Consider the following 65018-nt stretch of genomic DNA (forward strand, 5'->3'; position numbering starts at 1 on the left):
CCTCCACTTACAGCCTTTGATTTGAGGGAAGAATCTTGCAGAATTTCCTGCATGGGCTGGTTTTGAATAATGGCTTCAAACCTTGGCTTCCTATGTAGCTAAGGTTGTAGATGTGAACGACCAACACCTGGCTGAAGAATAACTTTAAGAAAAGCAAAACAGAGTAGGAATGTGACTCTAGGGGTGAGCACTTGCCTCACAAACACAAAAGTCCTGAATTCAAACACAGTACTGCTTTTCCACCCCTCCAAACCTTGTTACAATATATGTGTCCAGGAAATGGAGTGGGACCTGCAGCACCTGCAACACTGGGAACATCAGGCAAGGTCACTGGACAAAGTCATATTATAAAGAGCCAATAAGGGACCACATTGTACAGGCAATAGACAGGAGGTTCAAAGCTGAGAAGCTTGGCTGCTCTCTATCTTCTAGATTTTAATGTTCTGTTTTCTTGATAGCATTTGTCACAGTTAGTTTTTAGTTATTTCATTGACTTCCCTTCCCCCATCTCCCATTAAATTCTGAGCCAAATTCTGAGAGGAAAGAACCTGCTTTGTTTGGTTCAGTCATTTCTCTGCTGCTTTGGAAGTAGCTGGAACACAGTAGAATTCAGTAAAAGGTTGTTGAAAATGGAGTAAATGACTAGTAAATGCAGGAATGGAAAAGCACAATTAGCACAAATTAACCATCAGTTCCAAGCAACCTATACATCCTTTGAAGATCTTTAAGACCCCTCTGAAGTGTATCAAGATAAAATGCATATTACTACAGAATTCTGAAGCAGCAGGGTACAGTAGTAGTGACTGGACCTTAATTATGTGCATATTATTTAATAAAGCATAATGCATGGTGTAACTGGAGAGTAATTAGAGGAAAGAGACCTTTGAAAGTGCACACATGCCATAGTTAATTGAAAAATATGTTCCATACTATTGGAAGTATAAATGCCAAGATTTGGTATTCAACAGTATTGAACTTCATCTATAAGCATGAAGGACAGAGAATGAGCAGATAGGCCCTATTTTTATTCAAATCAATCACTTAAAAAAACAATTTGTGCAAAACACTGAAATACTATTGGGATCTACCACAGTCGGTGAAATGTTACCCTATGTCCCAATTTCTCTCCATTTTAAAAGTAACATCCATCAGTTTTACAAGGAAGGGTTTCATTTTGACATTTCCACATAGATATACAAGGTATCTTAATCAGCCTCCCCAATTTTTATAAGCATGAATTACTTTGAAAATTAAAAGCAATAAAACTGTATGATTCTCAAGAAAGGAGCCAATGGGTTATGTGTTATATGAAATCCCATAATATGCTTAAATTCTCCCAGTAGTATTTTTATCTTAGAATCTTAAACTGTAATTTATTTTTTAATTGTACTTATTTATTTGTCTATTTATTTCCTGGCAGGGTGTCTCCATTTAGTCCAGGCTACCTTTGAATTTGTGATTTTCCTGGCTCAGCCTCACAGGTTCTGTGATTAGAGTCACAGTGTGCCACCACAACCAACTTATTTTTGTTATTTATTTTGTTCAAGTGTGTTTTCCAAGAGCCCTGGATCTTTTAAATAGATATCTCACAGGGTCACCTGGCATAGCTCGCTCTTACTTCATAGGTGCACTACCTTGTGCCCCTCCCCACGGCATGTGTGCTAGCATCAAGCCAGCTATGGAAATGGCTGGGTTTGGAGCATGTAGAAGAGCAGAAGAGCAAGACCTAACAAACTCAACATGTAGGATAACAAATCATTTGTTTTGCTAGAAACAGTAATAACAACACTGGAAGTGTCAACAACTTGATTACTTCTGTTAGAGAGCAGATGATTCCTTTTTTTCTTGAACTATAAGTCATAAGATGATGTGAGTTTAGAACTGTCATTCAAACTGATTGATAAGTGTGCCGGGCCCAAGTCCTTGGACTTCCCCAAAGAGCATTAAGTCAATAAATCACCATTTTTGCTGAGGGTTGTAATTTATTTCCTGTCGCATGCTCCAGGAGGAATTTGTAATAAATAACTATCCACAAACAGTGTTACCTGCCCACTTTGTTAGAGACTCCATGCACAAAAACACTACGATATCCCTGGCTCTACCACTTCAAGGATTTGTACTTTTAGGAGAAAAATTATAGTTAAAAATTAGTTATATCAACTTATTTTTTCTGCCATTATTTAACTCCTGAGGTGACGCCTAGCACTCTCCTCATGCTATCACCTTCAGGGGGTTATGGATACATCATGAAAAAGACCTAGATAGAGCCTGGTGAGATCTCTGAAGGGAGTAACTACAACTGGGGATCTGGGGAGATGACGACAGATGAGACTGCTCACAGAATTCCAAGGTGAAAAGTCCTGCATAAAGGCTGTCTGCACCGGTTCCTTCAGCAGGGCATTGATGAACCCATGGGTATAAGAAAACCACCTGATATGGGAGAGAACCATCTGGAAGGTTCAGAGAAAAGCACCCAGTGCACACGGCACAGTGAGTAGTACCTACTCTTACCAGTGAGCCTGGCAAAGGCACATTGTCAGAGTACTGGAGAAAGCCGTACCTCACACGAAGAGAGCAAATATCCCTCATTGATGCTATTCTAACCACTCCCCCCACAAAACAATCATAAAGCAAGACTCAAAGGAGTGAACTTTCAAAGTAACTGCATCCCAGAACCAAGTTCAAGGATATTTATGGGAATATAAAGCTAAACAAAAATTCACAATGTCTAGCATCTAACCAAAGATCATTAGATGTGTGAAAAAGCAGGAAAATACAATTCATAATTATAAGAATTGTCAACACGTAGAAACTGACAAAGTAGTACAACAAACAGAAAAGGACATGAAAGCATTTATTACAACTCTATTCCAATATGTTCACAAGGTAAGTATGGACAAGTAAGGTATTTTTTAAAGACCAAACTGAACTACAGACAATGAAAACAATAACTTTTGAGATGAAAGAGTCAATGGAGATCATCCACAGTGAGTCTGATACTTTAATGGAAAAGATTAGTAAACTTAAAGACACAGTAATAGAAACATCCAAAATAAAACATAGGAACTAATGAAAAACCCCTTCTCCCCAAATAAAAAGGAGACACAGTAAGGTGTAAGAAAGTTACAAGCCTCATAATTATGCAATTGTAGTCTACAAAGGGAGAAAGGCGGGCAGAGAATACATTTGAAGAATAAGGTTTGAAATGTTCCTAAATTTGATGAAAACACTAAACCCACAGCTCAAAGCCATTTGATGAAGCCCAAGTGTAATAAACATGAAATAAATTACACCAAGACACATCACAGTCAAAGGGCTAAACCCAACAATAAAAGGAAAACCCTACAAGCACCTAGAACAGCAACATTTTACACCCAAAGGTACAAAGGTAAGAATGACAACAAACTTCTTGGAAACAATGAAAGTGGAGCAACATCTTTTGAGTCCTCAAAAACTAAAAATACTGGAAGCCTAAAGTTCTATACCTAGTACAATATATCCCCAAAGCAAGCCAAAATGAGACCTTTCAGTCACACAAAGAGAAACTATTAAAGGAATCCCTATAGAGAGAATGAAAAGGATACCTGGAAGGGAACTTTGTATCTACACAAAGGAATGGAGAAGGCTGTAAACTAACAACACACACCAGTAGATCAAATGTTTTTCTTATTATCTAAATCTTTAGTTGCTCTTCCTTTGCCTGTGGTAACTTCTGATGCTTCTTGACAGTCGGTGGTATAAGCTAAGATCCACCAAGTTAACGTCTACCCATATCTCCTCATATTTCTTGATTATTCCCCAGAAACAGATGTTCTCTCTAGCTTCTTCTCACCTTCTTGAACGTGAAGTCAAATGGAAATAATTATTTGTTCCTATTAGCAGGTTGAATGGTGTTTTATAGAAGACAATTAGCTGCTTATGAAAACTTGCATATTATCCTAGTCCTAGAAGTCCATGGTGCATATTAGCATATTAACATTTCTAAGATGGTCATTACTATTCTGTCTTAAGTGACTGATCCAGGCATTTTCCCAACTTATTGACTTCAAGATCTTTGGATCTTTTAGTTTGCTCAAGAGCAAATTAAATCTCTATAATAAGTAGTCCAGTATTGTTTTTTCCTGCCAGCCTCTTCTTATCCAGAAAGCTGTGTTAACCGTTTGTGTTGGTCAGCTTTCTGCTAGTTCAACAAATAACTGAGATAAAACAGCTTGAAAAGAAGAAAGTTGTATTGAGTCATGCAGTTTCCAAAATTTCAGTCTATGTGCCATTGGCTCTGTTGCTTTGGGCCTGTGAGTCACCTGGCACTGGAAAACTACTCACATCATGATGGTTAAGGAGGACTCAAGTTTGGTTTTGTGTGGTGGCTAAAACCGAGTAACTCGTGGCTCAGAGCATGGCTGGCCATCCAGACAGGAATCAAATATTCCATCCTAAGGCCCCGGAGGGACAAGCTAACAGTGACAATGTAGCACCTTCTCAGGGGTGGTAAAGCTACTAGGAGGAACTGGCAGCCATTCTTCTGTCATCACTTAGTCACCTGCCTGCCTGGCTCAGAAGGCAGCACTGGCTCTGCTGGGAGTGACAGCCCAGATGCTGTGCTGAGCACAGACACCCCACCACCTGCCCGCCAGGCTCTTTTTAAGCAAAGGCTGAGTGAAAGGGGCAGAAATGGAACCAAAACCATTTTGACAAAGGATTCATTTCCTTTCCCTCTGCTCCCTCACGCCCTACTTGCACCCAATTTTCTGTGAGTCTGGATAAATTATTTCTATTTTTCAATGAAAAGCAAAGAGAAACAGCAAGAAATGCTTCTGAGTAGGTTGGCAAAGCACCTGGGAAGAAATGCAGAGAAACAAAGCCTCTGAGGTTTTCAGTGTTACAAATGGTTAGTAATCAGACCTGCCCAGCCTTGATTTCCTCATCTAGGCTGGGTATTGTCATAAAGAGAAGGTGAGGTAGGAAGATGTTATTACAAAAAAAAAAGCTTGTTATTTATTCTTGATGGCCAGAAAATTCAACTTAGTAAAAAGCCCAATCCTCTGGTTGAGACAAACCACTGGAAGCACACATTTGGTTATAAATATGAAGACCCCCCCAGGAAAAGACAACCACTGGGAGGCAATAACTTGTCCTGAATAATGAAGAGAATTTAGGATTTGACCTAGAGAATGGAGGCATGATGGGGGAGGGGCTGATGGGAAGAGGAAGGAAGGACTGAGCTCAAGGAGGGACAGGCTGGCAAAGAACAGGGAACAGGGGCTGAGGAAGGAAAGTTGGTCAGAGAGAAATGTCCATGACAGGATGGCAGCACAAGGACCGTCCTGTGCCCCAGTCCCCTCTCTTGGTGAAAGTTGACAACCTTCTGGTGATGTTTATAAGGTTTAAAGGTGTCTGCTCAATTCAGGAAGATGGGGGGAGGTGATTGTCACTGGAGAGAAGACACTGGTGTTGCTTGAAGCCAGCCAGATGACACATATATCCAGTTGTCTAGACCTTTTTTATTTTTATATCAAACCAAAGAAGAACCACTGAGACTTAGTGGTAACTTAGCGACAAAAGTAAGGTCTCACTGAAACTTCGCACCTGTGCTATGCAAGCTCATTATTATACCATGTTTCAGAAAGCTAACTGTGTTGTCCAGGGCCATTCTGTCTTTGCCAGACAATGACCAAGCCAGACTGTAGTCCTGGCTCTAGCCCATTTTAAAACATGTGCACTTAACCAATCTGCTGGTGATAGAAGTCACATTTCCTTCTAGGGCTCTTTGCTGGCAGGGATTGTGACTTATATTCATGTTAAGTCAGGCCAAAGAAATGAAATCCTACCAGTTATGTAATGAAGGATCTTCCCCAAATAGTGCAAAGGTCAATTGAGATGCCTGCGGTCATACAGCAAGAATGGAGTGCACTGCGACGTGGCTCTGCTGACCCCAATGAAACACTTAGCACCTATTTTTGCCAGGTGGAGCTAGTTAGGCAAACAGCCAAGTCCAAGAGGTAGGCACCACAGGTGCTGAGAGCAAGGAACCCACTTGACCCTCTGGGAGGAAGATGGGATAGCGTCTAGTTTCTGGGCAGGTAACCCTTGACACCTGACAGATAAGTTTGAGACGTGGCCATTCCCAAGTCCAGTAAATTCCAAGGTTGAAGTGGGAAGAATGAGGAAGCAATGACTTCCTTCTCAGCTAATTTGGGTCAAGCCTTCACATTGCAGAAGAGAGCAGAGATGTCCTCACACCTCTCTCAGAATTTGTGTCTCAGAACCATCCACCCTCTCTTGGTAGATCTACTCAAGAGACGCCCCAGCTCTTGCAGTTCTGAGCCATCAGATGCTCACAGCTACACTGGTCTATATGGTGGTCAAGCTACTCTTTAAACATTGGGTGAAATGAATTGAATAATAAATAATAAAATATTAAGATCTAAAATGCAGTTCTTCTGTTCAAATTCAGCTCTCATTTCAAGCATTTGATAACCACTGTGGATAGCGACCCCATTACTGGGGAAGGACAGAGAACATTGCTGTCACTTCAGGAAGAGCAATGACACAAAACTCTTAAGACTTGTCAGTCCCAAAAGGTCTTGAACTCTGACCTGGAAGTACACAGCACTTCTCCTGTTGTAATTTCCAGTCTCCTCTGGTCTCTTATCTTGGGAGTTTTAAAGTCTGGGTCAGACCCTCCTGAGTGCTTCAGATCCACTTCCTTGAGCACATTGTGACCTTCGTGGATAATCACAGCTTCCATACACTGTTCCAAGCTCGACTCTAGGCCATATTCCTGTGTCTGCCTGTCCAGATTCTTCCCCAGCCAGGCAGTCTATGCATTTAGTCCTTCAAACCTATGATTTCCCTCCTAGAGAGAGCAAGGCATGCTTCTGCTCCTTGTGACATGATTCAAGGGACAACGTGCAAATACACATCAAGAGGAAGTGAGTGACCAAACTTTCACAATCCTACAAAGTTCCCTGCATGGTCCTTGGTCTGTGATCGTCTCCTAGGAGATAACCAGAATTATCTTGGCTTCTGTACTTCCCACCATATGCCAGCCTTTGTGAAGGCAGCCTCCCTTTTCTCACCTTTGGACCAAGAAAAGGAACCTAAATGGCAACAAACAGATGATGTCACATGATGTGCCCAGAGCAGAGAATGTCTTTCTCTTCCCCTCAGGGTACAATTCTTCAAAGTCAGGGTCAGATAGCTGGCAATGAGAGGGAGGGTGGGGGAAAATCAATAAGTCAGTTGTTCCCCTAAAAATAAATTAAAAAAAAAAAGAGAAAGTGCTTTGCCCACAGACTAAGAAGGACAAAGCTTCCCCAACTTCAGGAAGCTAGTTCTGAGCAGCAAATTTAGTTCAGATTGACTCTTTCAGCTCCCAGGGGGATCTTCCAGTGATAACAAGGGCCATCATAATGGTTTTCATATATGCAAAGTGAACGTCAAGAGATCTGGGATCAGAAATAAACTCAGTGCATTATCATCAAAAGGCAAGGGAACTGAAGAAGCCACAGACCTAGAAACACCAACATGCCCTTGTGTGGGCAAGATGCTTCCACAGACTCTCATCACCCTGTGCCTGGGGGTGTGGGGCTGATGTCACAGCTGCCTACTCTGCTGCTCTCACAAGATGTAAAGGACCTAGCAACACACACACACACACACACACACACACACACACACACACACACATTTTGTGTATGATACTTCTTACAACCTTCCCGCCAGTCATAGAAGACTGGCATTTCTCACCCTCTATCCAGAGCCCCTAGACCCAGCTCTCTTATCTGTTTCTAACACCACCACACCAGTCTATTCTCAACTCTCTGGAAAGCCTCCTCCCTACTTGCCTTGAGCTTCCTCTACCCAGTCTGCCTCATTATCCTGGGCAGTAGCCCCCAAACTAGGACAATGAAGCCCTGGTTCATTCTCACTGATCTAGAGGCTGGTACACCTGCCCTTGCCCCCTACTTTCTAAGTTATCTTGCCCAGGAGATTAATTTTTGCCTAGCTGTTAGCCAAGAGTATTTTTCTGCTGTGATGTTAATCTCATCTGAAAACGTTCTGTCTTCTCATTATTTCTTCTCCACCCTAGAATATATAAACTTCTACTTCTTTGGGTTTTATAAGCATTGTATGCCATCTGGCATTTACCACCTTGTAGGACAAAAAATCACTAAGTCGTTAAGACTTGCCAGCAACTGTGTGAAGCAATACTGGACTCAGAACAAAAACAGTGTGTCTCATCTGTAAGAGGACAATCTACCAGGGAAAGGCCATGTTGCTTAATATATGCAATGTTGGGGTGGCAGAGCCAGAGCACATGGAGAGCAGTTCATTCAATGGAGGGACAGGGAGTCAGGAACGTTTCACAGAGGAGGTCACATTTGAACTACCCTTCAAAGTAGATTTTGAGAAACAAAAGCAACTTCAAAGGTTTCATTTTCCACATACATTAACTTGTCAGGGTGACCTTTTGCAGTGAAATTTCCCCCTAGAGATATCAATCTTCCAATTTCTCATTGACACCCTAATCAGGTGTCACAAGTGGTATCCACTATCAATCCTCCCTGCTCCATGCCATGGGCAGACAGCTGTAACTGAACCCAGAATCCTTCCTTGACTGATCAACTCCTATCAGATGCTCCAGTAATAGATATAAGGTAAAACCAACAACCCTTCAGTACTCGAGACTGTTGACTTAGCAACTCCCACATTCCGTCCCGGACTGAATAGATGCTTGGGACAGCTGGCTAGTAGCATCACCTGAGATTCAAAGACTTCCAGATTTCAGGCCACACCCTTCTGGGGTGGGAAAATCTACAGTATTGCCTGAAGCTTCTCGAGTGATCCCAATGGACAGGTAAGGTTGAGAATAATTCTACACAGAAGTCTAATGATAGAAAAAGCTCAATACATTGTCTCAGGGGGGTGGAATATAACTCAAGCTACTGTTCCAGAGGGCATCTCTCTGAGCAAGGGGAGGCTCAGAGGCCAACATCTGGTCCATACACAGAAACCAGGAGTGAAGACCTGGCCACACAGCTTGACAATGTCACACCATCTAGATCCTGGGCACAAAAGGCTGAACTGGGCCACTCCAGGGCTCAGGAACTGGCCTATACATCCTTTCTCTTTTTCTTTTCCAATTAGTCACCACAGTATGATGTCATATCAACTCAGTAATGGTCATTTCTTATATTCGTTTCTATCTTTAATAAATGGATAAGGATTAAAGCTGTGAGAACAATCAGCATAACTAAATGTGCTTAATTTTGTTCAATTAAACTTTCCCCCCTAAAGTTATTAAATTTGCATACAGCAAAAGAAAAATGAACTGAGGTAACTTAAAAATCAATGAAATGGTATTTCATTGCATTCTAAAGAGTCTGCCTTCATAACCAGAGTACCAGCATCATTCCCATTTATTGTAAAGTCATCCTGACATATGTATGTAATCATTAGTTTGGGGTTAGAGATAAGTAAACATAGAAAATATTTACTTTGAAAACCATGCTAGTATCAACAGTGCTATCCTAAGCTCTTTACCTCTCCATTACTTTACAATGGCTCAAACCCTTAAGAGAAAAAAAGTGTTTTTGACTTTTACATCTTTTAAGGATTCCTGGATTCCTCTTCCTGGAAGAAATGGGAAAGAAGTCTGCAGAATTTCCTGCCCCTTATCCCCCACCACCCAATATGCTTTCTCACATACCAGTTTGGGTGCAATGAAGTTTAGAATCAGCTCCTCTGCACTGAGAGCAGTCTTGCTGATTTCAATTGGGAACTTGCAGCTGTGGGGCAGGGAGAGAAGGGGAGGTGGGGACAGTGGGCCTCTGTGACCTGGTAGTGGCCCTTAGCTGATCTCAAATACAGGGAGAAGACGGAAGATTTCTGGGGGCAAAACCAAAATAATAAGGTGGCAACTACATTTTAAAAAATCCTCACACACCACTGAATTGTTTTCTCCTAGACAAAGCCATGTTACAATGGAAAGTCTATTTCATAGGATTTTTACTCTCTTCCCATCTCTGAATTGAAAAAGAAACAAGGTCCAGTTTACAGCTTTAAAATATTTAAATGATCCACTCATAATTCCTACAGGCTATGGGTATAATGACCTTATCTGTTCTTTGTGCGGTACAATTCGGGTTAAAGGAATGTCCCCCTAGGACCGGAGAAATGACTAGGAAAATAAGCTCCAGATCTCGGCAGCCTGGTGAATGGCCTTCCAGCCTGACCATCCTAGATATACCAATCTCAAGCAGCAAGAACAGCACAGGTACCACATGAAAACTGGTAAGAAACACAAATTATGGGGTTCTTGCCTTAAACAATGGACCCAGAAAGTTTTGAGGCAGGGCCAGCAATTTCCAGGTAACTCTGATGCCCATAAGAGAATTATATTAGAACATCCCAACCCCAGAGATGTTAGAATCAGGGTCCCACTGTTTTTGAGTTAAAGCTAAAGCTGCCTTTCCTCCAGAGTCCTGCAAAAGCTGGCAAAAACACAGACCTTGATTCAGGAAATGATATCAAACTGCCTGTGGTTAATTGAAGGTAAAACAAATTTTCAGCCCCCATCATTATCCCCAATACATCTGTCCTTCGCAGAAGAAGAAAAAAATCATGTGAGACTTGCCATAGATACCACAAGTTTGGATAATCTACAACTTCTGGCCACCACTGGGTAGCGGGAGTGCTTGTTCTGGGCAGGGGCCTGCATTCACTGCACCTTCCCGGATGCTACTGTACCTTCCTAGATATCACTGCACCTTCCCAAATGTCACCACACCTTCCTGAATGTCATCAGGCTTTCCCCAAGTCAGGACCACAGCCCCATGGGCTCTGCCAAGGCAGCCTTTCTGAGCACCACACCAGGACAGACACATTCCCCATGTTTTTCATGATTTTTTTTATTTAACATATATAGTACATGTAAACAAGTGGCATAAAATCCATAAAAATACACTCTTCTATTCCCCCCACATCCCTCCATCCTGCTGTCAGGAGAGCCATGGTGTCAGGGCCACGGTTTTAGACTTGTCTCACTATGGAGAGCTTCGCTTTGAAGATGCAGAATAGCGAAGTCAGCAGTCTCCTCACCATCCTTACTCCCCTCCTCTAAAGCAAAAATACTGTAAATGCTAAAATATGTAAAACACTGAGCTTTAATACTGCTTGGTCAGGTACATAGAACCTGATACTACTGTGTTGTCATCCAGGTATCTGTGCCACAGCACCTGCTGCCAGAGTATTCCAGGCTGTGTATCAGAGTACTCCAGGCTGAGTAACAAGAGTACTCCAGGCTGTGTATCAGAGTACTCCAGGCTGAGTAACAGAGTACTCCAGGCTGTGTATCAGAGTACTCCAGGCTGAGTAACAGAGTACTCCAGGCTATGTATCAGAGTACTCCAGGCTGAGTAACAGAGTACTCCAGGCTGTGTATCAGAGTACTCCAGGCTGAGTAGCAGAGTACTCCAGGCTGATGCCAGAGGATGAGAACACAGGGTAATGGTAAAAGTACTATGGGAGAAATCCTGTGCTAGGTATTCAGTGTCCACTTGAAGCGCAGGGGACACAGCTCATACCTTCCCTCATACTCTCCCCCGCCCCCCCCCCCGGGGCATGGTGACTCCACAGTTTTCTGGATCTCCACATGACTGCTCAAAGGCTGCTCCTAATCCACAACCCCTCAGCGGTGTCTCTGAACCCTGAATCTGCTAAAAGCCACAGAAACAAAACAGTCAACAAATGCAAAGGAGCAACCACAAGCCATGAAACACAGAATGGAGAAGGGAGGAGGGTGTCCCGGGAAGGGGATAGCTCTGGAGTAGTGGAGGCATGGACAATGCATCCCACATCCTCACTGCTCAGCGGCACGTGCTGCATCTCCGAGCAGGCAGCAAGGCTGGGCCGTGGCCATCATAAGAAGGCAGAGAGAGAACAGCGCTGCTGTGGGCCCGGGAGTGAGGACTCGGGTCTCACTGAGGTGAGTCTGCCTATGGCTGACAAAAACACTAGAATTGATGTGAAGTCAGCAATGGTTGTGGTTTGCTTAGGACTTAAACCTGGAAACCATTCTCAGAATCATCAACCTTCATCAGTTTGAGGACTCTCACTTGATACAAACTAACTTTTAAGAAACAAAAATCCAAACAAGGAATTCAAAACCAGTTTGGAAATTTTCCAAAATAAAAAGAGAAAAAATAAAGGGGAAAGATTCGATATACTAGTTCCTCATAAGAAAATAATGTTTTTATGAACCAAAATTATACCAAAAGGCTTAAGGCTTTGTCTTATTAAAGACAGACAGTCTGGAAAGTAAAATGGAAAAACAAATACAATTTTTCATTTATTTTTGGCAGAAAAATTAGTCACGTTCTATTATCTTAATAGTAAAAGAAAAATTACCATACGCTACAGTCTACTATAAATTATGTCTACTCAAATACACATTAGTTTCTAGATGCATTATATTTGAGGTTGTTCAAAATAGTTTCTTAAAACTGTAGTTAAGCATGAAAAAAATTTAAAGTGGTTTAAAGGTATTAAAATATAAACATTTGAATACTAAAAATGAGAAAAATACACATTTACTGTTTTTCTTTTTTTTTAACCAAGAATAAGTACTTGTAAGCATCTTAATGGGTAAATAGCACTTATTTGACAAAAAAAATGTGGGGTGAGGGTAGGGTTGTGACCATCAGGCCCTGTGGCTGGAAGTCCAATGAGTTGGTCCTGCCCACCAGGGCCAAGAGCTGGGTTGGTCACAGGCAGGAAAGCTTCATTCCAAGGGTGGCACAGAGCAAAGACCAGAGGAAGGGAGGGAGAGAAGCAGGAAATTCCACATGGCACTTGCCCCCTCCCCATCACCTGAACCCAGTGTCAAGAATTATGGGAATGCTCAAAGGCCAGAGCAGGAAGGGGCCAGAGCAAGGAAGCCATGGTCACGTGCTGCAGTGTCTGCATCTGTGCCTGGTCCCGCACAAACATTAGGCCAAGTCCACGCATAGATCATTTGCATAGCAAGTCTTAAAGGCTACACTGAGAGAGAACCAGCTGAGGCAATCTAAGTCATCTTTTTAGTCAGATGACATTCACGTTGACCAGATGAAATGTGTTCTCTGTGAAAAACATGAATTCTAGGGGGTTCTGAGTCAAAGGAACACATGACTTAGCAGCATCCCGGCTTGCTCTGTGCGGCTAGGTGGGCTGGGCTAGGCTGGGCTGGGCTGGCATCACTCCTTGACAACTTCCAGGACTTTGTAAACACTATTCTGAAACACCGTGGTGAAGTAGGGCCTGGATTCCTTCACCAGCACACTGCACAGCGGCGTCTTCCCGGCATTCCCAGGGTCTTCCACATCCCAGATTTCAGGCATGCTGCAGCCAGGCCTAGGAATGAGTGCCCAGGTTAAAACCACATGCATTTCGAGGCAACACACGTGCTTCTCCTGATCCCATCCTGCCTGCCTAAATCAGTGCAGTTAAGAATCCTGAGACAGTGGGAAGGGGCCTATGAAGACAGAGACAGGTCTGCAGAATAGGCTGTTTTTAATAACATCATGTTTTTAAAAGTAATCAATCACTACAAAAGTACAGAAATACAGACCTGAAAATGTAAGAAGAAATGGAAGTTGTTGCACTATTTTGGGAATGTGGCCCGTTTTTCATTATTCTTTTTAATAGTTATAAAGTCTCCCATGTATTTTTGACCATTCCTTCATGGACAGGCATCTCACAACAAACACAATTACAAACATTTCTTAAGTCTATAACCCCGTTTAAGTTAAACTTGCCTATGCAGTGCTGCCACTGTGTTCAAGTACCACAACTTTTACTCTGTCTCCCAAGGAGTTCTTCCCACAAGGGTCCTGGGAAAGGGTTCAATGTATGTTTCTTATCACCAAGGACACCACCAGCAAAAATGCTAACATGGTAGAGTTGGAGTTTTCCTCATCTTCTTTTTTTTTCTTTTTTGCTGGTCTTGAGACTTGAACTCAGGGCCTGGACACTGTCCCTGAGATTTCTGCTCAAGGCTTAAGACAGCTCCACTTCTGAATTTTTGGTGGTTAATTGGAGACAAGAGTCTCTCAAGTTTGTCTGCCCAGGCTGGCTTTGAATTGTGATCCTGAGATCTCATCCTTGTCTGAGTAGCTAGGATTACAGGCATGAGCCACTAGCACCTGGCTGGGTTTTCATCTTTCATTTCCTCAGCCTTGTCAAGGCGAAAGCATTACAACACCAAAAGGCCAGAGGGCGTAGTAAGACATAGAGGAAACTACCTTAAGTTTCCCAGAGTACAACAGCTCAAAGGAAGAAGAAGAACCAAGAGCTGCCCCCACCACACCCCATGGCTGAGGCATAAAGAAGATCCCAATTTGGTGGAAAGCTTGGTCAGAAGCTGAGTGTCTCTAACACAAACGCCAGCGGATGGCTGCCTTCTTGCGGCATCCTCATGCCAGCATTAGAGTTGTAAGCACTCTGCTCTAAGCTCAGAGAATGAAGCTAACTGAAGTAAAGCTTTGGAAAAACATCTAGGGCACGTAAGAACAATTGTGAATTTATTAATTAATGCTAATATAATCCTTTTCAGGCAGGATATCCATGCAAATCATTATGATAAACCAGGTATGTGATGTTAGAAAAGAAGATTCCAATCTAATTATCTGTAAAGCTTTTCATTCATACTTAGCAAAATGTGGTGTATGTGTGTGACCCATGTGTGCATGTACATGTTACATGTGTATGTGTGTGACATGTATATGTTTTGTATTTATGTGTGTATATGCATGCACAAATGTGTGTCTGTATGTCATGGAAACAATACCAGCAGTCTGCTATGTCTTGAACTTTCTCTGTCCCCTGATTATAAAGAATTAATGTTAAACATTACTCACTTGGATCTTCTGACACACCATGATTCTTCTAGAATGTAATAATTCACTTTTAATTTTATCAACTCCCGCTTTACCTCTTCAGCAGCTTTTCGACTGTACATTGAGTAGACTATTTTTGTTCTGGCTCTTTAAAGGAAAAACAAGAGGGTGAAAATGTTGAAGGTTAAAGGGATACAGTCAGCACTATTTTGGAGAAGCACAGACTAGACTAAGAGGAAGACCGACAGAAGATCTGGGTCAGGGATCTCATGGGAGGGTGGGCCTGCAAGAGAGGGTGAGGTCAGGGCCCTACACGCACTGCAGGTCCCAGACACCCAGGCTTCTGTCTCCAAACTCAGTTTCTTGGTCTGTTCTCTTGCTTTTGTTTTCAACATCTTTACCACCCCATCTCATGTAAGGGGCTACAACAAACCCAGCCCCAGACTATTCTCAAGAGGCCATAACCCCAGCACCCAATGTGAATAAAATTCAGTATCACATGGTCCTCCGTCTGATTTCTAGAGTTAAGAAAAACAAAACATCCTATAAAATTGTTCTGGAAATTAGCTTGCAGAAATTGATTTTTTTAATGAAAAAGTTTTTCATTTATAAAATATACATCCCGCTCTTAGGCAAAATAATGTACTAACAGGGGCTGGGAAGGTGGCTCAGTGGTAGAGCGCTTGCCTTGCATGCCTGAGGCCCTGGGTTCGATTCCTCAGCACCACATAAGCAAAAAGAAAAAAGCCAGAAGTGGCGCTGTGGCTCAAGTGGTAGAGTGCTAGCCTTGAGCTGAAGAGCTGAGGGACAGCGCCCAGGCCCAGAGTTCAGGTCCCACGACCGGACCCAAAAAAAAAAAAATAATGTACTAACAGAATGTGCTTAATCATTCAGGAAATGAATAACTTCACCCATCCTAGGTATACATCAACATTAAATCTATTACTTCTAAAAGGGTATTAAAAAAAAAGCAAGTCCCCCTAAAAAACAACAACAAAAACACCTTAGGTCATTTTAGGAGGACACATTGATGAACCAGATGAACCCTCTTTGAAGAGGATAACATTTCAATGTACACCTCAAAATTCCAGAAAAGCAGTGGGTCAGAAAAAATTATTCACAACTGAGTGTTAATGGGTCTCTGGGCTGCAGGACTGACTTTATTTCTACCTGGAAGCAAAGATACCTCTAAAAGTCGAAGTGTTGCTGCCTGTGGAGCCCTAACAGCTGGGATTCCAGTCAGCACTCAGCCCTTGGGGTCAGCCCATGAAGCCCAGCCCCTGCCCCTCAGCTCAGCCCTGCCTCCTTGGCTGTGTGGCTGCTTCCTGTACTTGCTGGTTTCGCAAAACTCAGCTAGGACAGCCCGTGCACCCACCTCAAGCCTGCGTCCTCATAGTGTGGGTGATTCACAACGGGCCGCAGTGCAGACAGCTTCACGCTAGCCATGGTGGGCATGGCGCCCGCAAACACTGCATCTGCAATGAGAAGAGGTCTCGGGACACTGCGCACCCCTCATCCCGGTCTCTTTACCCAGCCTGGTGACTTCACAGTGGACGCAGAGTGAAGCCACACACTGACAGATGGGAGGTCAACACTCAAGCCTGACTCAGCTATTTTCCATGGGAAACAGAGTCCAGCCTCCCACTTCTAAGGTTTTTCGTGTGTGTGTGTGTGTGTGTGTGTGTGTGTGTGTGTGTGTGTGTGTGTGTGTGTGTGTGTGTGTGTCGTGTGTGTGTGTGTGTGTGTGTGTGTGTGTGTGTGTGTGTGTGTGTGTGTGTGTGTGTGTGTGTGTGTGTGTGTGTGTGTGTGTGTGTGTGTCTGGGAAGCTATCAAATTGACTAGCAAAGTTCCACAGCACAGAGGAACTCTGAAATATGACTTTATATTCAATCAAGATGCCCTCAGTCCTCAGATGACAAGTCTCCTTTCCACACATGAATAAAAGATCACAATCCACAACTCAAGAGATGTGAAGTACTAAGATTAAGAATTCATAAAAAAGCATAACCAACTTAATGTTAAAGTGTTATAAATTTAGATACATTTTCTAAAATTCAAATTTATGGAAAACAGTAAAATAAGTTAGTGAGAAAATATGTACATTTCCCACGATCCATTTAAACAGAATGGGTATTTCCTTTCATTTTAACATGAGGGTGAGTGTGGGGAATCTCAGTCAGAGATGACTTTTTACCTGGTTTGGTGCCATGTGTGATCTACTCTACCTCGTCTGGGGCTGTCTGATCTATTTTACCTGGTTTGGTATTGTATCTGATCCACTCGATAAGTTCTTCTTGGGGTAAGTTGCTAAACTCTCCCACAATGTTCCACTGGGTTTGCAGATTTGCTGAACCTTGAATGGACATGGCAGCTAGCACAGCAAAAACCACAGCACCTGGATGTACTTTGTAGAAGAGCCACCCAAACAGCTGAAATTGGGAACACATGACAACCATTAGCACAACAGACCCTTCCCCTCACTCCCCTAGATCAGAGCTAGGCTAGGCCAGTGCCCCAGATGTGGTGTGTACCCTCAGCAGAGGTTCTGGGAACTGTGACCTGGACCAAAGGGAGGCCAACATCAGCATGTGGGGTGGACCTGAGTGCCAAGTTCCTCTTGTAACTCCTGCTTGCATTCAAGACCCAGGAAAGCCAGGGGAGCAATGCAATACAAGGCCCCTGTTGCAAACCACTAAGAAGTTCAAAGCAGGCCAGGGATTCAGAAAAGGGCACTTGCCTTGCCTGTGCAATGCCATGAGTTTTACCCCCAGCACAATACATAGAAGTCCAAAACAACAGGAGCAAGGAAGACTGGCCCACACACTGGAGACCAGGTCACTCGGAGCTCTGGACTTTGTGCAGAGCAGACAGCCCTGGTCCACCCTTGGGTAATACTGTCATCTTCCGGCCGTAGTACAAGACTGAAGAGGAAACATTTTGGTGTCCTCTGGCCACCTTCCCTGGGCCAGCTGGAAAGCAGCAATGGAATGGTAATGCCTGTCTAACGGAGGTCCACCATTTGACAGAAACCCTGTGACTGGAGCTGGCTCCACTCAGCCACAGCACTCTGCTCCCTTCCCTCCTTACACAGAGCTGATTTCAAGCTTCTTAAAGGCATAATACACTTTGGCTTTGTAATTTTTCCATTCACCACTCCTCTCTCCATTCTCGAGCCCAGTGCTGGTGTTCAGTAAACACCAGCTGAAGCTAGGGGATGCTGCCCGTGCTCCTCCTGGTTGGTTGATGAATGAGAGGGCAAGGTGGCAGTTATCAAGGAAACCAAGCAATACACAAGCACAGCTGGATTAAACTCAATGAAATGTACACTTGGTCAAAGTGCAGTCAATGAAAGGATACCCAGCGACTGCACACTCGGTGAAAGTCTACCCAGTGCATGTACACCTAGTAAGTGTACATCCAGTGAACGTACACCCAGTGAATGCACATCCCAAACTTTTAAGCCTAGTAATGAACCACAACATATAACTTTTAAGCATAACTGGAAATCAATTGTTAAAATTCTTTGTGATATTAGTATTAAAAATTATTCCACAGCAAAGTTCTGTTTCTCTCAGCCCCTACATGGTCACCAGTGAACTCAGCTGTACTGATTTCGTGTTTGTTATATGTTGAGGGCTATTTTAAAAGTTGAAAGGACAGACAGTGGTCAGCTTTGTTCAATACCCTTTAGGAAGGACAAGCATAAAGGCATGAAGAAGAAATGTAGCCATGACAACCACTCAGCATCAGGGCTGGCTGAACCAACCCAGCAGCTCTGACTCCACCCCCATCATCATGTCACCTGGCGGGAGCAGATCAAAGATGCCATCACACACATGTGCGGTGTCAGGAAGAGCTTCAGCCTCATAATCAGGATGCCAAGGACAGTATATGCCAACAGTTGCAATGCATGATAAACCAGCTGAAAAAGAAAAAAAACAGATGATTTGCTCCCATTTGTGAAATTTAAAAATATACTGCTAAAGATACAGGAAAGGTTTTTTTTAGTAACAAAAACGAATGCTTCTTTGATTTCTGAAATTTCTAACGTTTTTAAACTTTTAAAGTTTAGTTTCAAACTGTACCATTTGAGCAATACCTCTTCCAGTCTGCTCAGTCAAGCCTGCCCTTAGTGGAACCCACTTTTCCATTTCCCAGGATGTTCCCATCAGACTGAGGCACGAAAGAGATCAAAGAAATGAGTGCTGCCCTGAGACCTCACTCAGGCCTGATCTGCCAGGACAGCCAGGTGAGGTCTCTAGAAGCACAGGCAGGTTGGGCCTCCAGGAGGAGGACAGACAGGCCAGGCTGGGCCTTCACCACCCAGAATCACCTGCCTGGGCTCGCTACCAGAACGGAGAGCTTTCACCCCACTTCACTGTTTGACCAATGAAAGCTCAGTGAATCTGCAGACAGTATCTCATAAATACATACTGGGCTATCTTACGGCAATGAATGACAACTGTCATGAATCTTGCAACTAGAAAGGCCCTAAAACAAGTGAAGGTTAGTAATGTTGTCTTTACCTCGCCATGATCAAGAAGGTGTTTCCTGAAATGGAAAAAACAAACAAACATGTAATCACTACCTAGCATATCAGTTCTTTGCATTTTTACCTTGAAAATTCCCCAGAGCCCCATTATGTAAATCAAGACAACAAACTGATATAATGAAACTGATGTTACAAAAGCATTTAAGTCAGCTTATTTTAAACATGACAAGGGTTCATTATATCCTGAATATTTGATGACCTGGCAATTTACTATGTCCATTGCGCACGCCATGGTGTCCCAGATTCACCATGGGTAGTATTTAGCAAGATGGAGCAAGAAGACCCTCTTGGCCTTCTTCCATATACCTGCATCCCCCTGGTGGGGCCTCAGTCCCCCTCCCCCCCTGCCTCCCCCCTTTTCCCTCCTTCCCCGGCTAAAGCTACAGTGGTGACAATGTGTGACATTCACCCTCTCCCTCCAGGAGGCACTCAATACTAGCTGTGGCATGTATAAATAGCCACCGCAGGCCACCCTGACCTCTGCCAGCACCTCTCACTTGTCAGAGGATGCATGCTTAGTGCCAGGTTGCCTTCACCACCCACTCTTGTCTAGGTCCTCTTTGTATACCACACAGTCTCTCTTGGCTGGTCCCATTTCTCATCCCTGACAACAACTCTTCCTGCTTGATCATGACCCTTCCACCTCCTCCTGCTCTCCTACACTGAATGAACCCTCCTAACACTGGAGAAACTTCTGGCTCCCCACGACTAGTATCCTCTCCCTGGTTCCCCCTCCCCTGCCACTGAGTTGGGTTTCTTTCCTCACAGAAAACATTCACATCTGTGGTTTTGTTACCATCCCTCTCAACTAAAATGAATCCTTTGGAACCCACCCACCCAGCCATCCACCATCCATCCATCCATCCACCTACCTACCCATTCATTTATCCATCATCTGTTTATCCATCCATCTACTCACCCACCTCCCTATCCATCTGTCACCTATCCATCCATCCATCCATCATCTGTCCATCCAATATCTATCCACCCATCCATCATCCATCCATCCATCCACTCAATTTTGAGGAGCAACAAGATAGAAAAGCATCTTCAACCTCAAAGAGCTTGCATAGAAGCCAAATAATACAAAGGCAAAAGCCATGTGTTTTGTAGAGAACTCATGGTAATGAGTGCTGTGAAGAGCAGTAACAGGTGCAAGATATAAAAGTGTGAGTGTTAGAAAAGTACACACTGATCAGCCTCACCCAGTGACCTCTGAGTGGGGCCTGGTAGAGCTGAGCAGGGCACCCCGGAGCCCCTGCAGGAAGAGCATTTCCATCAGAGAGGAGAGAGATGCCAAAGCTCCATGTAACGGAGATCTAGTGAGCAATGGTGTGAAAGGAGGAGATGCCAGAGGGAGTCGGGGCCTAGAGACAGGTGAGGGTCTGGTTTACTGTAAAGTTCTGTAGAAAACTGATTAGAGCAACTGTCCATTTCAGAGGCTCCCATTGCCGCCGTAGAGGATGGACCTGGGCAGATGTGTGAGGGCAGAGGCAGCAGTAGTGAGGGGATGGCAGCACCAGGGACCAGCATGGAGGTGGGCACTGTGGTGCCAAGGACAGAAGAATTCTACAGGTGACAAGGCCAGGCTTTACAGGTGGTCTAGAGACGGTGAGAAATTCAGACCAGGGTGAAAATGAGGCTCAGATTGATTTCTGAGTTGTGCCTGGGAGAACAGAGGTACCAAGAGATAGGAGAGGTGTGGAAGCATCTTGGAAGGGGAACACAGCAAGAGGTGCGATGTTGTTTAAAAAAAAAAAAAGATTCTCTCTCAACACCCAGACTGTTAAAATCACATGTTCAAACCTGGAGTTCAAAGGAGAAGTCTGACAGAGACAACACACACCTGTAAGCACTGAAAATACTCTAAGACCTAGACTGTGACTAGACCACTGGCCTCCTGTGCCTTCTAATCTGGGCTTCATGTAATCTGATCTGATAATCTGGCTTCAACATACTGATACAATAGTGAACATAGTAAATATTCAGAGCAGCTATAATGGTAAAATGAACTCCTTTTTCTTTCACGCCAAGTGAAAACTACCAGGTCCAGTTTCTTGAGCACCTACCATGTAATACATACACTTGCTTGGTACATTCCACCATGACATTCTGACCACTTGTCATCAGTGTTTGCAGCCATGGTGGGGAGGCCAAGAGCGACTGGTCATCCTACATTAGCCAGGACTGTTTCAGGCTTATTTCAGAAGTGATCCGTTTTCTACTATATAATGCTCCTTCAACCTGATTTCTCCTAGGTCTGAGTCAAGGTTACAGTACTATTTCATTTGGATACTTAAAAACTAAATCATTTGAATATGTAAAATCTATCTCCACTCCATCACGGCGCAACTTCAGTTTTTATGCAAAATGAAGTCCACATGTCACTCCCCTTCCAATCGAGCCCCAATCTACCTGCATGAAAATTCTATAAAGCTCCATGGAAAAGTTTTATGAGCTGTAGTCATTTCTGATGGGACAGCTCTATGTGAAGAAGACCTGTAGTTTGCCCATGCAGGAGAGTTTTACATGATGAAGAGCTATAGTCACTCCAAACAGGGCAATTCTACATGGAGAAGAACTGTAGTCATCCCATACAGGACATTTCTATGTGAAGAAGAGATGAGTCACCTCATACAAGACAGTTCTAGATGAAGAACTGTAGTCACCTAATACAGGCAGTTCTACGTGAAGAAGAGCTGGAGTCACCCCGTACAGGACAGTTCTATGTGAAGAAGAACTATAGTCACTCCTAACAAGGGTGGTTTTATGTGGAGTAGAGATGTAGTCACCCTTATAGGACAGTTTTGCTTCTGTGAATAGTCCCCTTTGCCTTCCAAAGCTGCACCTGCACACTAGAATTGTCACTTCTGCAGCTCTTTAGAAACCCATCTCACCTCAAATGAGGAAAACCCTGGCATTACCCACCAGCACCCTTTTCCTTTTTCCCTGCCTATCAGCTCCAATGCTTCCAGTGTGAGGAGGGCATTACAACTACACTGCGGAGGGGAAAGGGCTGAGTGTGAGGCTACCACATTCCAACTACTGACTTGGAAGGAGTGGCAACATTCTCCAGTTGTGCTTACCTTGTGTGTGACTGCTCCTTGCCTACCACACCCCACATATCAATAATGATCTGAAAATAAATTTTCAAGGACTTTAGAAAAGCTGTTTTAAGGGGGAAAAAAATCAAAATTTTAACAGAAGCAAGTTCTAAAGACCTGCTCTTCTTCACAGACTGGAGTCTCTCTAGACTGAGTAACACCTGCGAATTTCATGTATAGAAGGCCTAAACATGTCATTGAGTTCACCAATACATGGATCATCTTAATTTTATTTTCTTTGATCAATGATAATACCAATTTAGAAGTTATAGAAAGCTGTAGAAATCATTTATAGACAAATATTACATATTTTAGGGAACTATCATATAAAACTATTATATAAAAAAGCAATTCAGTAATAATTTACATAAATAACTTTATGTTGAGTCAATTTGGCATCTGACCACATCCTCCAGGACACATGACCATTCAAAGTTAACATGATCCTCTTATAGTTGTGAGTTTATAAATGTTCATCCAAGGTTACCATTGCAAAAATATACAATGTGTTTCAATAAATCAACACAAGACACTAACAGTTCTACATCTACCCAAGTATGTTCTTAACTATTAAATAAAAACAAGACAATTCTTAATCCTAAATTGGGTATTGAGTGATAAGCTCACCTTTCTGACAATTGCAATGAATATCACAAGGACAACTGGCAACAATAACGTCTTCGTATACCTCAGCGGAGTCTGAAATTCAGAGATACTCATTAGAGCAAGAGTAACAAAACAAGAGCTCATTCCAAAGAATGTACTCTTCTGCTTCTAAAAATGTTCAAGTACAGAATATGAACATTGCTTATCAAGTTGAGTTCCTAAAAATGTGTAAGTATAGAGTATGAGCATTTCTCAAGGGTCTAGCCCACAAACTGACTTACACAGAAAACTGAAACTAAGGGAATATGGGCATTGCCACGGGAACAAAACGTTGAGTTGAAAATACTGAAAACAGATTCCACTGTCCAGTGAAAAAATAACCAGAGGTGACTCTTCCCTCACCCAAGGTGGGTGGAGCTCTGTAAAGGCTTTCTTGTATACTCTGTGCATTTCTGGTTTTTGTAGGTCATGGTTCTCCTGAACTCTGGGCCTATACACGCTGTCCCTGAGCTCTTCAGCTCAAGGCTAGCACTCTACCACTTGAGCCACAGCGCCACTTCTGGCTTTTTCTGTTTATCTGGTGGTTAATTGGAGATAAGAGTCTCATGGACTTTTCTGCCCAGGCTGGCTTTGAACCTCAATCCTCAGATCTCAGCCTCCTGAATAGCTAGGATTACAGGTGTGAGCCACTAGCACCTGGCTACTCTGTGCATTTCTTGTACTATCTATAATACACATTTCTGTGCACTCACACATATGCACTCACACTCAATGACCAATGTTTATGAAGGGTACAGGAAGACACTTTCTCATTTTCATTAGTAGCAGAAAAAATTACAGGAATATTTAGTTAATGGTGTTAATAACAGAGCCCTTACAACATTGCAATCCTCTCTGTGTGTTTTGATTATCTCCTACCCCTCGGCACTCTTATACCATACCTGCATGTGAGTTAGGAAAGTCAGGCAGTACTGTTTTGCTCAGCGTCATACATAGTAAGAGCCCTACCAGGTGTGAGGGAAAATCACACTAGGTCTACCCTTCTCCCCACTGAATGGATGTGCCAGAAAGGGCACCTGCCCTGAACTGGCAACCCTGAACTGTTCAATTGTCCCTGCATTGTCCCGGAGTTCAGATACCCATGGAGACAGAGCCGGAAATGAAGTCATGCCAGGCCCTGATAAATAATTTCTTTCACTATAGAAGTTACAGACAAACCCTTAGCAGCCTGCTTGAAGTCCTCAAGGACATACCCCCTCGCTCTGATGTTCACGGACCCCCTGATGGAGTGTACCCTTCTGTGAGCAGATACCTCATGTCCAACGTAACTCTTCCTCTAAACTCTCCCCATGCTGCCTCTGACCAGCCAGCCTGTGATAAACCATGGTCTCCATAACAAAGGGCACAGGTCAGGAGGGAGCAGCATGCTTTAAGATGCCTAGGACCAGAATCCTGATGCCAGGCTGAAGTGAGAGCGTGCACCACGGAAGTACTGCTGGGAGACACATTCCTTGAAGGAAACTGTGCCCCAGATGATAAAATAGAACAAATCACACAAATGGCAAACATATGTATGTTTTTGAACCAAACCAACTCAGTGCTACAAAATAATACTTTACTTAAACTATAAAAGTCGGCTAGGTGCTGGTGGCTAACACCTATAATCCTAGCTACTCAGGAGGGAGGCTGAGATCTGAGGATCACGGTTCAAAGCCAGCCTGGGCAGGGAAGTCTGTGAGACTCTTATCTCTGATAAAGCACTAGAAAACTGGAAGTAGCACCATGGCTCAAGTGGTAGAGTGCTCACCTTGAGCTGAAGAGCTGAGGAACAGCGCCCAAGCCCTGAGTTCAGGCCCCATGACCAACAAAAAATAAATAAAAATAAAAAATTATATATATATATATATGTACATGTATATATAAGTCCTTCCCTAATTTTGTCTTCACAACTTGTCTGTAGCATTCTACCAAAAAACTAGTAGCAATAACACACTTGTTCAAGACCATTAATTCACACTACAGGCTTCTGTCTCCACACACTCTATCCTGCTCTCTGGCTTCCTCCTAAACATCTGAATAAAGCATTAGAAAGAGAAATGTCGGAATGAAATTGTGTGCGCGATAATATTTATAAGCAATGAGGTCATTTAAACAACCATAAAATGAGAGGAAACCTGAAAGCTAGCGCCTGATGCATTAATGCTGCCTTGGAGTAGAGGCAACTGAAAGCCTCTGTGCTCACCCAGGCAGAATGTGGAGGCTGCGCTCAATGCGTATTTCCAACTTGCCAGATGAAAAGGCCACATTCTTCAAGGCCCACTAATGTAAACAGGAACATCATTTTTAAGCTGACAGATTTTCTTTCTCCTTTCCCTTCAAACTGAGATAAGAGTGCTGCAGAACCGGAAATAACCAGACACCTTTGTGTAATGAAACTGGTGGAAGCCCGGAAGGAGACTGGAAGTGACACCTCACCTCCTTCTCCATGAAGTCGAACTCTGCCGCACAGGTGTACAATAAGGTGTCAAAATCCTTGTAACTGAAGAACTTTGACGTTAACAGGTTGCCAATATGAGCCTAGTAAAAAATAAAATGAGGTTACTAATGACATTAAGGCAACTATTATAACAGGGTATTTTAGGCTTCACTGTCTCTAGGAGTCATTTTCCTGCACTGAGTTCATTGTTTCCAAGCTGGGCTGTTGTGCTGAAGAACAAGTTGCCCGCCCACCTCCCACCTGCCCTTTACTAGGTAGGGGACCCCAGCCCCTACCTAGGCTCTCACCAGCACCAAAGGTGCTCGGTTCTCCAGGGTTTCCTTCTCACCCCCCACCCCCAGTCAAGGAGGCATGGGCTGTGACCTCACAGACCTCACTCAGCCATGTAGCAATGCAGACTATGGGGTAAAGAAAGGGCAGGCTCATAATGGATTCCACAAATCGACTGGGAAGCCTGCTTGAAGAAGCAGAATCCAGCGCAGAGGACACTCAGCTGCCTTCTGACTGACATCCACTCTCCTCCAAGTTTGTATGTCAGCAAGCACTCTCAGACACTGCCACATTACCTCCCCCTCAAAAACAAGATGAGGAAAGTAGAATTCCTTTTACTTTACAGTGAACTTCCCAGTACATTATGATCTAAAAAAGTGACAACTAGGCCAGGTATAATGGCTCATGCCTGTAATATCAGCTACTTGGAAAGTAGAGATCATGAGAATCACAGTTCCATGACAATCCTAGCCAAAAGTCAGTGAGAGCCCATCTCAACAAATAAGCCCAGAATGATCATATGTTTGTGTTCCAAGCTGTATGGGAGACACAGGTAGGAGGATAGGGGGCTGAGGCCACCTCAGGGAAAAACATAAGCTCCTATCTGAAAAGTAACCAAAGCAAAAAGGGCTCGCAGTGTGGTTCATGTTGGTAGAACACCTGCCTGACAAGCACAAAGCCCTGAATTCAAAGCCAAGTAGAGCCCTATCCAAAACCAAAGACTAGAGAAAAAAGAGGACTTTCTAAGACTAACACACCATAACCATGTAGAATAAAAGGTCCTGGGTGCAAGGAGAGCTGACAGGTGACAATGCACTGAAAAGCACTTCATCTTTGGGGGAAGAACTAGAAGATGATGCATCTAGGAACCAATAGGAAGAAAACAGAGACCCAAAGCTAGAAGGAAGCCACCCCAAATACAGGGAAGGAAAATGTCAGCACAATGACACTGCCATCTTTGTAAAGAGCTTAAATTAACTCATCACAAGATAGATGCTCAAACTGGCTTAAGGGGAAAAATGTCCAACCTTATATGGTCTACAAAAAATCAACTTAAAAGTAGAAAAGTTGATAACAAGAATCAAAGAAAATAAAACAGGTCAATCTGAAACAAAGAAATGTAAGCTATATTTTTAGTGTTTCATAAAACCAAATGCAAACAATACATGAAAGAGATAATGGTGCCATGAACAGCCAGGCAGGTCACACAAACAAGTGTGCTGACCAATAACCACAGAAAAGCCAAGTTAGAAAACACTGAAGGAACTAAACTGATGAGCAGACACTGCTCATTGGGAAATTTAAACACTACTCCACAGAATTAAAAAAAAAAAAGATAAAATTCACATGAATTTCAGGGATGATGCACCACACATAGGAAATGCAGTGTGCAGGCAATGACTCACCCCACAAACACACGCTAACCATGTGACACACCTACCTGCTACCAGCTCAGCCCTCCCATCATGACACAAACACACACTAACAATGTGAGCTGACACACTGCCCACTGCTAGCTCAATCCTCCCCCTCATGCTGCTGCTTCAAAACATCATGTTGCACATGACAGATACATACTACAGTATCTTTCAAGTCAGAAAAGTGAAAATTTAACTTTCATAGCCAAGAACACAGAAGACCATTTCCCATATGTACAAAAGTTTCCATAGGAATTTTGGCTAACTACATCCGGTAATAACTCTTTTAAAAGATGGTTATGGGGGATTTAATTTCTTTTTGAGTTCTATGTATATTTTAGATATGAAGTCCTTGTCTGTTGTATGGCCAGTGAAGACCTCCCAGTCCGTGGGTTTTTTATTCATCTTGCTAGCTATGTCCTGTGCCATGCAGAAGCTCTGCAGTTTCATGCAATCCCATTTGTCCAACCTTCCTTTGATTTGTTGTGTCTCTGGGTCTTTATTAAGAAAGTTTCAACTTTTGCCAAGGAGCCCTAGTGTTTCTCCTATTCTTTCCTGTAATGTTTTCAGGGTGTCTACTTTTACCTCAAGAACTTTGATCCATTTGAAGTTGATTCTGGTGCAGGGATCTAACTAGTTTTCTAAAGGTGTTTAACCAATTCTGTCAGCACCATTTGTTGAAGAGACTGTCATTATTCCACTCTTATTTTTTTGGCTCCCTTATTGAAGATTAGGTGGACATAGGTCTGTGGGGTTAATTTCTGGGTCTTCAGCTCTATTCCATTGGTCCTTAGGCCTGTTTTTGTGCCAGTACCAAGCTATTTTTATTACCATCACTTTATAATAAAGAGTTTGAAGTTTGGCATTCATATTCCTCCAGCACTGTTCTTTCTGCTAAGGATTGTTTTTGCTATTTGAGGTCTTTTATTATTCCATATGAATTTTTGGATTGCTTCCTCTATTTCATTAAAGAATAATGTTGCAGCCCGGCACTGGTGGCTTACGCCTATAATCTCAGGAGGCTGAGATCTGAGGTCATGGTTCAAAGCCAGCCCAGGCAGGACAGCCCATGAGACTCTTATCCCCAATTAACCACCAGAAAGCTGGAAGTGGTGCTGTGGTTCAAGTGGTAGAGTGCTTGCCTTGACCTAAAGAGCTGAGGGACAACACCCAGGTCCAGAGTGCAAGCCTCAGGACCAACCAAAAAAGAAAAAGAATGATGTTGGGCTATTGGTGGGTAGTGCATTGAATTTGTAGATAGTCTTTGGCAGTATTGCCATTTTCACAATGTTAATCCTCCCAATGCAAGAGTATGGGAGATTTTTCCACTTCCTTAGTTCTGCTTTAATTTCCTTTTTCAGGTTTTTAACTTTTCATCATAGAGGTCCTTCAATTCTTTAGTGAACGCCTAGGTATTTTAATTTTTGTGGGGCTATTACAAAAGGAGTTGGTTTCCTGATTTCAGCTGTGCTCTTCTTGTTATTGGCATACAGAACAGCCATTGATTTTTAAGGGTTAATTTTATACCCTGCTACTTTGCCAAAACTAATCCTCAAAGAAGCAACCACCCCATTAATAAGTGGGATAAAGACTTAAAGAGAGACTTCTCTGAAGAGGAAATAAGAATGGCCAATAGAGACATGAAGAAATGCTCATCATCTCTGGCCATAAAAGAAATACAAATCAAAACAACATTGAGATTCCACCTCACCCCAGTTAAAATGGCCATTATCAAGAAATCTAATAACAACCAATGCTGGTGGGGATGTAACCAAAAGGGAATGCTACTAAACTGTTGGTGGAAATGTAACCTTGTTCAGCCATTCTGGAAAGCAGTATGGAGGTTCCTTAAAAGACTACACATAGAGCTCCCCTATCACCCAGAAATCCCACTTCTGGGCATTTACCCAAAAGACCACAAACAAGGCCATACTAAAGCTACCAGCATAACTATATTCATTGGAGCACTATTTACCATAGCTAAGATATGGAACCAATCCAGATATCCTTCAGTAGATGAATGGATCAAGAAAATGTGGTAGAGAAACACAATGGAATTCTATGCATTCATCAGAAGGAATGATATTACTCCATTTGTAAGGAAATAGACAGACTTGGAAAAAAATCGTATTAAGTGAAGTAAGCCAGACCAAAGAAACATAGGCTCCATGGTTTCCCTTATTTGTAATAATTAGTATATGTCTAAGGTAATCCTAGAAGAGGATCACAATATGTCAATAGCTATGTACAAATGACGATATAAGATGATGCTAAGTGAAATGAACACCAAGATATGGAAACAAGAGGTTTTTCTTTGGTGGTGTTGTCTGTAATGTTCTATGAAGTTATTTCTATTCTTGCGTTTTTTCCCCCCTATGGCTTATCCCTTGTTGTCACTGTATTTGATTATGGTACCCTGTGTATTGTATATACGTTTATCTGAATTAGGGAAGGTTAGGGAAAACAACAAAACTGTGAGACAAAGGACAAAAGGAAAACCAATGCAACAGCAATACTTACAAGACAACATATTGGAAATGAACTTTATAGCTTGGGGGGAAGATATTGGGGGAGAGGAAAAGTGGGAGAAAAACAAAGGAGGGGATAACAATGTTTGATAAGAAATGTACTCATTACCTTACATAACCCTTTATATAACCTTATGTAACCCCTCTGTACATCACCTTGACAATATAATTAAATTAAAAATAAATAAACAAACAAAAGCATGGTATATATAAGCATATATGAAATGGGCAAGTTCTTCCAAAGACACAAACCACCCAAGTTCACTGTAGATGAATTAGTCCATTTCCTAAGGAAGTTCAATTTTCCACCAAAATCTACTCACCAAGAAAACTCCTGGCCCTAGGGGCTTTAGCAGTACATCTCTAACATTTCAAGAGAGAGACCAATTCTACCCACATTCTCTGAAAATGGAGATTAAGCAATTCCTTAACATTACTCTTGAAACCAAACCAGACAAAATCACTCCAAGAAGACAGCCGTGTGTGCACGCATCTCCCTGTAGGAATCTGAGCCCCCAACGCTGACCAGAACTCACAGCCAGGAGGACAACACTGTGCAGCCACCAACCATGCCTGACTGTGGGCTTCCAGACTGAGGGTGGATTCCCCACCCCACAACAACTACAGAACGAGACAGAAATGTCACAAATGGCCATTTCAGGTTCTAGGAAGCAAGCAGAAGAAACAAGGCATTGGATGGAGTCTGAGTAGAAGCTGAGTCATTTCCCCTGCATGGGTAGCTCTGTCCACCATGGCTCATACAACTCAGCTTGGCTCATGCTGGGATTAGGGAGCAGTGTGATTCTGGAACAGGCTGATTTGTGACAGTGTAAAAACACCTGCTCAGGGGTATTCCCCTAATAGCCATGTAGTCAGCAGGGAAGCAGAAGGATGGCAGGTGACCACTTGTTTAGAAGGATGGCAGGTGACCTCTTGTTTCTGCCAGAGCCTGGAGGGGCAACCCCAGTCAGTGGACAGAAACCAGCAGGCTGCCATAGACGTCACAAGGAGGTGGAAATGAACACTGACCAATCACTGGCCCACATGATAAGTTACAAGCCATGTGAAATGATACCCAGAAAGCCAGGCTAAAAGCTAGAACCTAAAAAGAGTATTAAAAAATAGTGCAACAAGAGATTGGAGGCATGAAGCAGTAGAGCACTGCCTAGAAGGCATGAGGCCCAGAGTCAAACACCATATCACCAACAAAACCAAAAAGGGCAAAGCTATTATGCACAGAAAGAATGCTTAACAGTTATAAAACAGAAATCTCAGTTTATTTTCTCTCTTGGCCTAACAACAAAACAAACAAAACACTGCTCTTACAAAGCCTAACTTGGACAAATTTAGCCATGATGACTATAAATGAACCTGTCCCAAGTGCTAAGCCAGAGAAGCAGGTGTCAGAGTGCTCTGAATCTGCGACTAAAGGGATTGAGAGAAGCCAGAGGCTGGAAGCAGGATCATAAAATATGGGTGGAAAGCTCTAGTTTTCTTGTTTCCAATTTTTTATCTCTTTGTGATATAGAAGGATCAATAAACAAAGAGAATTCTACCAAGAAATGACTAAGAATTATAACATAATCACATTTGTTTCTTTATATTAAAGCTGAACAGATGTCATTTTAGAGTCTGGTTTAAATAGTGCCACACTAATAATCCAAATAAGTTAGGCTTTCCCTCCTGGGTCTTTCTGAAGCCTGCTACACTTAGGCAAAGTTTGTACTTACATCATCTGTGATGCCAAAAACTCTAGATGTCAAATACTTGAGGACAATGGTCCCAAATAGCCAGAAACATCCTTGGATGACCTATAAAAGATAAAGAAGACAAAACAAAACTAATGTCATTGCTTCAAGTGCCTAAGGAAAGGAGATAAATGTTCTAACTTCACACCAAGTATACTTCTATCTCCAAGAGAATCTTACTAAAGATCTGCCTTAATTTAAAATAACGCTGTTCCTGAATGAAGGGTTCTAATTAAAAATAGGTTCTCAACAGGACTTGCAGTGGCATGCTCCTTCCACAAAGGCTCACGTGTGGCTCCTCCCAGCAGAAGGGTGGTATCACAATACAGGAAGTGGACACCCTTGACCCAGCCTCAGATCACTCACTCCTCTACACACATTAAACTGAACCCCCAGCATGTGATAAACCTGGATCCCATGCACTACATACCTAGGTCACTTCCATAGGAATAAAACATAAACCCAACAATGAATTCTAAAATAATGTCTGCATTACAACATTTTAATAGGTTGGTTCTTACCCATAAACTAAGTTCAGACACATTCATTTTCAGAAGGTATGGTTTTACTGCCAGTACTCCCTGAATAGAGAACATAAAAGTTAATACTTACAATTATTCCAAACAATTAGACTTGCAGGAATCTAAAATTAAGCACACTACGGAGTCTCTACACTTCATCACCATGCTTATTTTGAACACTTGCCTTTTTTATCCCAAGTACACTAGGTCAGTTAGTGACTTTGCAAAGTGAAAAGGAGAATCACGATTTATAATTTCATAACCCTGGGCATCAGAGACCTGGTCAAATATGAATCAAGAATCACCAAATGTAAGTTCATTACCCAAGTAGACACAAATCTAGTCTATCCTTGAACCAAGAATTTCCATTTGTAAGTTCCTAACATAGGTCATTACTAAGGATAAACTACAAATCATATTTCAATGGATCTAAACACTTCTCTGTAATATCCAGTCTTTCCCAGGTATATGGGCTCCCAAATTACATGACAGGGGGATAAACTTAGTCGAAATAGTTAGGGATCAAAACTTGACACTGGAAGTTTTCAGAAGACTGAAGAACATAAAATACAGTATCATTCATTATTCAAGTTTCAAGTGATCAAATGCAAATGCAAGCATGCATGCATGAGCATACTGCCTTCTATCATTGCTGGCATACACATATCTGAAGTATGCGTACATACACTCCATTACATACTACAGTGAGAAACACCTAGCAAACTACCAAGATTAGATGTGCCTACAGGTGCTCAACTGAACTCAGTGACATTTCCTGATAAATGCACTTAGATTAGCTTTTATTTACATGCAGTATTCAATAGCTTCCCTGTGTACAAACACAGTTATAATTAGCTTTTATTTACATGCAGTATTCAATGGCTTCCCTGTGTACAAACACAGTTATATATGGTATCCTGAGTGCACAGCAGGCTCCTCAGTGTAGTGCAGAGTACAGAACTAAGAACATTGTCACATGCGCTATGTGTGTACATGTAGTCACACCTCCTCCCCACATGCTACTGCTGACTACTGTAGCCAAATATACTAGACTTGAATACCTACAGAGGGTGGTGGCCCAGGTTGGGAAGAGGCATATTTTCAGGAAATAGGCATTAAATTACTAGTTGTCAAATGAGAATTAAATAAGATGCTCCAAATTTATTAATGGTTCTAAAAATCACAACTCCAAAATGTTCTGAGTAACTGAAATGATAACTCAAAAAGCAGAAGACATTCACAGCAGGACAGTGTGGTAGCCAGTGTGAAAGTGAAAGCTACCTAATGCTAAGGCGTAACCTTAATTTGCAAAGAAATGGGGTAGTAGAATCCCCTGAAAATCAGCATTACCATTGCTGCAGGTCTAACTTCCTTCACACTGTTATAGTTAGACTGAAACTTAAGAGAGAAAAGGAAAAGGGAAGCAGAAGAATAAAAACATTTCTAAACAAACCTCCCTGAGACCAAAACACAGAAGAGGGGGAAGCTGAAGGAAGAGAAAGCACAGGCTAGGGCCACTGAAGACAAGTACCCTGCTTTCTGGTCTCAACTGTCAATGGTGTCCTGGAATGAAAACGAGCTCTATCACACAGAGAGATGTGCTAGAAATGGTTCTTGCTGAACCCACTAACAAATCCCAAGCCAGTGATCAACTTATCAAAAAAACCCACCATGTTCTTAGGACCATTTACTTACCCAAATGATTACCAAGGAGGAAGCATAATAAGACGTTAATAGCATTGAGTTCCCAAACATCAAAACAAAACAAAGTGCAAGAGAAATCTGGAAAAATCCGAGAAAAGTGTAATTTAGTGCACATAAAACAAAAGCAGTGACGTTCATTGTGAAAAGGGCATAGGCATATGAGGGCCACAACTCAAATCATTTGAAAGGGGATACACAATGAAGAGAATCCACTATTCATCACTTCCCTCCCTAAAGACAGATGGAGACACATTCCATAACTTCCCTCTCTAGAGATGGATGAAGACAGAACCCATGGCTTCCCTCCCTAGGGATGGACGGAGACAGAGCCCATCTACAGTATCCTGTGCACCAAACTAAAGAAATACTAGCTCATGTTTTATTTGAAGGCACACTTGCATATCACCAAACCAGCCTAACTCATTCTATTAAAGGATGGAGAGAAGCACTGCACTGCAAAGGTGACACAATTCCCTGTCTCTGAGGACCACCAGCACCCAGAGCTCTCCACCGCACCTCCACACTGTCTCATCCTCTCACATCTAATGTCCACACCACCAAGTGGCACACTGCAGGTAAACCGCCCGAGTGGAGTTGATGGACCAAAGATACACACATTTCAAATTTTAAAGAGTGTTAACAGATGGCTCCCTATCAATTGATTCCCCACAACCAGGGCAGGAGAGTTCCTGCTGATTTATATACTCTGGTGCGCACTGCTTATTCCTTTAAGAACTTTCCAATCTAATTGGGAAAAAATAATATATCATTGTTTCATCTTTTTATGTTTTTAATGGTGGATGAAAAACAGCAAGATTTTATATCTGTTGTGTATGTTAAACGTTTATTTGTGTGTGTGAGCTGTTTTTGAGTACTGTACAATTTTCTGTTGGGCTTTGTTTTTCTTAAAAGTTACTGTTATATACCATAGGACATACATATTTATCCATCAAACATACTAAAGGATTTTTTCCAGATCATTTTTTAACCTTTGAAGTATTTTTGTATCACAATTATTTTCTATAATCTTATGTTAGTCAAAATTGTCATTTCCTTTAGCTATTCAAGATTATTTATAAACCTTTAAAAATAATCCATATTATCTGGAAGTTTCATATTTTATTTACATATGTATGTGTGTGTGTGGATATATTCCAATGTGAATTTTAGAATTAGCTTTAGTTTTGAAGACTACATTTTTATTAAGATTAGTTTCTTTAATAATATACACTTAGAGTAGTATTTGTCTTAAAGGCACCATACATTGCTCTCTTTTTTAAAAGTCTTCTCACATATCATAGTAAGTATAAAGTTCTCTTCAGACCAATTGTGCAATTTTCTTATGCTTATTTTAGAGAATATTATTTCTCTTACTGTTTCTGTTACTATTACTACTTCTATTCCATAAAATAGAAGAAGGAACTCTACCAAATTCATTTGATGAAGTCAGTACTACACTTATACCAAAATCAGATGACATAAATAAAAACAACTAATAATGGCATATTATAATAGCACTAAGATTACTAGGAAAAGAAACCACCTAATTTATATTAAAGAGTTAATGACAGAAAAAAAAAACAAGTTTTCTAAGAGACAAACATTCATCAACATCAACCTTGAGTTGAGTTGAGTTGAGTTGAGTCACCAACCCACAAGGCCGTTCCAGCAAACCCACATACACACTCCTCTGTAATCTCCAGTAGCTAGTTCCCTGTCCCCCTACTCTGCCCATTCCCACCTTCCACCTCAGTCTTCTACCCTCATGTGGGCTCCTGACAGGCCCTGCTAGACTTGTTTCTTCTTCTTTCTTTAGTCCTTGCCATCTTCATTGCTATGTGGCTGACACTGTGCAGACACTGATCACTAGGCTTGTCTTGCCTGCTCCCAGCTCTACTACAGCTCAGCCACATGACTGCTGGTCTCTGGTTCTAGTCCCTGTGGGTCCCACATGTAGGCAGGAGATGCCTATGAGCAATCCTTCACTTCATGTGAGCAGATGGCGCCACAGATGCAAAACCCAGCACATTGTGCTTCACTTTTATGAATGTCTAACCAAAAACTCAAAATGGGGCACAGCCTCAATCAGATAAAAAGACCAAACTAAAATATTCTGTGGGACCTAGTAAAACAAAGTCAACTGACAGCATACAGTGCTGAAATGACACTTATCCACTATGAAACTAACTGTAATTCTATACAGCTAGTTTGATTGGGAGTTTAAAATCAGATCAAGCGGAAAGCAAAAGATAAAAGAATTACCATGTGTATATAAACGATCTTCCGTAGTTTAACTACATCAATGTACCCCACGACATGCACTGCAAATAAGGATGCAATCTGAAATTTAAAGAGAAAGTATGTTAAAAATAAAAATCACATACTAAACAAATATCTGTAAGAATAAAGATTATCTTTACTGGAATGACTTACACAGAAAGTAAGCTTTAGTTTTCCTTTTATCCGACAAATGTACTCACAAAGGTAACAAATCCTGGCTGACTTCCTCCTCCCATATGCACTAGGCTCTATGTGACTGTGAAAATACGCTTGTTCCTGTGTGCTGGCTACTGCACCAGGCTCCACTAGTGTTGTTTGGTTGACATCAACAGACACATAGCTATCATTCCATTAACTGGAATACTACAAGAGAGAGTTGGGCCCAAAGGTTTTTACCTCAGGGATTAAACACAAAGAAATCCATAAAAGAAATAGTTTACTTAAGAGAAACATTTATTTAAAAGTTGCAGCCCTCCATATCCTCCAAGCCTATTAACAATAAATAGCAAAGAAATTAAAATCTGAGTTCAATACCTGCTCCTAGTAAATAAGTAATATTCATTAATAATGAATCGCACACATTTGCTGCTCTAACTTCTCTTAAAAGCATTAAGCAAAAGTTTTGTAATTCTACATATACTATTTCTGTGACAATATTATACAACTGAGTTCACATCAAAACCACTGTGCTAAGTCAATGTAAGAACATAAACATGGTACCTGAGTAAGAAGTACAAACTGAGCAAACTGCCATGGAAGCATGAAGAACACATTGGATATGCAGAGCGCAATCAGGCTTCCTCGGTAAAGCTTTGTAGCCCTTGAAAGATAAAATAACTATCAGTAAACTTAACCACAAAATGGCCTAACATGCTCCAAACTGCAAATTAAGAGTCTTACACGATGTGGTTCTAACTCCCTGAACATAAAAGGAACCAGTGGGTCAGAATTATACCTCCTGACATTCAATCTCAATTTTCTATGTGAAGTAAGTATTCATTATTTCTGTATAACTGGAAGCCTGGCCAGTTTAGCCAATGAGTAATTTTAAGTTATAATCCAGTGAGCCCTTTGTTTGGTCATTGTTGTCATGACAGGGTTTCGCTATGTAGCCAGCCCATGCTGGTCTCAAACTCACAAAGCCCCTGGGTGCTGAATTAAAGGTGAGCACCACCACACCTGCCACATACAGGACCCTGTGATGCTGTGACAGTATGCTGTGACTAAAGACACAGATAGACAAAGAACATACACACCATGACCCAAGACACAAGACAGGGAACATACACACCCCGACCCAAGACGCAAGACAGGGAACATACACACCATGTATGTCCCAAGTCACAGACAAGGAATATACACATAAACAAGATACAGACAAGGAACACACACAACATGACACAAGACAGGAACATGCACACCATGACACAAGACAGGGAACACGCACACCATATACGTTCCCGAGTCACAGGCCATGAACAAGACATAGACAAGGAACAAAACAATATGACCCAAGACACAGACAGGGAACATCATGACCCAAAGTCAAGAAATATATACACTGTAACCCAAGAAACAGACAGACAAAAAACATACACACCATGACCCAAGTCACAGACAAGAAACATATACACTGTGACCCAAGAAACAGACAGACTAGGAACATATACAACATGACCCAAGACACAAAATAGGGAACATATTCACCATGACCCAAGACACAGACCAGGAATACACATACCATGACTCAAGCAACAGACAAGATACACACACACACCTCAACCCAAGACACAGAGAGGCAAGGAATACACATACCATGGTCTAAGTCACAGACAAGAAACATACACACTACAATCCAAGACACAGACAGGAAAGGAACACATATACCATGACCCAAGTCACAGCCAAGGAACACACACACTGCAACCCAAGACACAGACAGACAAGGAACACATATACCATGACCCAAGTCACAGGCAAGGAACATGCACACCATGACCACAGTCATAGACAGAGAACATGTATAGTTCCAAGAACAAGAAAACGAAGGCTATGTTATCAGACAATTCAGGGCTCATATTAAATTGAATCTTTAAAAATACGTAGAATTCAAAAATGCACAAAGCAAACTTTTTAAGCAAAATGTACTGCTAACCTTATTTACAAATGGTTAGGATAAGTGGCGGTCTGATTTATAAAGTTAGGATGGGACGGTCCTTCTGTTTTCACGACTGACTGTTTTCTCAGCATTTCAATCTCCAGTGACTGTGCTTTGGCTGACCTGAGCCACTCATCTCTGCTTCCTTTAAAATTATAAGGTGATCACCACAGGAAACCCTGAACAAAGAAATGGTTGCTCTTCCAAAGGAGCCAGAAGTAGCTGGGCACCAGTGGCTCATGCCTGTAATCCTAACTATTCAGGAGGCTGAGATCTGAGGAACACGGTTCAAAGCCAGCCCAGGTAGGAAGTCTATGAGACTCTTATCTCCAATAAACCACCAGAAAACAGGGAGTGGCGCTGTGGCTCAAGTGGTAGAGCACCTGCCTTGAGCAAAAGAGCTGAGAGACAGCACCCAGGCCTAGAGTTCAAGCCCCACAACCCCCCCACACACACACAAAGCAAAGGAGCCAGAAGCTGATGGTGAGGACCCCAGGAGAGGCTGTGACCCCTTAGCGGAAAGGCAGGAAGTCTGTATAAGTCATAAAAAGGCAGAGGTGGCTGCCCAGCTATACAGACTGAGCTTGGGAGCACAGCTGTCACTTTCAACAAAATGGAAACCATCCCCATACCTAAGGACCAGGGACAGTGACCACAGCAGTAGCCATCCTGGCAAGAAGAGAGCTTGCCAAAAGGAATACAGCCTTGCAGTACCTGCAAGAAGTGGTAAGGTGATTGTGAATGTGGTAAGGAATCAAGAGAAGGATTAGATCCAACAATGGTGAGAAAACCCTAGAGAGAGTAAAGACTGAATAAAACTTTTCAGCCAAGAACAAGGCGAGTAGGCGGGTGCAGCTGTGACAATGACCTAGGAGGCTGAGGGAACCAGCACCAGAGGCAGCTGGAAGGAGACCAACAGAAAACCTAGAGGCCTGAGACTGAGCACCCGTTGTGTGGAGAACAATGGCTCCCAAAGATATCTCTCCCAGCTAGGCAGTTGAACTGCTAAGTGAACTATGTGGCGAGGCACAGGAAAGTGTGGTGCAAATGGGGTTGATGTCACTAAGGACTTCCTGCCTAAAGAAGAGAGACTCCAGACTGCCGCTGGGAGCAATCAAGATAGTCACAAAGATGCAAAGTGGAGGAGGGACAGCAGGGGAGACAGTGGACTGACAGGATGACCATCACTGGCTGTCCTCATGGAAGGACACATGAGCCAAGAAATGCAAGCGGCGGCTGGAAGCTGAGAAAGGAGAGGTTCTCTCCCCAGGAAGAGAGCCTGCCAATACCTCTGACTTACAGAAGTAAGTTCAGCTAACAGCCTTCCAGCAGTCCATGTGGGTTAAAGGAGGCAGAGCTCAGCAACTAGAGCAGCAATCCCCACAGCTCCCAGGTCAGATCAGAGGAAACAGTGAGAGGAAAATTAAAAGTTTACTCTCAGGGAGCAGAGGGAGAAGAGAAACAGTTTAGTATCTGCATCACACTGGAGAAAAAAGCTGAGCTGGAAAACAAAGATGCAGAAAAGCAGTGTCTACAGGTGAATCCAGGCTTTTTTTTTTTTTTCGGTCATGGGGCTTGAACTCTTGGCCTAGGTGCTGTCCCTCTGCTCTTCAGCTCAAAGCTACCACTCTACCGTCTGAGCCACAGCACCACTTCCGGTTTTCTGGTGGTTTATTGGAGATAAGAGTCTCACAGACTTTCCTGCCCAGACTGGCTTTGAACTGTGATCCTCAGATCTCAGCGACCTGAGTAGCTAGGATTAGAGGTGTGAGTCACTGGCACTGGGCTTCAGGCCTTTTTGGTACAACATTTCTGGAAGCAATGTCCAAAAAGAAACTATCTCTCAAGGAGCTCCAATACCAAAGGGCAGAACCAAAGGTGATACATTCAGAGGCTCACCTTGTGGGAAGATGGAAGAGGAGCTTGGAGTCTTAGAATAGAGGATGTATGGACAGCAATAGGGCTGGAGTTGGAAGGACTTTAAAACCTCTCAATGCATAAGCTACCACCCATGCCACCTGTGAAAGGTCGTGTAAAGATCTGACTGAGCCAGGTAGGGCTGAGGTCCTCAGAGAGGTAGGGCTCATGACTGGGAAGACTGAGCCATGCAGGGCTAAGGTCCTCTGAGAGAGGGACATGGCTTGCATTGCATAACAGACCTCAACAGTTCTTCCAAATTCAGCACACTACATCATGGTCTCAGGACAAGGTAAGCTTCCGATTTTTAACATGCATTGCTCTATTTTTCTTTTCTTTTCTTTTTTTGGTTTAAAGCAGTACTTTATTCTTTTTTTAATTTTTATTGTGAAAATACTGTACAGAGGGATTACAATTACATAGGCAAGATAATGAGTACATTTCTTATTAAGCATTATAGCCTCCTCCTTTATTTCCCCTTTCCATCCCTTCCTATCCTCTCCCCATCCCATGCTCTATTTTTCTCAAGGGCTCAATTTTGTTTTATTTTACCCTCTGTACTAAGATAACATACCAAACTCAGTACTTGTCAGTAGGAAGGGGAACTGTTCTGAGCCCCTCTACGTTTGAGTCTAGCTAAAGGCCAGCTGCCCAAGGTCTAACCCGTCCCTGAGTTTCCAGCAAGAATTCTATCCCTGCTTTGCGTCTCAGGGATGCTAAACAAATGTAGGAAGGTAAATTACCTGTGACTGCACCTGAGTATAATGGCTCTGGAACATGGGCTCCATAAAACTGTATCTTACAAGATTCAAGTCTAGCACACCTTCCATCCATTGTCTGTAAAAGGCGGCAATGGTAACAGAAAGACTTGGGAAAGTAGAGATGTGGAACTAAAGTCAACTTATTCTCCTTCAGCAGTCACCATGGACACTAAGGAAGGAGGCCCAAGGGCAGGCACAGACATTTCTTCTACTTAGGCTGTACTTGTAAAATAACTTTACTAACACAATATACAAGATCATCTTAACTTATTATGCTGACATTTAAATTTTAGTTTTTATTAGCATCTTTGAGTTGTACATGAGGGTTTCATTCTGTCATATCCACATATGCTTGCAGACACCATGATCAGACTCACCACCCTTTCCATTATATAACCTAAACAAGAAATTGTAGCTGAATCTACTTCAGGCAAAACATAACCTAACACCCCAGGTCCCAGTTACCTGAGAATATGAGTCACAAGCAACATCTGGAGAACCAGGAATGGGTAGGAGAAGCTCTCGCGGAGAGGGGGCGTCCACATGACCCGGGTGCACTGAAAAGGAACATTGAGAGTGTGATGCACTTGCGGTGTCTGCTGAGTGAGAAGTTCAAGTGCAAGCTGCTGCTTGTAAGCACAACGAGGGGGGCTTTCCCCACACCAGTGGGTATCAAAACCACATTACTGGACTTTCTACCACCAGCAAAACACGGAAAAGGGGAAGCAAGAACATGGCTGAAGAAGGCTCACAGGACGAAGCATCTGCCCACAGACTCCTCCATGAGCCACACCAGTACAAACTGTGCTGCAGTGAGCATGGGAGCGCAGGTATCTACTGTATAACAAGCCATTTCCTTTGCAACGACTGCCAGCAGCAGGACAGGTTATAACAATCCACAATCTACTTCAGCATAACTAGTCAAAGATTCCAGAACACAGAAATGATTCATGTCTAAGGAATTGGAAGTTATTGCCCAGGCTGGGGTCTCTAAATACCATTTCCCATTAATAGGACCCATGGCTTAGAAAACAACTGTGTCAGTATCTGGAGACAAGAAAGTACAAGGCAACTTTGGGACACACTGTGCCACAAAGAAAGCACTGAAAGGTTGAAGGAATATATCAAAGGAATCAAGAATGAACAAACAAGGTCCATTAGAATTACTCTAACAAAGGCATGAAAGTACACAAAGCATTTCTGAGAAGAACTGAAGTAGTCTGAAACAAATGAAGAGCTATATCTATGTGTAAGGGATTAGAAGATTTGATTTGATAGATTTAGGATGTCAATTTTCCTTAAGCTGACTTAGGGATTCAAAGCAATCACATTTAAAATCCCAGCAGGACAAAGCAGTAGAGACAGCTGATTCTACATTTATGGAAGCACAAAGGACCTGGAACAGCTCTGATGATGCTAAAGAAGACTGGAGACTCACAGTATAAGACATCAAACTTAGGAAGCTATAACATTCAAGAAAGTATGATACAGACTTATATAGACAAACCCAGAACTGAGAGGCCAGACACAAAGTCAAGACATATACCATCATCCTATCTATAACCAAACTACCACTGACTTTTCAAGAAATGGTATTGGGTTAACTGGACACCCACACTGGGACAGTGAAGAAGGTGACTCTTGAGTTGACTTCAGACTAAACACAAAAGTCTAGACAGATCACAGACAGACACACAAAAGCTAGGCCAATTAAACTTCTAGAGGAGAACTTAAGAGATGATCGTTATGTCTTGTGGTTGGCAGATTTTTAAATCAGGACTCAAAAAGGACTAAACACTGATAAAAGCTTCTGTCCATCAAACAAACAACAAACAAGCAAAATAAAACCCAAGAAGGCAGCTACAGCCATACAAAGACCTTCACAAAAGATACCCAGTACAGAACTGCACAAATCAGAGCCCCATGGACCAAAGATTTTGCATTCTCTTCAATGGGCAATGGGCAAGGATGTCAGTAGGCACTTCCCACCATTAAAATGTAAAGCAGATAAGCAATACAAAAGTGGCTTTTAGGGGCTGGGAAGGTGGCCCAGTGGTAGAACATTTGCCTTGCATGCCTGAGGCCCTGGGTTCGATTCCTCAGCACCACATAAGCAAAAAGAAAAAAGCCAGAAGTGGCGTGGTGGCTCAAGTGGTAGAGCGCTAGCCTTGAGCTGAAGAGCTGAGGTACAGTGCCCAGGCACAGAGTTCAGGCCCCATGACCGAACCAAAAAACAAAACAAAACAAAACAAAAGTGGCCTACATCATCAGGAGAAATCAAAGTGAGACCATGAGCAGACACTGCCACATTTGACTGCCAAATAAATACTGACGAGGATATAAAAGAAACCCATGTGGTTGTACTTTGCTAGTGGAGGGAACCCTGAAATGAGCACTCATAAAACAATGTCAAGAGAAAGAATGATTCCATTTATGCAAGGCCCCCCAGTCACAGGAGAGGTCAGACCCGCTGACCCCATCTGGAGGATGAGAATGGCTACAGAGAAGGACCTGTAGGAAACAACAGGCCTGGACCTCTCAAAAATGTCTATGCTATCTTTACAATGTTCAGGATAAAGTGATAACTTGACCCAAAACAAAACCAAAATGGAACTTACTGGGATAACTGGAAATTAGAATACAGACTATATGAAGATACTGTCTAACAGCTAGTGTTAAATTCTGAGATGTTGCAGGTTGGTTGATGTCCTTGGATCTCAGCAACCTACCGAGCAATACAAGGGATGTCAACAAGTCCAAAGTACAAGAGCATGTGCACAGGTGTATGAGACAGAAAACAACCAAGTGTGGCAAAATGTTAAAGCTGGTAAACAACAAAGCACACCTACGATTTGGTACATTTTAAATTTCTTTCAGTAAAATACTGGAGGAAAGAGAAATAGAGAAAGCCTTCTTTCCTCCCTTCCTTCCCATCCTCTTTCTCTTCCCCTTCCTGTTACACTTCCCCCTTCCTCAGTTTTCTATGTACTTAATAGACATTTGTCCATCAGCACAGTGCAAGTCCTGCAGCACTATCCATGCTTCAACATCTGATGTTACAGCAAGGAAAGGAGGAGATCTGATAAAAAAAGAAAAGGCAGCGAAAACCATCAACTTCCATCTTAACATGAACTTCTAATGGATTCTCAGTCCATGAGGACACCTGTAGATTTTTATTACTAACATGTGACTCAGTATGACTGACCATTGCTATGACAACCAAAGTACCACTGACCAATACTATGACAACTAATAGCCCACTACTGCATTTTCAAGTTTCAGATTTGAAGTCCTTCTATTTTTGTTTTAAATAATTTGATTTTGTCTATCCGTGCTACATTTTCACAGTATCTTCGTCAAGGCCAAAGCTTTCTCTTGCAAAACCATGTGGAAGGGAAAAGGAAAATTTGAAAAGTATATTGCATATTATCTTAGATACAACATAGGGAAAAGTGGTCAATATAGAACTTAAAAATAGGTAGTCACAATCTGGGGCACATAAAGATTTCACTCACACAGTACCAATTGATAAGCAACAGAAATGTAGAGTACAGAGCGCAACACTTGCCACTAGCCACAGGAACAGAGGGCATGAGTGCCTGCTCCTCTTCCAAATGCCGTATTGTTTAGGCCACAGATTCACAATTCAAAAGAAATAGGGTCTGAAAAATCTCATCTGAAAGCCAAAGCATATGCGAAAATCTACAAACTTTCAATTATGAGTTGTCACTAGTATCTTACCCCAAACTGACGATGCTCTTACGCTAATGCATGTCCTTACACAAAAATGCCAGTGTTCCACCTTCTGAAGCTCAATACATATAAATACAGTAATTTGGCTACTTCAATAAAACTAAAATTGTCACTGTAATGACATTTAGTTATCTTTTCCTAAGAAAGTAATGAATATTCTGTTTAAATAAACCACCTGAAAACTATGAAAAGAAAATCGGCCGAAAACAACAACAGAATCATCTGAATCCCACTGTCAGAAAATGAAAAGAAATGGTGCTCATATAAATGAGCGTCAAAAATCTAAGAAATTATAAGCAGCCCCAGAGAACGGGGGAGTAACACAGTGGGCCTTTGTGCATGACAGTGAGTGGTCTTTCTAACTCTCTTGGCTCCAAAATGGCCAAGCATCGCCTTCCTCCAACATCTTACTGCTAACATACAATGTTCCCTTCTTCCATTATTCCACAGCTACTTCCCATTTCCTCAGTCGTGCTCACAGTCTGTGCTACAGAATGTTCTGATGTGCACCACACAATGTGCATCCACAGACTTTCCTTGGCTCACTGCACCAATAAACAGTTGTGTTGTTGCCAACACTGTGAGGCACTGTCATCTACCAGGCCAGAGCTTACATTCCTGTGACTCTAAATTCCAAGTGCATGTGCGAGGATCCACTAGTAACTCACAGACTAAAACAGTCTATCAGTTATGCCAAATGAAATTTGTGTGTGATTATTCACTAAGAGATTTGTAACATGTACAAAATCAAACATTAAAGACTCTCAATGAAGAATATGAGTCACTTTATACAAAGTGACTTTTTCCTTTTCCTCCTGAAAAAGTCACAAGAGAGATGTTACTAGACATTTATTGCCAATTATCATCAATTCAGAAGAAATTCATTGGCACTTTGCATTTAGGTTAGAATTTAACTTGAACTAAACTGTTAGTAATATCTATAACAAATAAGAATAAGTCAAGCTAACAATTCTAGTTACTTATCTTGCTCCAAACACTGTTCTAGGCACACTGCATGCAGGAATTTAGTTGTATCTAAAGTCATCTCATAGGGTCCTGTGAGATACCCATTTACACACAGGAAACTATGCTGAGAGCAAAAGACAGTGCTCTCACACATGGTACTTCAGCAAAGGCAGGATCCAGCCAGGCAGCCAGAAGCAGGGGTACACACATCACAATGCTGTTCTCTCTAGAAAGCCACGGAACAAAGGCAGATTGAAAGGATAACAGGATACACTGAAAAGGTATGTTATGCCTGAAACACGAGCTTTCATGGTTCTGGAACTATGTGAAAGTCCCATTGAACCACTATTTCTTCGGATCAGTGAGAACTAGATCCCACATAACATAACACATTAAAATGAAATTAAAGTGAACACCATAATTTAAACTTTGGATCAAAAGAGTAAGAATGGGTGTGGTGGCTCAGGCCTGTAATCTTAGATACGTGGGAGGCAGAGATCGGAGGATCGCAGTGGAAGGCAGGCTGGGTATGGAATTTAAGACTCCATTTCAACCAGTGGCTGAGCATGATGGCACACAGCTGTTGTTCCAGCTACAGGGAAAAGGTACTGGGACACTGGTATAAGCCTGTCACCCCTCGAGGCATGGGGAAGCACAGCAGGAGGATCACAGTCCAAACAGTCAGCACAAAGCAAACCCTACCCTGAAAGTAATAAAAGCAAATGGGGGCTGGAGACAGGCTCAAGTAGTAGAGTGCTTTCTTAGCAAGTAGAGAGAAATTAAGTTTAAAGAAGAAATCATCCAGGGGTGATTCTGAAGGCAATTTTGTTCACTACCTACCTCTCCATGATTGAAAAAGAAGCACAACACAGTAACCAGGCCTCCTAACCGGCTGCCACTGGAAAAGAGGAAAAGAAAAGTAACTCAGTAACAGAGATGAAGGGTCAGTCCTTAAAAGTAAAATAATGCACATGATTGTAGTTTCTACTAGCAACAACCAGTTCTGCCATGCTACAACTTCCTGTGCTGATTTACACAACAGTTTCCTTCCTTCAAAGTATCACTAGACAAAAGACATTTCATCCTTTACCAATCACCTTTTACTGCACAACAGACTGAAGGAATGGAGGACTCTCCAGTCACATTACTGTACATCACACACCGGCTGTTTCTTTCTCTTTTTTCTTTAGTGCCACGCATTTATCTGTGTTCTACCACTTTACACAAATTCTTTTCCTGGGATACCTGTTGCTATTAGGAAAGGATGGAGAAAGCAGAGACAAGGGCTCCATAAGATAGACACTAGGAAAAGTGGGAAGCCAACACTGTCTTCTCTCAGAAACACACAATCATACAAGCACATTAGACTTGTTCCACTACTCCCACTTGTCCCTGGGCTATAATTCTGCAGTTTTCCAGGAACAGCACATACACACACCAGCATATACTGGTGTACAGGTAAAATTCTACAACCTCAGTTGGTTACAAATATCCAAGTGACAACCAGGCTGGCCACTATGGCTAAGAACCCACCACAGCAGAATCCACCATTTGCTCCTACCCCTTACCAGCTTGGGTAGAGGAATTAAGGCCAAACCATCACTTCCCTCATCTTCACCCTTGAGATCTTCTGGCTCAGTTTAGCTCATGCTGCTTTTTTATTATTCTGTTCAAATCCTTCTTTCTATCCAGCAGAGGTCAGAGCTAAGAGGGAATGAGGGAGAGGCCATCACAGGCCTTGACTCTTTACTCTTGGAGATGCATGAATGTGGTCAGCACATGTCCCCTCTCCCAACCTGCAGGAGACAGGCAGGGCTGGGACCCCCAGCAGCCCCAGACTGCATGGGAATTTGTGGAGTTTCCACTTCCCCTACAGAGCAAGCAGCACAGCCATCTGCTGTTATGAGAAAGAGACAGCATTAAAGGCCTGCAGGCCTAGGGTCTGGCACACACCTGACCTAGAAGGAGGCATATAGAAGGACAAGAGGGTTTCTGAGCCTCTGAGGGTAAGGGACTGACTGAGATTAATTGGGTCTCTAACTGTAGGAGTGCCTAATTTCATTCTGCCCATTATCAGCCTGAATGGGTAACAGAGGAATAGCAAAGGAATAGTGACGAGTGCAGAACATAGAAGAAGAGAGCAGATAAAGAGGCAGAAAGGAAGCAGTGTAGATAGCAGGCTCCGGGGACAGGCTCCCAACATCTGCATCAATAGAAAAGCTGCAGCACACTGACTCAACATTAGAAGGGTTAAAATACAGTTAAATGTTGCTAAAACACCAAAATTTAATAGTTTGAAATTTTTTCTGCCAAAACAAAAAGTACAAAATTTCCTCTGAATCATGATTTCTTGCTTCTTGCCCTCTCCAATCCTCGGTACCCATAAGAGACAGTGGTGTCTCTGCATATGTCTATCCTTCCAAATCTTTCTCTATAAACATATGGAACATGTGTGTGTGCATGCGCTCATGCACACCCATGCATGCACACGTGTGTGTCCATGCATGTGCATGCATACTACTCCTGGGGCTTACACTAAGGACCTGGTTACTATCCTTGAACTTTTTTCTCAAGGCTAGTGTTCTACCACTTGAGCCACAGATCTACTTCTAGTTTTGGGATAACTAATTGGAGATAGAATCTCTAATTTGTCTGCCCAGGCTGGCTTTGAACCATGATCTTCAGATCTCAGTCTCTTAAGTAAGTAGGATTATAGGCCTAAGCCAAGGGTGCCCAGCTTCAAGGAGAGTATGCTGTTCACAGCTCTCTGAATCTTATTATTTCTCTAATTAGTAGTAATTATTCCTAATCAATACATGTAATCAAAACATTCCTTCTACAGAGGAGAAGGGATTTGCTGATGGGGAGGGGTCACTGAAGCCATGAAATGGAATCATTAGTGCACTCCAGGAAGGGGACAAAAAAATAGAGATATGGATAGGAAATGAGAATCAAGAAGGGTGGAAATAATTCTCCATTAGATCCTCTCCAGTCTGTTACCAGCAACAAATAAAACACCTATCCCACCAGCCACCAGTACTAAGGAGCTTTAGCCTACTAGCTCATGAACTTTCCAATTCATGGCAGCTGCCATGATCCTCAGTCTGCAGCAGACACCAAACACTATTTCAGAACACTGCTGTCAAACTCCCCTGATGTCACCTATGCTCTCTGCAGCAAAGGTCAGGGAACTGCTGCTCTACCAAGCCTCCAGGCTGCTGGGTTCTAGGAAGGCTAAGGACTAACTGCAGCATGGCTCCAGTCCAAACACTCCCTGCCCCCACTGGATCATCTCAGACCTTCCTAGAGTCTGCTTCCTCCATGGGAGGCTAAGTGTCCTCCTCCCCCACTCTACTTGGAGGCCTGCAACAGTCTCTGTAAGGCCTCCCCTTTCTCTAGGCCACCCCCCCCCACTATACAGCATGCTCAACACCATGAAAAATAAAAGAATCCAACCACACTACCACTATTCACACACTCTGCACTGGCTGCCCATTCCTCAGACTCAAAGCTACCCATGGCAAAGTGTTCAAAATGCTTCTCACAATCCAGCCTTGCTGCCCCTCCATGCAGCCCCTTTTCACTGTCCTTCCTCTCACCCCAACTCTGTGCACAGCTGTGCTGCTACAGACACAAGGACAATGACATGGCTACAAGGTGCGAAAGAGCTCCCCTACCAGATGGGGTGGGGGAGCTGAGGGAAGCCTGGTGAGACAAAGCTGGGGTGTCCCCAGACACAAGCAAAGCCAGCTCCAGAGGTGCTCTGAAGAAGTAATAGTGTCTACATGTACTTCAGTGTCAGGACAGAATACAGCCTGAGTGCTCCTGTCCTTTGCTAAATACCAAAGACAGAACAAGGAGCAGGTCTTGGAGAAAAAAAAATATATCAATATTTTCAACCAGTATCTTCCATCAATTTATGCATACTAAACAGAAATGCTTATCTTTTAAATATTCATATGCAACTGTTAGACCAAATGGGTTTGATTAAAGATATGCTAACAGGCCAAGTTAATAGAACATTCAGGAAAACACATAGCTGGAAAAGTTGGAGATGGTACAATTCAGTCTATTTAAAGCGTGTTGTTAGTCAAAAATTCAGCCCATATAAACAGTAAGTGCTTGATTTTTCTTTAAATTAAATTTTTTCTTTAAAAAGGTTGGACACCCGTTATGTCGAAAAACGAACTTTACAACTTTGGTGGGGGGAGGCCGGGGGGGGGGAGGTTACGAAGGGACGGGAAGGGGAAACAAAGCAGGAGGCTACAATGCTTGAAAAGAAATGTGCTCATTATCTTGCCCATGTAATTGTAACCCCTCTGTACAGTATTTTCACAATAAAAATATATTTTAAAAAAAAAAGGTTGGACACCTTGTATTATCAAGTGAGCACTTGATAATGCAAGTGATTCTTTTCTGTTTCACAGCTAAGCCTGAGACGCAGAGTGCCTTCGTGGGTGCCTTGGCTAAGATAACGGGGGACAGAGAAAAAGAGCATTTAGCCAAATGAAAAGGGGTGGATGGACATATCCAACTTTCAGGCCCTTCAGTAACACAGCCAGAAATAAGACCAATGTTAAATGCTGTCTATTGTGAAGGAGCCACTCTAAGCCTCCTGTGACCAACGCTCATAAGAGAAGCACAGACGGCAGAAGATGAAGACATCATCTTAGGGCTGGCTCAGTCCACATGTGGAAAAAAAAAAGCACCTTCTGCAGACTAGTACAGCTGCAGATGGCCAGGCTTTCTGAACAGATGCCATAAAGCAAAAGAGAACTGAGTAGAGACAGGCAAGAGTAAATGTTTGTTCAAAAAAGGGGGCAAAAGCAGAGTGGCCACCAGGACAAGCAGCAAGAAATGTACACAAGTTCATGATAAAGTATTTTATCCATTCACTTCAACCAAAAAAAATACTTTCTAAAGGCAGACATTCTTCCAGCCGCTTGGCAACCATTCCCACAAGATGGTGTCTCCTAAATTCACATAGGCCTTCTCCCTCCTTCCCCACTGACAGCTTCACAACAATTCTCCTTTAATCTCCCACTCTGAGCCCATTATTACCCTATAAAACATTTCATTACAACTTATTTTCTCTCCTTTGGTCTCAATCATCACAGCCTAGGAATGTTAATTAACCAAGAAAGATCTGACCTAGAAGGTAGAAACCACAGCTAGAAAAAAAGTAATTTCTTTACTCAGGTTTCTGTCTAGAATCCATAATTCATCCCTATAACCAAAGATCAAGACAAAATGAAAACATTTTCAAATAAACAAAGCTATATAAGTACATATCTCTTGTTAACCACTCTCAAAAATTACTAGAAATGCTCTAAAGTAAGAAAGTAAACCAAGAAAAAGGACTAAGCAAGACAAAGTGGCAGTGAAGGAAAGCCAGTGGGATGGAGTCAGGGTCTGGATTCTAACATCCCCAAAGTCCTGTGCTGCCCACAGTTTGCCCACCAGAGAGTGGTGCTGAAGGAGGTGTTGGGTACTGGTAGAAGGAAGTCAAGTTGTTGAGGGTGTGCCGTGGGAGTACTGGAGACCTGACCACCATGAGGAGCAGCTTCGCTCCACCACAATCTCCTCCAGATTTTCTGTCCAGCCACAGGCCTGAAGAGGCAAAGCCAGCAACCCTAGCTGTCTGAATCTGTGAGGCAAAGACTTAAAGTCCTTCATCCTTGCAAGTTACTTTTGTCACAGCAATGGAAGGTGATTGACACATGAAGGAAGACATCAAGATTATAGATGTACACACCTTTGCACACAGACATGTACGCCATTGCAGGCAGTGCCCACCATCACAGATAGTACATGCCATCTTAGACAGATGTGCACGCCCTCATATATACACACCATTGCAAACAGATGTGCATACCAGACATGCATGCCATCAGAGATGTACATACCATCAGACATGCATGCCATCAGACAGATGTGCATGCCAGACATACACTCCATTGCAGACAGATGTACATGCAATTGCACAGTGCACATCATCACAGATGTGCATACCATCAGACATGCATACCATTGCAGACAGTGCACACCATCACAGACAGATGTACATGTCATCATAAATATGCATGCCATTGCAGACAGTGCACACTGTCACAGACAGATGTGCATGCCATCTGACATGCACCCCATCACAGACATACACACCACTGCAGACAGATGTGTATGCTATCATAGACATTCATGCCATCGCACAGTGTACACCACAGACAGATGTGTATGCCATCGAAGATATGTGCACCATCACAGATCGTGCACAACATCACAGACAGATATGTATGCCATCATAGACATTCATGCCATCATAGACAGTGCACACCAGACAGATGTGCATGCCATCACAAACATGAACACCATCACAGAAAGCTGTCCATGCCATCTCAGACAGTGTACAACATCAAGGACATACGTGCATGCCATTGCAGACCAACATGCATACCACTACAGACAGTGCAAATCACTGCAGACAGACTTGCATGCATGTCATTGCACAGATGTGCATGCCATCACAGTGTATAACATCAGACAGATGTGCACACCATTGCAGATAGTGCACACCATTGCAGATAGACAATGGACAACATCATAATGCATGCCATCGCAGACAGGCAGTATACATCACTGCAGACAGTGCAAAACTATCATAGACAATGCACACTACCGCAGACAGTGACAATGCGCACCACTGCAGACAGAAAGTTCATGCTATCGTAGACAGTGGATGCCATCTCAGACAGACAGTGCACACCATGTAGTTATCACAGCTAAGGTCCCCACGTGAGGGAGCCTGGGCCACATTCTCCCCTTCATCTTACCTCAGCCCCCACATGCTGACTGCTCACATAAACCAGGAGCCTTACGTTCCCTCTCAAAGCTCCTTCTCAATGCCAGATGCACAGTGGAGAAGTCAGAGCCTGAGGCTGTCCTGCTGTGGCTGGTACTAATACTGTCCACACCACATTCCCATTAACTGGACTGACTTATGATCTTGCCAATGGATGTCCTAAGGTGTTGAGCTCCTGATTAAAACCCTACATGAGGTCCAGGCCCACCTGCAGGCTCACTGGGGACAGCCTGTGCAGAAGTGAGGCCTGGCAGGCACAGAGGCAGAGGAATGCTGATGCACAGTCATGCTCTTCACAGTTCACATTCCTGACCTGGCACCTCTCTCCCAGGTCTATTTGCCTGAAACTCTGAGCAGGAATAATACACACACCAGGAGTTGCATACTAGCACCACTGCCCACTCTGCCCCCAGAGACCAAGGGAAGAGGCAGAGCTTCTGGAAAACGCATCCCACAATATCCCACACGTCCACGCTCTGCTGGGAGTGCTGGGAAGGTGCTGTGATACTGTGTCATCTCCAAAGTGACAAGTCTTTTATACTCTAATGAGCTGGTTGGTGGCTGGCAGCCCCAAGGTGACTTCAGGCTGGGGAATGGTCACAGGAAAGATGAAGCAGTTACAAGGTTGGGACTTTTCATCATCTCCAGGGAGGGAAGAGGGGCTCATGGCTAAATGGTTCATCAATGGCCAGTGATAGATGAATCGATACCTATGGAGAGAACACCCACAGAGAGGTTTCTGGAAGCAGTTCACTGGAAGAGGGAAGGGCTGTTCCACACCAACCTCAGGCCCCTCCCACGTCTCTCTGACCTGCATCGTTTGTCACATCATAAAATAAACTGGTAGACATAAGCAGGTTTCATGGAGGTTTGTGAGCAACCTGATAAACCCCAAAAGGAGGTCTTGGGGACTCTCATTATAGCCACAGGGAGTCTGACGCACAGGGCTGGTCACTTGGGGCTTGGGACTGGCACTGGGGGAGTCTTGTGAGGCTGAGCCCTCCACTTGGGGCATCTAATGCCATCTCCAGGTGGGTAGTGTCAGGATGGACTTGAGGGGACACAACTAGTATCCAGTGCAGATAAGAGTAGCAGGCTGCAGTGGAGAGAATTCCCCTGTCAATGACCTGTGGTCATTGATGTCTTGTGTATTTTGTACAACAGGAGCTAGAGTGGGAGAAACTGAATCTGCTTTTCCACTTTCATCGGAGCTGCCTTTGGATAGGGCTAGAGATTATTTGGGGTTCAGAAAAAGCCCACCAACTACAAAGGTAGAGTTAGGAAAATAAAGACACATGCTATGATGCAGGCAGCAAGAAGGGGCCAGAGCAGCAGGTGCCAGTTAAAGCCAGCTGTGCCCAGTGGCCCTGATACAGGGAGCAGAGTCTGGACAGCCAGTAAGAAAGACCTACATGCTCCCTCTTGCCATTCAAACAGTAGATTTCAAAACTGTCTATTAGCATACACTAATTCTACAAAAAACTTTCACTACTATTTCCATACATGAATACCATGTGTACCTGACCTAACTGCACACTTCTTTTAGCACAACAACTACAGTAAGAAATGAGATTACACAATTATGCACATATAGCCAATACTGACAACAAGCCAAAGTTCCCCATACCAGTCCTAGACTCAGTGTGGATTACTTGGTAAGTATTTAGAGATTCTTTCAGTTAAAAAGTAGCATAACTAAGTTAGCAGTCTCGCAGTGATACTTTATTTCATAATTTAATTTCTGTTACTTGAAATCTAATCTCCCAAACAATGGCAGTCCTCAGCAAAAGAACCTGTCCCCCAAGGCAGGCCTGGCCTTCTCCAGAGGATAAATAGGTGCTTCTATGTGTCTGGTTGCATAAAGAGACCTTTCCACATCACCTTTCAAACTTGGCATATTCAGTTTATTCTCTCAATTTAATAATTAAAAGAGCTTTCTTATACTCAAGTCAGAAATATTGGCACCAAACTATCTTTAAATCTACATGGAGATGTATTTTACTTGGATCACTTCCTTAGGTGAGAAGCATTTACAGAGTAACTGCTATGTATCACAACTCTGAGCTACCAACAACAGATTCTTGAGAAACTTGTGTGCCATGACACAGAAGATAATGGGGGAAGGGCAAATTCAAACTTTTACCTTATCCCAACTTGAAAACCAAATCCAGATGCCCTTACATCTGAACTACCAGGCATCAGGAAGTGCGACAAAGGCAGTGTGATACATTGTCAACAAAAAAACATAAGGCCTTTAAGACGTCCATTTCAGTGTTAGGAATGCTGAACAGTAAATAGGTCACATAAGTACTAATATAGAACAGACTTCCTTGATGTTAGAAAGATAAGAGCCATTAATACCATTAATATCATTTGGCAATAAGTGGTTTTCCCTTATGTCTTCATGAAAATAATGCATAATGGTTATGCCCAAATACCAACAAACAGCTAAAACTTATATAAATAACCTTACCATATGCTATATTTAAGCCTCTGAAACCATTTTAAGTGTGTTAAAAATTAGGCAAATGCAAGATAATTTTATAACTACAAGTAGATATTTTAGGAATAGTGTTGTAAAATAGAACATTAAATTATTAATGGCTATTAAGTATGAACTGTTTCTATTATTATGGTATATCATAAATGTGTACTAAAATATGCTTACCTTAAATATGTGCCATATATGAAGAATAAGGCCATCATTAGTCCATTTAAAATAAAAATTACAGCAACATAAAAGCAAGCAGGATCTCCCAATCCTTTAAAAATAAACAAAACATATGTTCTAGCCACAAATGTCTTGCAATTCATATTAAACGGAATCTAGTTGGAAAATGATTAGATAAATCAAATGGCTGCCTTGGTTGGCATATAAAGGCAGGACACTCTGTGCAGAGAGCTGAGGAGAGGAGGGTAGCTACATGGAGTCTAGGCCTGTTCTGAGTCTAGTTATAAAGCAACAGCACAAAGCAGAAGCAAAACCAAGAGCCTTCTGTGAAAGGCATTAGCCACACCCAGCACAGTCCTCATCCATATTCGCACAACCTGACAGTTACTCAAAACCCAATACCCAAGGAAAGGCCTCATGAGCTGCACAACTGACAGTCCTATCTGAGTTCAACCTCAGGGACAAAATGAGTAAAGTGGCCTCTGGTTCAGCCCCCTCTGCCCAGCCAGGCAGGTCTTCCTGGAAGAGGCCTTCAAATCACAGAGACAAATGAGCCTTGTAGCTGCCCAGATTTCTGACTTGCCAAAACTATAAGCATAATACAATGTTGTTCATATCACTGAAGCAGAGTGAGAAAACTGTGCTACAGCATAGGACTGAGGATATTACCTTCACAGCTCTCGATGGGACTCAGGCCTTCTCCTCGGGTGACTGTCCAACAGATCTTAGTTTGAATACCAATCAAATCCATGACTTTGGTATAAATTCGGTACCAGCTGGCCAAGATGACCTATTTATAATAAAACAAAGATACTATAAGGTAGAACCTAGCACAATTTCCATAAAAGGTGGACTATAGAGCAATGGCAGATCAGTGCAAACATTAAGAATGATGCAGTGTGGGCTGGGAAGGTGGCTCAGTGGTAGAGCGCTTGCCTTGCATGCCTGAGGCCCTGGGTTCAATTCCTCAGCACCATACAAGCAAAAAGAAAAAAAGCTGGAAGTGGTGCTGTGGCTCAAGTGGTAGAGCGCTAGCCTTGAGCTGAAGAGCTGAGGGACAGCGCCCAGGCCCAGAGTTCAGGCCCCACAACCAGACCCCCCCCCCAAAAAAAAAAGAATGATGCAGTGACACAGAGATGGCACAGGAAGAGGGTTAGAAACTGTGTGTGTGTGTGTGTGTGTGTGTGTACATGTGTGCATATGCACCCTGGTACTGGGGCGTGAACTAACATTTTTGCTAGGCTTTTTTGCTGGTGATCTACCACTTAAGCTGTAGGTCCAGTTCTGGTTTTTTGCTGGTTAATTGGAGGTAAGTACTCAGTTTTGTTTGCTTGGGGCTGGTTTTGAGCCTCAATTCTTAGATCTCAGACTCCTAGGCCACCAGTACCCAAATGATATTATAAATAGCCTTCAAAAACAGAAGACTATAGAAAACTACACACCTCCTGTTCCACATATAAAGTCACTTTGGATATGCTCACAAAAAGTACTCAGCATGATACTTTCATGAGAAGGTGTACACCCTGGTTATCCATTTGGCCTAGGGAACATAGAAGGGAGACTCCACTTCCTGGGTGGGAAATGAATGAGGGCCCACAGGGACAGCGCCGAGCAGAGGCCCAGATAGGCACAGCCAGAGGACTGCAGTGCCATAGCACGCCATGAAGGGGACAGAGAAGAAGTCAGTCACAGGGCCACTGCCTAGCTACCCATTTCATCAAGGCCCTGGAGAATGTTTAGGATGTGTAAAAACAAAGTCAGGGCAGGAATCAAAAAGCCAAAATGTGACTGTTCTCTCCATGTTCCTCCCTGACCTCCTAGGAGGGCCATTTCCCCTCCGAGCTGTACACCCAGTCCAACCCCGCCACCACTCACCACCACCACAATCATGATTCCCACACAGTCCCCTGAAACTCCCACAATCACAGTGACCTTCCATATTCCTCCCAGACACAATTTTCTTTGGGAAAAAAAATGAGAAAGAGAAAGGGGGGAGGAGGGAAGGAAGGGAGGAAGGGAGGGAGGGAGGAAAAGTAGGGAAGGAGGGAAGGTTGGCTGAATTACAATGTAGACTCAGACTCAGCATTTAATATACAAAGAAGTTTATAAAAAGTGACAGAAAAAAATCACCACTGGCAAAGTGGCCTACCTCAGGATAAAGGTTGAACCTTTTCAACGTGTTAATGACGAGGGGGAACTCAGTGAGTCTGTCATTCATAACCATCCAAACCCCATTCAGAAAGGATGGCGCCTCCACGATGGTCTTGAAGTAGGAGTAATACAGGCCCTGAAACAAGGCCACTCCAGTTACAACACAGCCATGTACGGTTAGGTTTTTAGATGAAGAAATATTTACAGACACTGTGAAAATTTAAAAAGTTAAAATAAAAAAAAAACCAAGGCACTCAAGCAAGTAATAGCTACAGTTAATTTCATAGGCTGTGATCACTGATAAATTCTTATGTTGCAAAAAAATACGTATTTGAGAATAGCCTCATTTTAACTGAAATAATTAAATGAAAAAAAGCTTCAAAAAGTTTCAACACTTAAATATGTATACATATAAAACTCAGTGTCATGTATTTCATCTAAGAAAATTATATAATCCACACTAATGTGTAAGGAAAACCTACCTCATAACAAAGTGATTTATTATGGAGCTAAGATGTTCCAGTTATCAGAAACATGTCCCAAGCCAAAAAGCTGCTCCCTCTTAACCCAAAATGGCCTCTGTCATTTTTCCTCCAGATTTACATACAACACTCTTCAGTGTCAAGAAGACTGTACACTGGCCTGCACACATTTCATTCCCAATGTAATTGTTCAGATCACTTTCCATCACAGTAGATCAGCTGTGGGTCAGCTCTAGTTCAGTTTGATGTGCTATGTGGCAAGGGCTACCAGGGCCACTGAATACCCTGCCCAACGCTCTCCCTCCTGCCTAAAAAGTGACAAGGGCAAAAGTCTAATACTAAGGTGGGCTTACTGTATAAACAGAGGATTCATTTTCTCTGAAAAACAATTTACCTAATTCTGTTCACTAAAGAGGACTAGGCACAATGGCCAGTCCAGCAGCGATAACTTAAGACTGTGGAGCAACTAAATCATGGGGCCTAAATTAACCCACAGATTTGCTCTGAAGGATGTTAAGGGTCCTGGGATACTGACTGTGCAGGGTCTGGAAAGGATGCATTCCACAGGGCTGGAAAGCAAGGTGGCTGCAGGAACATTAGTGAGCTAGCACCCAAGGCAGTACCAACCAGGAAACTCGTGCCACTACAACAGGATGAAAAAGCCATTCAATTACCAGGGCTAACAACAGAAGCAATTCCAGTGGTTCTGACTACAAGATGCCAGAGGATCTGGTCATTTTTCTGACAAGTGGCAAATGAAAAGAAAGAAGCAGTTCCTGTCTTTCCATAAGAAGTGTGCCTTGGAGAAAAACTAAACAATTACTAGGGGAGTTCTTTATATAATTAGTCAATAAGTGCAGAAAAAGTAACAGAACACATAATCACCGTCTGGCAATCCTGCCAAGGCAGCTAGCCTAGATGGTTGGACTCCAAGGAGGACTGACAAAACTATTGCTAAAGCCATGGCTCAAACCAACCTTTCCGAAAGCAGGACAGTGGCTCCTGGCAATGCCACCACCAAAAGTGCAAGTGTTCCTGCTAAGGAAGTAAAATCTGCAGCTATCAGGAACTGAACCCATCAGTTTTCAAGGCAGAAGAACATAATAAACAATGTGAATTACTCTAGCTAATTGTAGAAAACAAAAATCCCTAGATTCTTCATGAATAAATGGCAGAACAGGCATTTTCAGACTAAACAAGTTAAGCGATATGTCAAGTCAATGCAGCATGATGATACTAGATCCTGATTTAGACACATCAACTTTTTGATGTGGCAATCAGGTCACTTAAACACTGATTTGTATCTGATAATATTGAGATATATACTGGTGGTTGTAAGTATGACAATGGTATTGTGGTGAACCAAAGTCTGTCTTGTAACATCCAGATTTCCTTCAACATGTGATGACTACAGGGCTGAGGAAGAGTGTGGTTGTCAAGTGTTCAGCTGAAAGAAGGTAGGGGAGAGTTGTCTACTCCTTTTACTTTCGAAAAACCCTGTGAAAATGTCCATGACAAAAGCCTTTAAACATCTTGGATTCCCCTGCTGGATGTGTTGATACACATGTATGGTTCCACCCTTCTAGAGAGTACCAATTTGGAGGCCAGCCTCAGCTACACAGCAAGACTCTCCTCAAAAACAGAAAGAAAGGAAAAATCCCTTCATGCTACAATAAAATACCACATGAAAACTAACCATTTCAGTGCGAAAAGCCATCTCCCGTTCCAGTGTTGAGAGGTGAGAAAAATGACGGTCATTTTCAAAGAGATGAGTTATATGACACCTGGAAAAATCACAATAGCAAATCAACTTATGAGTGCAACTTTAAAAGCAAAAGTAAATGTAGAAATGGGCAGATAACTTTGCAACAGAAGTAAAACACAAGGTATCTGTATGCTCTCCACCCATTATGTCTTAGCATTCCTACCAAAACTTCTCTTCAGAAGAAAACACATTCCAATTTTAAAATTAAAATGCACCAGAGCAATGATAAAGTGAGTGGATATAATAAAATATAAATTAAATTGTAAATGTCATTGAGTTACCATTTCAGAAATGCCTGTTTAATGAATTCATGTCTATCCAGAAGATTAAAAAAATTAATCTTCCTCTCAACATGTATACTATATTAATGTTAAGCAAATTAAGAGTATCAAATATAGCCTCTTTAATAATGAATATCTTTTTTATTAAAAATTATATCATTCTGACCCTGATATATCAATTAAACTACTTTTCCAGACAATTATGTTACATGTCATACACACTCATTCTTCAAACAGATGGGTAAGAGCTATGGGAAATTTTAAACACATGAACAAAATACATTTTTTTAAAAATCATCTCACCAGTGCAACACGGCTGCAAAGGCAGCTGTAAGAAAACAGAAATTTAAGTTAGTATTCTGCATCAAGAAATATGCCTACCTTACAGAGGCCTCTCCACAGACAAGCATGCCAAAGTACAAGGTGTGGAGCACTAGGCTGAAGTGACAGCCTGGGAGGACACTGGGTGTTTTGTTTTTTTTATTTTGGTTTTGGTTTGTCAGTCATGGGGCTTTAATTCTGGGCCTGGGCACTGCCCCTCAGCTCTTCAGCTCAAGGCTAGCGCTCTACCACTTGAGCCACAGCGCCACTTCTGGTTTTCTGGTGGTTAATTGGAGATATGAGTCTTACGGACTTTCCCACCCACGTTGGCTTTGCACCGCAATCCTTAGATCTGTCTCCTGAATAGCTAGGATTACAGGCGTGAGCCACTGACAGGACACTGGGTTTAGAAACAAGTACCTAGCACAGGCGGGGCAGACACTGAGCATCAACTTCATACTCACTCAGCAAAATATCAGTGACTCTTATTTGCCAAACACCATACAGGAGCCATTAGAAGGGGAAGACTGGAAGCAACACCAAAGTGGAACTCAAAGTAAAAATCATTTGGTGGCTTATGCCACAGGACTAGAAGTAGAAAGACAATACTACTTTTTACTTAAATTTTTACAATAAACCTTATTCGTTTTTAAATACAACAGGCACAACGCAAAAAAAAAAAAAAAAATCACCAATCTCACCGTCCCATGGAACACTGCACTACTGAGTACACAGTTAAGTTTCCTCAAGCACAAGCTGCACCTGACTACAGGCTTTTAGTTACAACAACATTGGTGCTCTTTACGACAGCTCTCCACTGGGATCCCCAGCCTGGCCCAGCCTGGACCCCAGGTCCCCAGAGACAGAGCCCAGGGGCAGATTGACAGGCAGACCTGGGACACAGGGAAGAGGACACCCCCTGGTCCCACCCCCAAGCCCACCAGAATTGGTAATCAGCAGGAGGTTGAGGGAGGAATGAACTCAGTTTCCTAACAAAGATCTTGGGCTTCAAACCAAGAAGCAGGATTACTTTTAGAATTCACAAGTCTACATGAAACTGGTTTACTTCACTGAATGGGAATCTCCTGCAAAAATCTGTCATTGAGCAAAACAGTACTTTACAACAGTTAAGAGAAAAATGAGAAACTCTTCATTCTTATGGTGCTAACATCTTCTAACAGCATTTTCTGGTTCTAAGCAGCAATGACCCAGGACTCCTGTGGAGGAAGATTGAGGCCCTTTCTCTCTTGTCAGACGAGGTCACGTGTGGAAAGAGTCCCACTTCCTGTCTGAGCTCAAGCATAACTGTTAACTACAGTTCACCAAAGAGCGCACAGATGCACAGGGAGATGCCTCAGAAATTGCCACAGCATCAAGGACAAAGTGAACAGGAAAGTGGCAGAGCACAGGAGCCTGCACCCATACAGAATACAACCAGGCTTCCAGAGAGGAAGGTAAGGAGTAAGAAAAATGTAAAAATTTATGTACAAGCATTAAAGTAGACCACAATACAATTACCCAACATGCTTTAAAAGCAATAAATTCTAATTCTTTTAAGTCTCAGCCTTATTTACTGTGAACACAAATGACTCTAAATCAAAGAGTATCACACATCAATAACTTTCATAAAGTAATGTCTCCTTACTGGGAAAAGAAAGCAATGCCTGTGCTTTAAAAACAAATAGATAAATATACAACCAAAATAATACATGCCTGGAAAGTGTGGAAGCTATGTCCACTCAATGGAGGGAAAAAGATATACATGCATGCACTAACATGCTCATGTCCTCATAAACCACTCCAATCTCAGGACTAAGACATCCCTCCCAACTGCAAACCTCCCTTGCTTATTGTTTAATTTAAATGATTAAGAAAAATGTGACATTTAGTTACTCTTTTATTCTTTTTTATAGCATTGCCAAGAAATCAGACAACCCAATTTTTAAAATTCAGAATCTGTAGTTTTCAAAAATTATTTCTGGCTGGCTGCTGGTATTGCACAACCGTAATCCTAGCCACTCCAGAAGCTGAGATCTGAGGGTCACCATTCAAAGCCAGCCTGGGCAGGAAAGTCTGAGAGACTCTTCTCTACAATTACCCAGCAAAAAGCTGGAATGGAGCTATAGCTCAAGTGGTAGAGTGCCAGCTTTGAGCAAAGTACCTAAGGTACATCATCCAGGCTCTGAATTCAAGCCCCAACACCAACACACACAAAAATCACTTATGCAAAGACAAAACAAAGACTGACAGGTTAGCCATAGCAATGAAAGAAGCGAATGCTCCCACACGGTACTCAGGCATCATCCCTCCAGGGCCCCTCCCAATGTTACAGGTTGCCTTCACATCACCAGGACTTTTGACTACTGAAAGATTTTAGATCTAGAACTCCCAACCTAACAGACAGATAATGCCAAGAGAGCTTACCTTTGATCTCAACCCTCACCCAGGGTACTGGAGAACATGGGCCATTCATCTGAACCCTGCTCAGGAAAGCTCCGTGGCATCAAAGACCTTTCCACTAGTACCGAGACACAGGAAAACTATCCCCACTCCCTATACGCATTCTGGAGTGAGCCCAGCCACTGGCAAACAAATACATGGGTTTGTAGTCTTTATGAAATGTCAACGTCACTAACATTTAAGAGGCATGAACACATATAGTACACATACATTAATCCAAGCCAGTACTAGTAGCTCATGCCTGTAATCCTGGTTACTCAGAAGACTGATCTGAGGCAGTTCTTGGATGACCTTGCTCCCATACACGCCTTCTCTGCAGTGCAGACAAGGGCATGGCAGCAAATCCTGGGGTGCTTCCATATCACTTGGGGGTTCCTCACACCTGCTCACACTTCTGCAAAGAGCCCCTTATTAAATCTGCTGCCTGCTGGAACACAGACACACAGGTGAGGACACAGATGCCCAGGTACTAAAGCAGGAGAGGCTGCACTGTTTACTGTGGGCTGTAGTCACAAAGTTTGAGAAACTGTCCATGCTCTTTCTACACCACTGCCACCTCTGGCAGACCACAGGGAGTACCTGTGTTGGAATGTCTAAAAATAGGCAGTTCAAGAAACTCTCTTTGTAAATGCTCCCTTTAAATAATGTCCGAGTGTAAGAATAGCCTTTATAACAATGCTTCTCACTGCCCAGCAGTGGAAAGGGTCACCTTGGTAAGTGTTTTACCAGTGCCCAGCACATGTGGAAAAGAACTTCAGACAGTGTGTAACACTTGGAAATAACTGCTTCTAGTCAGGTGCAGGCTCATGCCTAAAATCCTACCTACTCCAGAGACTGATATCAGAAGGCCTATAGTTCCAGACCAACTTGAGCAATATAAATTTAAAAAATTATTGAAAGATCCCTTCTCAATCAATATAAAGCTGTGTATGCTGGTGTGTGCCTGTCATTGTCCAGGCCAGCCCAGGAAATAGTAAAACCCTATTTAAAAACTACTGAAACCAAAAAGGACTGAGGCGAGACTCAAGTAGTAGAATACCTACCTAGCAGGCTTAATTAAATTTAAACACACACATGCATACACTTTAGCGCTCCACCCAGGAGGCAGGACACTGTACTGGCTCACCTCTCACCTCGCCCTCACTCCCACAGGGGAAAAAGAGAAAAAGAGGCAGCTTTCTATCAAGCCTCATTATCTTGGATGCTTTGAAAAGCATGGGGTGGGGAAGGAATGGGTCCTACAGGGGGACAGGCCCAGGGATGAACAAGCACCTAGCCCCAGTTGTGAGATATCCTGTGTCCTCACCATAGATGGTCAGCTAGGGCAGGAATTCTCCAGCTCATGGCTGAAAGTTCATCCACCCTCCTTACATCTGATAACCACTCTCTCCACTATACCCAAGAAGAGACAAGCAGGCCAAGTGCCACCCTGCCACAGAATCCTACCTCAGTATGGACATGGCTAAATCCACATGTGAGTCCACTGACAGAAGCAAATTCAAAGGAAATGCAGTTACAAGAAAAATACGCCAAAAAGGTAATAGACACCCTATTGTTATTCTTGGACCTGTACGGTCACTCAGGGAAGCGATCTAAACCACAGTCACTATTCACAGTAGCCACTCTGGGCTGAGATCTCAAATCAGGATCACACCTTTGCTTTTATAATGGCAACTAAAACTCGTCAGTGCGAAGGACCACCGGGCCACACTAGGAGGAAAGGAAGGAAGAAGCCTGAGATATAAACCACCCTGCATGGCTCCGAGGCCGAGCCTTCTCTGCTGGGCCTCATCCCTGGTCTTGTGCTGCCTCCCAGAGAACTCAAGCAGCAAACGGTGGGTCTGCCGGCTCGCCGCTGGAGGGGGCCCAGGAAGCGCTAAAACGACTCCGTTTTTCTACAGAAGGAAAGCCCCCCTTCCCCGGGGCAATCCCCCCAGTCCCGGAGGCACAAGGACCCAGCCTTGAGGGCACCAGTTCCCGGCCTTTGGAGTCCAGCGGCTTCCCGCAGGGGCTGCGACCTCCCTCCCTAGCGGGCCGCCGGCGCTGTGCCAGCCTGAACTCGGGGCCTAAGGGAACTTCAAGTCCGCCGGGGGGGGGGGGGATGTCCGAAAGATGGAGAAGGAAGGACCTGTTACAAATGAACTCGTTCCGGGGCCAAAGCCCCTCAAGGCAATCTCCGCTCGAGGCAGGGCGGGCGCGTGGTTGGGGTGGACTTAGCACAACTAGGCCACTCACCCAAACTCCCCACGCTGGGACGCGGTCAGCTAACAAAGGAAGCCAGAAGTCGGTCCTAAGTACCCAGGCTACAACTTTCGGTGTCGCACACCCCAGGCCGGCCACGTGGGGGGGGGGGGGGGGGGGGGGGG

General features: G+C 42.9%; 1 protein-coding gene across 3 annotated transcripts; it reads right to left on the reverse strand.

The window, feature by feature from the left end:
- Positions 1 to 12605: 12605 nt before the first annotated feature.
- On the reverse strand, positions 12606 to 60269 carry Dpy19l1 (dpy-19-like 1 (C. elegans)). Of its 3 annotated transcripts, XM_013035158.1 has the most exons (21): positions 60175 to 60269; positions 59522 to 59609; positions 57342 to 57479; positions 55862 to 55982; positions 55190 to 55283; positions 46503 to 46560; positions 41409 to 41500; positions 36828 to 36927; positions 36090 to 36167; positions 33819 to 33905; positions 32124 to 32183; positions 31585 to 31665; positions 25617 to 25718; positions 23163 to 23234; positions 22518 to 22567; positions 19406 to 19430; positions 18682 to 18801; positions 17134 to 17308; positions 16255 to 16354; positions 14901 to 15026; positions 12606 to 13395 (listed from the first exon to the last, which is right to left on the reverse strand). In XM_013035158.1, exons 1-21 carry the CDS (start codon positions 60234 to 60236, stop codon positions 13239 to 13241), a joined length of 1986 nt encoding a protein of 661 aa, XP_012890612.1. In that variant the 5' UTR covers positions 60237 to 60269; the 3' UTR covers positions 12606 to 13238. The 3 variants fall into 3 exon arrangements, with proteins under 3 accessions (XP_012890612.1, XP_012890614.1, XP_012890613.1); XM_013035160.1 differs by lacking the exon at positions 57342 to 57479; XM_013035159.1 differs by lacking the exon at positions 33819 to 33905.
- Between the last annotated feature and the right edge of the window lie 4749 nt (positions 60270 to 65018).

Source organism: Dipodomys ordii, unplaced genomic scaffold (assembly GCF_000151885.1).
Source record: "Dipodomys ordii isolate 6190 unplaced genomic scaffold, Dord_2.0 Scaffold205, whole genome shotgun sequence".
NCBI classification, from domain to species: Eukaryota; Metazoa; Chordata; class Mammalia; order Rodentia; family Heteromyidae; genus Dipodomys; species Dipodomys ordii.

Coding starts and splice junctions, on each gene's coding strand:
- Dpy19l1 (XM_013035158.1), bottom strand. CDS start 60,236: ATGCAGAATACTAACTTAAATTTCTGTTTTCTTACAGCTGCCTTTGCA. Junction 55,983..57,341: donor GGTTCAACCTTTATCCTGAG/GTAGGCCACTTT, acceptor TATTATAAATAG/GTCATCTTGGCCAGCTGGTA. Junction 17,309..18,681: donor CTTTGATCTGCTCCCGCCAG/GTGACATGATGA, acceptor TCCCAATTTCAG/CTGTTTGGGTGGCTCTTCTA.